General features: G+C 31.6%; 7 protein-coding genes, 1 long non-coding RNA gene and 1 other non-coding gene across 17 annotated transcripts in view; 4 read left to right on the top strand and 5 right to left on the bottom strand.

The window, feature by feature from the left end:
• Positions 1 to 2,543, bottom strand: part of LOC133701699 (probable ADP-ribosylation factor GTPase-activating protein AGD8) — a 4,787-nt gene extending 2,244 nt beyond the window's left edge. For both annotated transcript variants that reach the window (XR_009843606.1, XM_062125723.1), the window contains exons 1-4: positions 2,274 to 2,543; positions 2,075 to 2,193; positions 908 to 1,340; positions 532 to 795 (exon numbers count right to left, since the gene is read on the bottom strand). Coding sequence is in view for 1 of the 2 variants with exons in the window: in XM_062125723.1 (XP_061981707.1) it covers positions 532 to 795; positions 908 to 1,340; positions 2,075 to 2,193; positions 2,274 to 2,342 (885 nt within the window). In the remaining variant the exon portion in view is untranslated. The remainder of the gene's footprint in view (positions 1 to 531; positions 796 to 907; positions 1,341 to 2,074; positions 2,194 to 2,273) is intronic.
• A 17,744-nt stretch (positions 2,544 to 20,287) lies between these two features.
• LOC133701602 (transcription factor MYC2-like) lies at positions 20,288 to 22,821 on the top strand. The gene has a single exon (XM_062125575.1). It carries the CDS (start codon positions 20,518 to 20,520, stop codon positions 22,483 to 22,485), a length of 1,968 nt encoding a protein of 655 aa, XP_061981559.1. The 5' UTR covers positions 20,288 to 20,517; the 3' UTR covers positions 22,486 to 22,821.
• A 3,266-nt stretch (positions 22,822 to 26,087) lies between these two features.
• Positions 26,088 to 26,909, top strand: LOC133702306 (uncharacterized). The gene has a single exon (XM_062126620.1). The coding sequence runs from the start codon at positions 26,410 to 26,412 to the stop codon at positions 26,743 to 26,745; it is 336 nt and encodes a 111-aa protein (XP_061982604.1). The 5' UTR covers positions 26,088 to 26,409; the 3' UTR covers positions 26,746 to 26,909.
• A 1,627-nt stretch (positions 26,910 to 28,536) lies between these two features.
• On the bottom strand, positions 28,537 to 31,280 carry LOC133700508 (uncharacterized). 5 transcript variants are annotated; one of them, XR_009843421.1, is made up of 3 exons: positions 30,518 to 31,274; positions 29,118 to 30,096; positions 28,537 to 29,016 (listed from the first exon to the last, which is right to left on the bottom strand). It is a non-coding gene; the product is annotated as an uncharacterized LOC133700508 (long non-coding RNA). The 5 variants fall into 5 exon arrangements; XR_009843422.1 differs by having other exon boundaries at positions 29,118 to 29,736; positions 29,819 to 31,271; XR_009843423.1 differs by having other exon boundaries at positions 29,118 to 29,725; positions 29,819 to 31,271.
• A 70-nt stretch (positions 31,281 to 31,350) lies between these two features.
• TRNAM-CAU (transfer RNA methionine (anticodon CAU)) lies at positions 31,351 to 31,435 on the top strand. Its single transcript is given in 2 exon segments — positions 31,351 to 31,388; positions 31,400 to 31,435. It is a non-coding gene; the product is annotated as a tRNA-Met (tRNA).
• Positions 31,436 to 38,505: 7,070 nt separating this feature from the next.
• Positions 38,506 to 40,791, top strand: LOC133700364 (protein HAIKU1-like). Its single transcript, XM_062123865.1, has one exon. It carries the CDS (start codon positions 39,353 to 39,355, stop codon positions 40,319 to 40,321), a length of 969 nt encoding a protein of 322 aa, XP_061979849.1. The 5' UTR covers positions 38,506 to 39,352; the 3' UTR covers positions 40,322 to 40,791.
• Positions 40,792 to 61,881: 21,090 nt separating this feature from the next.
• LOC133702335 (abscisic acid receptor PYR1-like) lies at positions 61,882 to 63,042 on the bottom strand. Its single transcript, XM_062126659.1, has one exon. It carries the CDS (start codon positions 62,893 to 62,895, stop codon positions 62,263 to 62,265), a length of 633 nt encoding a protein of 210 aa, XP_061982643.1. The 5' UTR covers positions 62,896 to 63,042; the 3' UTR covers positions 61,882 to 62,262.
• Positions 63,043 to 66,245: 3,203 nt separating this feature from the next.
• Positions 66,246 to 67,600, bottom strand: LOC133701941 (uncharacterized). The gene is made up of 4 exons (XM_062126139.1): positions 67,532 to 67,600; positions 67,239 to 67,403; positions 66,704 to 66,871; positions 66,246 to 66,407 (listed from the first exon to the last, which is right to left on the bottom strand). Exons 1-4 carry the CDS (start codon positions 67,598 to 67,600, stop codon positions 66,246 to 66,248), a joined length of 564 nt encoding a protein of 187 aa, XP_061982123.1.
• Positions 67,601 to 68,391: 791 nt separating this feature from the next.
• On the bottom strand, positions 68,392 to 71,291 carry LOC133702423 (mitochondrial carnitine/acylcarnitine carrier-like protein). 4 transcript variants are annotated; one of them, XM_062126778.1, is made up of 4 exons: positions 71,138 to 71,291; positions 70,970 to 71,056; positions 69,642 to 70,044; positions 68,392 to 69,091 (listed from the first exon to the last, which is right to left on the bottom strand). In XM_062126778.1, exons 3-4 carry the CDS (start codon positions 70,031 to 70,033, stop codon positions 68,590 to 68,592), a joined length of 894 nt encoding a protein of 297 aa, XP_061982762.1. In that variant the 5' UTR covers positions 70,034 to 70,044; positions 70,970 to 71,056; positions 71,138 to 71,291; the 3' UTR covers positions 68,392 to 68,589. The 4 variants fall into 4 exon arrangements, with proteins under 4 accessions (XP_061982762.1, XP_061982761.1, XP_061982764.1 ...); XM_062126777.1 differs by having other exon boundaries at positions 69,642 to 70,033; XM_062126780.1 differs by lacking the exon at positions 70,970 to 71,056 and having other exon boundaries at positions 71,138 to 71,271.
• Positions 71,292 to 72,089: the final 798 nt, after the last annotated feature.

Below are 72,089 nucleotides of genomic sequence, written 5' to 3'. Positions count from 1 at the left end.
AATGTTATTGATGCCTCTTTGTTTTTGCTGAAAATCAGTCGCTCAAAATGATATGTACAACTTGACAGACCAACTTGTAAATACATAATGGAAGAACACGGATGCTTCTCATGTTCCTCGCAAATTTTACGAACTCAAGATTTGTGCTACTTACATAAATGTACTTATTTCCCTTTGCAACTCTGCATAGACACATAAATAAAATATGCAAAAATTTGTTTAAGCACTAAATTGGGGCGTGGGAAAAAAAAAATGCTGATTGGAAGCAACTTACCACAAATTTAAACCAGATTTGGGAAGAGCAATAAAACCTAACAGCTAATTAATTAAAAATCTAAAATTCAGTTGGCAGATGAAACCAAAATTTCAGTATCTTTTTGACATCCAATTAAAAGGTTGTACTATTAAGAAGATGGCTCAGTAACAATTAGGTGATTTTGCATTATCTGGCGGACTATTTGCTGGCAGTGTAATTATTACGTGGTTTTCTACATTTAACTATAAGCAGATAATACACATTAAAGAGCTTACTTGAACTTTTGAGGAGTTTGAGCTTCCTTTCTTAGGAAAACCACTGTCCATCCCGAACTCTGCAAAAAAGCTTGATGACTTTGGTGCAGATACATGACTAATCACTTGTGGGTCACCAGAAATCAGCTCAGCAGGTGGGACATTATCTACATACTCAAAACGAGATGCAAAAGATGTGCCAGATTTTGTGGTGGTGTTGTTAGTTGTGGAAGGCACAGGAAGTGCTGGTTCCTCAGGCTTCTGGTCATAGAGATTTACACTAGGCTGCAGTTTAAAAGACTGTTAGGAAAAAGAAGGCTTGGTAACAAATGTCAAACTGACATATGCTTCTAAGATAACTGATGATGATTCTAAAAGTAAAGAGGCAAAAGCCTACCTTTACAGTAAGCTTTCTAGCACCAAGTCCCCCAGTTTTCCCAGTTCTCTTTGCACCAAGAGGCTTCTTCACAGAACTAGTAATAACTGTGTGAGAAGCTTTTGGGGAACGAACGATATCAGGTGTTTCTTGTTTTCCTACTGAGCTCTCTTTAGGAGTGTCATTAATCTTGACATCAGGAAGTCCATTTGCTGCTTGGGCTGCCTGAGAAGCAACAGGTGATGATGGCAAGCCAGCATCTTCAGTCATGCTTTTAGCAACTTCTTTTGAAAGTAATTGCCTATATAACTCCGCAGCTCTGGATGTATACTTGGCCTCAGTTTTCCCCCCATCAGTCCATCCATGCTGCTTAAAGAAAATCTGAGCACGATTATTTCCCCCAAAGCTCATTGTTCTCAGTTGCTCTGGACTCCATGAATCTAAATTCGTAGACCTAAATGAATACGGAAATAACATTGCATCACAGTCGTTCCTGAAAAGAAACGCTAGAAGAAAGGAGGATAAAGAGAAAAGAGATGCCCCCCGGAACAACAGTAAGGTGAAAAGCCTCTAATTCTAAAAAGAAACACATCCATGGAATGCTCTGCGCCACCGATAATTCTACACAGAAAATTGTAAGGGAAACTCAAGTAGTTTTCCAGCTTGTATGAATTACCGGTAAATGCATCCACCAGAAAATAACAAGAAATTCTTGTGGGGAGAGGCACGGAATGTTATGCACAGATGTGGAAAATCTCTACCATCAAGCAACCACTTTTTCCATCTCGCTATAAGCCTGGCATGCTTTCCTAACATAAGAAAGACTTGGAAGTATTGAAATACATGCTCGCCCGCTACAGGCTCTACTGGTTGCATAGAACGAGAGCAAAGATCTCACCAGAACTTGGTTAAGATTCAGAACTCAATCCTCCAGTCTAACAAACATACCCAGTCCAAAGTTTGACGAGATGTGGGGTGGTTTTAGAGAGGAAGCATTCCTCTGATATATTATGATACTTAGATTGCTCTCTGCTTAGTTTCCAAAGCAATGATGACACATCATCTCTCCGCAAAAAAAATTGATTAATCTCCAGATCTAACTCCTACCATTCTCATCATCCCACATTATCCGATCCAGAAATAAAATACAAAAATCAGATAATTAAACAGAAAAAAATAAAGATATACCTAACAAAGCTGATGTGTACACCGAGACTACGGTGAAAAGCAGAGCAATCGATGCAAAGGAAGATCCCGTACGTTACAGAAGCCCAGGTAGGATTTTTGGCATTACAATCAAAACACATCTAACAACAAACACACCAAATCATAAATTCCAGATCCAAATATATAATACAATTTCCAGATCCACAGAAAATACACAAACCTTGTTCTCCGATTTCGCTTTCAGTTTTCTGAACACCACGTTCTTGTCGGTGAAATTTTCCGAAGCCATGGTTGTACTTTTTAGTTTGTTAATTTAGAGAGAGACAAACACACGAAGAGTAATTCCGAAGAGGAGACGTGAATTGCTGCAACACCACCACCACCACCTCCTCCTCCGCGAGAAAACAGAACGCAAATAAAGGAAGACAGAGGGCGAGCGATAAATATAAAGCTAAACAAAACTGCAATATTTGAGAGTGCGCGTTTATTTGCTTTGCTTTGCCTTTAATAATAATAATTAAAAATAAACAGAGTAATATGTATTTCCGACAATGCCCCTGGATTTATTTGCTTGATGAGGGAGCATGATTCGGTGATTTGTTGATGTCTGCGAGCGGCTCTGCTTTTTAAATATATTTATTATTATTATTGACAAAACAAATAAACAACCCGTACCTATGAGCCAAGGTCACGAGTAAGCTAAATCGTGAACAATATTAATTTTTATGTGATAAATGATTTAAAAAGTATTTAGCAGGTTACAGTTATTTTTTAAAATAATCTAAGTGTGTTTTTGAAGTTGTAGTAACGATTGTAATTAAAATAAACATTTAAGAAAAATATTATTAGTTATAGTTTTAAAAAGGTATGTTTAATATATATATATTTAGTTAAAACTATTATAGGATAGATTTTTATAAGTAAAATAAATACAAAAAATAAATTATTTTAGATTCTACAAAACCAAGATTTGGAAGCAATTATATGTGAGGCCTGATATAAAAAGTATAAACTATTTGGCTAGCCAAATGGATTTTTATCTGTAGTGAGGTAAAAAGAAGAAGTTACTAAAATTGTACGCTACAGTAAAAAAAAATTATAAGTGAATCGTGTATATTCTTTAACAAGGTAAATTGATGTAAAACCCTGAATGAATTAAAGTATAGAAATGTATATGAGAATATTGATGATTGCAGTGAGCCCGAGTTTAATGGCATAATAATTAATCGAAAAAATAAAAAAAAAATAAAGAAATTTTATTATAATGAAGCTCGAAGATTTTGATTTTTATCCTTCATTCTCTGTAAATTCTCTCCTTTTATGTAGTATAGGATTGTGATTAAGTGTTTTCTATAATCAATCTAGTGAATCAGAGAGAGGCGGGGGGGGGGGGGGGGGGGAGTGACGAATTAATTGGAGGAAGAGAATTTAGGGGCAAATTGCGTGGGAACTTTCTAGATTGGGTTCATGTATTAGGGATAAGATAATTTTTATGGTAATTGTCTTTGTTTTGTTGATTTTATGTTTGGAGGATGAAAAAATCCAAATTTCAATTCTATGGTTTATGTAAATATCCAGGGGAATGTTTATTTTGATGAATTATTAGTTATTTGGTATTGCGATAATATGAATGATAACAAATTTAAGTAGAAATTGAATTAAAAACCATGAATTTTAGATTTGTTAATGGCTGATCATGTGTATTAAATTTAGGGGATCGGAAAACTTGTGTTATTGAGTAGTATTATGTTATTTGAAGTTACGAAAGGTTAATTGATGATAATAAAAATGAAACTGTCTAATATTTATTTTTTATATTAACTTAAATGTTCGGTCAGCTCGCGCGCATCTTGACTAATCCCATAAAGTTAACGACCATGTAAGCCTCCAGTGACTTTGAAATCTGTAGAACTCGAACTTGTGATCTCTGAAAAATAAACTCAAACCTTGAAATTATCTAATACTTAAAAAACATGTATGCTACCTATTTAAAGAAAGGTATAGGGAGATGGAAAATTTGTTTTAATTTTGTAATATTGAATGGTTAAATTCAAAGAAAAGCTTTAAGGATTGCAATTAAGATGCAATCATGGTTGTATTTGTGATTATAATTTTGAATAACCTAATTACAGAAGGAACGCTTCCGATTTTTATCTATAATGTTTAATATTTTCATTTATAAAAATCTAATTAGGGCTGTCCGTGTATATCTACATAATATTACAAAGTGAAATTAACATACTATAGAGTAGGAGTAGCAATATCTTTATCTGTTTTCTTTTTTAATACAATCCTCTCTAAAAAAAATAACAAGGAAGTTTTTTTTTTTCCGATATTGTGGGAGCTTTTCATTAATGGGCGTGACATTAACGAGGATACAATTCTAATTAAATAATTTATCTGCGAATCCATGGAAGAATGGGCCCGAAATATAGCTTATATGGCTTGGGCTATTACTTTCCGGATCCTGAAAGGGCCACAATGTCAAAGGCTTTCCCTAGCCTCTCTGGGCCTTTGTTTGATTCTTGCTAGCTTGAACAAAGGAATGGCCATCCGTGTGATATGTTATATAGCATAACAACTTCCAGAAGTCTCTAAAATTATTGTGCATTTACATATTTTGATAAGTTAATTATAATTATATTACTGTGTTTGTTTGATAGTTTAAAACATAAATTTGAATCACCTTTTAATATTTAATAGTCAGGACAAGAACTCTTAGAAATAACAACCATTAAAAACTTTGCATCAAGTTATTTGTAATTACAGTAAAAAATAAATTGAAATAATTTTTTTCATATATATATATATATATATATATATTAATAAGAAAGTTATATGTCTTTTTTTTAGAAATAAAATATATAAAAAACGTTTCATTTTTATAACAATGCTTGTGGGTAGTTGTTCTACACACTTATTTTTAAAATCAACATGTTCATATTATAAAAATAAAAATTATTAGACATTAAAATATAAGTACAATATGTTGGGAACTAACTAGATTATTACAAAAAAAAATAATGATGATGTTTGTTTTTATGTTTCAAAATCGTTTTTAAAAAAATTAATTTTTTTTTATTTTTTTACTTCAAATTAATATTTTTTTAGTGTTTTCAAATTATTTAATTTGATGTGTTGATAATAAAAATAATTTTTTAAAAATAAAAAATATATAATTTTAATATAATTCCAAGTGAAAAATATTTTAAAAAACAACTATAATTATATTTTCAAACATACGTAAAAACTGTAATCTAATGCATGTTTTATTGTTCAATTGGAACCGTAAAATAATATTTTTTTTCAATTAAAAAACAATAAAGCTTGTAATTGGGGTACATTTTTTTTTATTGCAAGTGGAATGACTTTGTTTCCCTTAGTTCACATTAGGGGTGTTCACGGTTCGGTTCGGTTTTTATCAAAAAAAGTAACCAAATAAAATTTTTTTTTTTTTAAAAAACCGAAACCGGTTCAAACCGACCGGTTTCGGTTCGGTTCGGTTTTTTAGAGCAAAAACTGGTTCAAACCGGTTTGGCTCGGTTTTGGCTCGGTTTGGCTCGGTTTTTTCGGTTTGGCTCGGTTTTGGCTTGATTTTTTCGGTTTGGCTCGGTTTTTATCTGGTTCGGTTCGGTTCAGTTTTTACGGTTCCAGACTTAAAAAACCGAAACCGAACTGAACCGGTCAGTTTTTTCAAAATTTTAATCGGTTTAATCAGTTTTTTTTCACGGTTCGGTTTTTTCAGTTATTTTTTTCCGGTTTTCTCGATTTTTCGGTTTTTTTGAACACCCCTAGTTCACACACACACACACACACACACACACACACACACACACACACACACACACACACACACACACACACACACACACACACACACACACACACACACACACACACACACACACACACACACACACACAAGGCAGATTGCAACTCGGTTTCAATCTCTAGAATCCAAATTTATGGTTGGTAAAATAGCCGTGTCAGTTGTCGTTAATTTTTAAAACTCGTGAGAATTAATTACGTACACTTCACCTGAATCAAAAACAAAAATTACCCGTCAGTTTGCAGGGGTTGTACCGACTTACTCAAAAAATCAGTTTCAAGAATCTCATAATCAGTTGCAAAGATCAAATTTCTCTGATTCTGTTGCACCTATATATATATATATATATATATATATATATATATATATATATATATATTACAATTGAATATAAAAGGAAAAAGGAAATAAAGCCTGTCAATTTTAAACACTCTATCGGTTCTTTATATTTTGTTGTTCTTTACCCATGTTAGATAAATCTATACCCTTTAAAATTAATGGTTTGAAATTGTAATAACTATAAATTTTAAATGAATTATAGCAACCTCAAGTGTTCTTTACCCATGTTATTTTTTTTCCCACGTCGTCAGTCAAATTTAATTTATCTTTTATAACTAAATTACGTAAATAAAAAACAATTTCCTTACATTTCCATATATAGAAAAAATAAAAAAAAGTGAAGTCATAACACGAGGCTATGATGATAAAACAGATGTAAGCTCTGAAGAGGAAAACTCACCCTTCCATGCATAAATGATTATGCGATGCGAGTAATTTTCATTATCGTTCATCCTCCAACAAACACATCCTAAATGATTATGCGAGAAATCAAAGTCAAATCGAGCACGTGATAAGATACCATAACATGTACTGAACAAGGGAGGCCATGGAGGAGATGCACTTATAATTCAGATTTTACTATCTTTATTTATTTAATAAAAATTAAATATAAAATAAAATAAGCATATGCAAGTTTCAAGCCCAACCTTACTTAACAGCATAGACTATCGGGTTGAGATGGTTTCAATCCTACTAATGAGATATTTGAAAATGTAATAATAATTATTTTTTAAAGTATTTTTTTAAAATATATTAAAATAATATTTTTTATTTTTTTAAAATTATTTTTAATATTATTATATCAAAAACAATTTAAAAATATATAAAAAATACATTAATTTTTTTAAAAAATTAAATTATCATGAAAGGAAACGCAATTCTAAATATAGCATGAAACACATGCCACTCTATTATTCACGTATCAGAAATCTACTGTTAGGGTAACTATACGTCCTATGAGCAATAAAACGAACCTGCTTTGGGGGCAACTTAAATGAATTTCATGTACTCAATGTGAAAGAACCATTCCAATTCAATAACTTAAACTATTAGATAAGATTTTCGGATATGATTTATATTATTCTCTAACATACTCCTTCAAGTGAAAGCTCTTTAGACTTGAAACTTGCATAAACTCACTTTATCTTGTGCTTAATTTTTATCAAACAAATAAGGATGGTGAGATTCGAACTCGTGACCGCTTGGTCATTAAAGCTCTGATACCATGTCAAAAAACCATCTCAACCCAATAACTTAAGCTGTTATGTAAAGTTCCCGAATATAATTTATATTATTCTCTAACACCCAAGATGTGACTGCGTGACGACACTAAAGAGAAATTTTTAGTATGCCTTCTATGTAATTTTATCATGACAATATATTATATTATTTAAAAATTGGATCAATTAATACAAAAAATAATAATTTTTACATAATTTTATTTATATATCTTATATTTATCAATAAATTAAAAAAAATTGACAATAAACGATACACTGTATACGCATTTAAATTGCAGTGGAAAGTTACAAAAATCACTGCGAGTGGCCATGGCCATACGTCCATTTCAGCTATGCTGTGGTGTCTCCGCCCTGTACACAGACAATCTCTGTGTTTGGAATAAAAAAACCTCAACAGTCCAAAGATGCTCCTATTTCAAATTTTCAGGCGCGGTTTTGGCTTCGGGCCGGGCAGGAATTCTTGCCGGCCATGCTATTACTATCGGATTCTGTCTTTGGAAGCTCTACCATTGCTACCTACCCGCCATGAATCACAAGATATCTTGACCACAGATTTTATGAAGCTACAAAAGCATAAACCATTTATCCAGGGGAGGGGAAGATGAGATTCAACCCCGTAATTAACCTCTTAAAAGGTTAGATTACAAATCAAATCAATTGTGATCTTTGTAAAATACTTTATAAAGTAGATAACCCTTCAAAAGCAAAAGGGAGGATGAAAAGGAAGAAAAGTCGATCTAGACGTCGAAGAAATATCATACTTAAAGAAATGATAACTTTAAAAAAATAAGCTGACTAAACCCTTCAAATAATCAAGAGCCATTCATCTGAAAGGAATATATGTATATTTATAAATAAAAACTATTTTAAAAACTAACAACCACCGCAATAACAGCGCCTAATAATGTTTAGGCCTGACAACCGCTCGCTGCTGATCGGTTACTTAGCATGATGGTCTCTCTCTCTAACTTGACTGTAAAAAAAGAAAGAAAAGCATTTGACTCATTTGACCTGGATATGTTGAATCTGGCTGCGTGTGTAGGCGGGGGGGTCCAGGCTCCAATGATGCCAACCATAGGCGACAAGCAGCAAAGCCTGTGATACAAAACGACATTAGGCGAGAAGTGTGAACCATGTGCGAGTTACCTGTCCGGATACAGACAAGAAGTAAAAACACAGTGTTGGTGCCTTCTTCACAGGCTTAGCTTTCACGTCTTTTCTCTCATTCATGTATCATTTTTGTATTTCCCTTCTCTTTTGCTTTCTTTTTCTGCTCATATGCTGGTGTGTGCAGTGTACAACAGGCAGCAATCACATTCTTGCTCATCTTTTCAAGACCCATAGGCGAAATTAGTTTGATTCCTTGTGCTCTTAATTTTTACTCTTTTGGATCCAATTGTAACCAAATTTTGAGATGTTACAGTGTAGGGGAATGCCTATAAGTGGCAGGGGACAGAGCTGGAGATAGGCTTGTCGATATGGGTCGTACAGATCTTATCATTCAGGGAGTGGTATTGGAAGCTGTATGAAGTATGAACAAATGCCTTTTCTTTGATTAAATTAATTGTATAATCTTGAACTGCAATTTGGACATTCCGAGTTTTTTCGCTCATTCATTGTATTAAAGGATAAGTTAATCAGTTGTTTTCAGCATGCGAAACGTAAGTTTCTTTGATTGTATAAACAAAGATTTTGGAACGTTATCTAGCCGGACAAGCCAAACTCCGGCTAAATTGCGTTGTGGGGAAAGAACAGATATGCCCCAAAACTATTACACCATTCTCGATTGAGTCCCAACAAATAGCTTCTCAATTAATTCCTCCATTTAACTATACATTACCCATTTATCCCATCTATATGATAAATTATGGTCTGAAGTTTAGTTTGAATTGGAGATTTGGGCAACGTTTAATGAAATGGGGGATTCAATTAGAAAGATTGTTTGATCGAGGACTTGAATAGGGCAGTACGTAGTGTGAGAACATATTTATCCTTTCCCCCGTATCATTAAATTAATATATATAATATATCTACTTGCATAATTTTGCCAAAAATCACGTTTCTCTCTCTCTCTCTCTCGCTCTCTGAACCCAGCATACAAACACTAAATCTTAAGCTAAATATTAATTCGTTTTTTAATTGAAATCTCTGCTCGTGCGACTTTATTGACCTAGAAAACTCTTGTTGGTTTTTGTTTATTCAATCTTCTCGTCGGGAATAGGGAAAAAATTGCATGTAAGTTGATTATTAAAATTAATTGAGATTTTGAATGGCATATATGTTTGTGCATTTATTCTATGTTAAATGGTTAAAATAATATATGTTTATACTTGATTTTAAAAAATTAAATAATTTTTAATTGATTCAAACCGAAGCTCTAAAAACCCTAAAAAATAGTTTCTACCTTGATAACCCACAATATTAAGTGTTCTACATGTGTTTTAGCTATTTTCTTTATATATATATATATATTACCAAAATCATGAAAACCTGTAAATTTATCAATCAGGGTTACTATATATTCAATAGCCCTAATTGATAAATTTGATGTTTTTCATGTTTAAATGTTGTGTAATTTTAGGGTTTGATGTGTTTAATTATTGTGTAATTTTGTATTATTTATCATTAATTATATGGTATAAAATGTCATATATATATATATATATATATATATATATATATATATTGTTACTTATAATAATAGTTTCATGACAAATGCTATAGTCATAACTATATGGCTTATATGAACATTTTGTTCATATTCAAACAAGTTTTTTTTTTTGGCAGCTAATGTGTGTTTTGGATTATTGTTAATTACATTAAAGAATTGTGTTTGAAGATGATGAAGAATTGTTGCTGCAAATAAATCTGTGGAATTGTTCCTATAAATAATCTGTGTAACAAAGGCTCTGAAAGTTTGTTGGTTTGTCTAGGTTGAAATGGTGAAAAAACTTGGAGATCTATTTTAGAATCTGATGATTTTGTTGAGTTGAAATGGTAAGGAAATGTGAAGAATTTTGTGTAACTAAAATTCTAGAATTTGTTATTTTTGTTGGGTTGAAATTACGAAAAGCTTTGGAGAAATCCATTCTTGAATTTGATATTTTTTGTTCGGTTAAAATAATGAGGAATTGTTGTTCAATATGTTATAAACATGAACTTTGTGTTATTTTTTTAAAAAAATATTCAGCCCATCGTGGCAATGATTAATTTTAAAAATAATAGCCAACGGTTAAATTATGAAATTTTTGTTATTTTGAATCACAAGAGACATTTAAATTATTAAATTAAATATAATGATAAATTTATAAATAATACTAGATTTTTTATTGATTATCTTTTGACACCAAAATAAAGAACATGAAATATTATGAAGTTATTAAAAGATTGACGAGGAAACTGAATTTTTTCAAACTAATAAGAAAAAGTAAAAAATCAACCACAGTATATAAAGGTTAAAGTAATTATAAAAAACAAGTCAGCAACAACCAATCACCAGTTGCCACGTCTTAAGGTGAAGAAAAAGTTGCTGATGCCGCCAATATGAAAGGCTGCGCTCCTATAGTAAACAGTATGGGACGCTTCTCCTTATCCTTCGGTAGTGTTGTAACTTGGAATTGTGTTTTAGAAGTTTTTTTTAAAAGAAATTAAATTTGTTTTATTTTTTAAAAATTAATATTTTTTTATATTTTAATATTATGATATTTAAAATAATTTTTAAAACATAAAAATATTATTTTAATATATTTTAAAATTAAAAAATTTAACTGTTACAGCGCTTCTAACCACGTTTGAAGTTTGAAGACGGCTTTAGGAACTAAAAGCGTCCCGACACGTAGGCGCGTGGCAAAAGCTGACAACACGCTTGAGGAAAAAGGAAAGAAAAAACCTGTGAATCACGTTAAATAAAATGTATAAATTTGTAGGGCCTACCATTGTCGTTGCTGGTTCTTTGAGGCTTCCCATTGATTCACGTTTATCTCCTGCAGCTTTTACAGATATAATTTTGATATCGACAGCTGTGTCGTTACGAGTATTCTAGACTAGACTTCCAGCTACTGCTCCGTAATATTTATAGTTTTGGCTCCCAGGAATAAAAAAAAAACCCATAGACTTTTCACGTATAATTCCCCCGCGTTACACTGCGTGTTTGTATTTATTTTTTAAAAATATAATATTTAGTTCTTATAAATATGTTTTAAAGAATAACAACAATTAATAGTTTGAAATATAACACCGACTAATATTAATAATAAAAATTTTAATTTAATTAAATAAAAATAATGATATTAATCAAACAAATATTTTTAAAAATATTATGATATTTTGAAAAAAAAAATGAGAGCATAAAATTAGATAAAAAAGAATTAAAAAATTGGGATGAGTCAACAAATGCTGAATAACATGATAGGGAAAAAATTAACCATATAAAAAGATCTAAAATAAAAAATAATAATTAAAATAATGAGGGTAAAAATCAAAATAAAAAATAAATTAGAGGGCAACTAATTTTTTTAGATTGGAGGGTCCATATGAAAAAAAATTACTAATTTTTTTTTTTAAAAAAAATGACACAACATAAACTTGGTTTGAAATGTAAGATTAAAAACCAATAAATTTTTTATAAAACAATTAAGGAAAAAAAATCCAAAGGATAAGTGCCAAATAAAAAACGAACATATGAAAATTTTAAATTAAAATACTAAACTGAAAAAAAAAACACTTATACAAAAGGGCAAATGATGAAAAAAGAAACTAAAAGAAAAAAGGACACAAGTTTTTGCTTGGGTTAAATTGAAGAAAAAAATAACTCCAACAAAAAAAAAACCAAATTAAAAACAATAACACAAAATAAACTTGGATTAAATGGTGTAGTCGTGTTTGTGTGTGTGTGTAAGGATCAGGTAAAAAAGTAAAAAATCAAAAGAATAATAACAAAATTAAAAAGCATGATACATTACAAATTTGAATTGAAAGACTGAATTAGGAAACAAAACTCTTATTAAGGAGTCAAGGACAAAAATAAGAAAAATATCAAAAACCAAAGAAGACCAATTAGCAATTTTTTGAGGAGGAAAGAGAGAAAAAAATGAAGAAATTTTTTTTTTTCCAATGATAAGCTGCCTACCAGTTGATGACACACGCAACATCAGCTAAAAGAGGGCATGGCCGCACAACATAATGGATGGTCAGGTTTAACCACAGGAAGGGTCGCATGCGCCACCTCAATTGCGCGAACCTAAGTGAGTATATACAAGAAAGTGCAAGGAATATAGAACTAACTAAATGGACTTATTCATTTTTCTACATGAAATATAAACATGTATTTAGATATTTCCCTTGAACTAAAAAAAAATTGTATTATTTATTTGACATGAATAGTTGAAATTGGAACAAAAATATCATTTGATTCGTCGATCCTCAAAAAAAGAAATAAGCAAAGTTCCGTCGTTGAGTGATAAATGGGAAATTCATGGAAAGTTACAATCCCCGCCGCAAAATAGTGCACCAATCTGTAATTGATAGTCAAGGTCGTATCCAATCGGTCAAGGAAGTTTTTCGGATGGGATGCCTCTAGGAATCTCTGGTACTTTTAACTTTATGATTGTATTCTAGTACTAATTGGGTTTTTATAAGCGAAGCCTGGATACTTCATTTTATTGGTCCAAACAAGATAACCATAACGAGGATTCAGAATATCACACATTGATCAATCAAAGAGAGATTCAACAACTAAAAGAAAGATCGATTCTTTGGGATCCTTTCTTTCTTCAAACGAAACGAACAGAGATAGAATCAAACCTCCCACACTCCAGCAACTTCTTAAGATCTAATATTTTCTGGTAAAATATAATAATGCTCTTGATAAAACAAAACAAAAAACAAAATAATTAACAAGAAAAGACATAAATATTTATTGACCAAAAGCTTTGATTGTTTTTACTTAAAGGGCATCTTAATAATATAACTATAACCTAAAATAAAATAAAATAAAAACCTGATAATACATCTAGAACAAAAACATGTAATTATTTGTCTTTGAGGACAAATTAATATTTTAATTATTCATATGAATCAAAAAGATTTCAATACCCTTCTAAACAAAGCCATTTGTTATTTGAATGAAAAATAAATTAATAATTTTATTGTTGTATCCTATCGTGAAATGCCTTTAAAACTACATTAAAAACACTTTTTTAGTATATTTTTTTATTACTATCTTCTACTGTTTATTGTTGAAGACAGAAATCTTATTATTTATGTTTGAAATTAAAATATTTTACAAGAATTTTATTTCCAAAACTCCGCGCCATTAATACGAAGCCAGTCCCTCACATTTGGCTAATTTAAGTTGACTCACGTGCTGTATGTCACTCCCCTCATGTGCTTCCACGTGCATTAGTATTTTCATATTGCATTAATTAATCGTCCGCTCCATGACTCTTCCTGTGCGTCATTATCTTCTACTCGATCGCTAAGAATAGGGGTAAATAAAAAAATTAAAAAACTAAAAAAATCAAGAAAATTAAAAAAAAAACTAAAAAAATAAAATCATGAAAAAAATTCGATTAAACCGATTAAAATTTTAAAAAAACTGGCCTGTTCAATTTCAGTTTTATAAATCTAAAACCGAACTGAACCGAACCCAAACTAAAAAACCAAGTAAACCCGGAAAAAAACCGAGTCAAAACCGAGTAAAATAAAAAAAACCAAGCGACGTAATACTTCCTCGACGCCTTGAGATCCCGGTACGCATGCATGGAAAACAAAGTTCCAGGACCAATCACAGTTCAAAACAATTTTGAAAGATAAAATTGTAAGATAAAGAAACTAAGAGACCAAAGTGTAAAAATTTCCAGGAACTGAAAAAAAGAAGAAGGAAATGTACTGTGTTAAATGAACGAACAATGCATATCTTCACTGGTCAAAGTGTTTAACCGGCGCCTCTTAGTTTTTTTGTAATTATAATTATAACATGGTCAACAATAAAGCTACGGTTCCACTATATACGCGGATTTTGTTTTTTTAAGGCAACATTGTCAAATCCATGATGTTACTCAATTACTCGTGGATTTTTTTGTTCATTAAAAAACATAATTAAAATTAAAATATTTTATCTTATAATTTAAGTTATACACTTAGTTGTATTTAATAATTTTATTTTTTATGATAATTTTTTTTTCAGTCAAATGATTATATGTATTAATAAAAGATAAAAAAGTTATCATAAAAAATAAATTAAATTAAATAATAAAATACAACTATCAAATAATTTAATATTAAATTAAAAAATACATAAATCAACCTGATTTAAATTTACTTATAATTATTAATTATAGTATAATAATTTTTTCACAACTTTACCAAAATGATCATGAGCGGTCAGGATATAATTTGATTGATGTTCATTGCCAATGATGGATCTGTGAGAACATCGATTAGTTACCAGTCAAATTTGGTCACCTTTATTCTCTATGAAATTCAATTTTTTTGAAATCAGTCATACAAAACGAGTCACGCGGATCTAAATTCATGCTGCCGACTGTTATTATGAAAAGTAATTTTTATTTAAAAATATATTAAAATAATTTTTTTATTTCTTAAATTTATTTTTAATATTAACATATTAAAATAATTTAAAAATATTTTCCTTTTAAAGTTTTTTTTTAAATATTTTTAACACGATAATATCAAAAGATATAAAAACATTAATCTAAAGCTAAAAAAATTAATTTAAAAATATAATTAGAACACAGTATTACCCCATTTCAAAATGAATTTCATTTTTTTTTGTTAGTTCGTGTAAAAAAAAAACAGTCTGAAACTTAAAACTCAATATAGTCAGGTATGCTTTTAATTGACTCCGGCCCCAATCCATGGAAAGCACGAGAAAAGTGTGCCGTTTCGTAACGAATTGCAACCTGGTTTTTTTTTTCCTTGAGAAAAAGGAAAGTTAAATTCAATACGAAACATGCTCAAACCTGACTCGGGCCCCAATCCATGGAAAGCACAAGAGAAGTGCTTTAATCAATCAAAGTTGTTCTCTATGATTGATTGACTTGTATGATTGATCGAATTTCTCAACAATTCCGTTGAAAATTGATTCTAAAAAATAATATAAGAAATCAGGGTCATACAACAAGATCAGCGTCATAACACCCCCGTCCTCGTGATCTACAGTAATTTCAAATTCCCAGGCGTGCCCTGTTTTCTTCACAGATCATACCCTTAAGAACTTGATAGCAACTTGAATTTGTACATACATCTTCACCGATAAGGAGACCTCCATTAAAGGCCATGTGTTTGTCAAGAGCGATGGGTAGAAGAAAGTGAAAGGATGAGAAGGAGACAGGATGAATGGCCTCCAGTCGGCCGATCTAAGTTGTTTAGCTAATAAGAGAGGAGAAGGAAGATAATTAATCCATCCAAATCGAAAGCATTAATTAAACAGTTACATTAAATTGAAGAATAAGAGACAATCCTTTTTTAATATTAATAAAGTTTACAATTTCCTATAAAAAAATATTATTTTAATATATTTTAAAATAAAAAATAGTTTATATCACAGCTACAAATGATAGCATGTAGATCCTCCCCTCTCCCTCTTTACAAACACTGTGTTATATTTCTCTCCTTTGTGCGTATGAATTCTTTTCCCCGTGAGGTCACATTCATGCATAAGGTTGAAAGGGATGGGAATGTTATTTTTCCTCAAACTATGGGTCTCCCTGTAAATAGACATCAATGACGAGCATAAAACACAAAAAACATAAAATTGAGACTTTAGAGGGATCATTTACAAATTTACTCCAAGCTAAAAGCATTCGGGCCACGAATAAAATAAATAAATAAATAAAATTAAAAGAAAGAAAAGGGTGATGGAAAGTTTATCACATGGGAAGAGGCATATACACGTGCCAATTAAAATAAAATAAAGAAAATTGTATTTACGTCCCTTGTAAAATACTACCAAGCAAAGCAAAACGTGCCTCAATAATTTATTCTTTACATTGTGTTTGTTTTTAACTTTTTGCGGTTAAGTTTTAGGTTGAGGTTATATACAACTCTAATACTCTATTATACATAAAATTTAATTATAAAATTTAATTATTCTTATTTTTTCTTGTTTTTTTATGAGTTTTATACACAAATTATAACCCCAATTATAAAAATAATTTTAAAAAATAAAAATAGCACAATAAAAAAACTTGTTTGAGAGTGTGGTAACTGTTGTTTTTCAAATTGATTTTTACTTGAAAATATATTAAAATAATATTTTTTTTAACAAAATTATTTTTAATATCAGTACATTAAAATAATATGAAAATATTAAAAATATATTATTTTAAGTAAAAAAATAAAAATAATTTTTTTTTTAATTTTTTAAAAATATAAAAACAAACATGACTATATAACCCGTAAAGGATATTTTTATTTTCTATAATATAACCCGACAAAAAAAAAAGAAAAAAGAAAAAGAAGACGACCCCATCAAGGGCCATGATCATCTTTCGTGACCCCAACGCGTTCGTGGCCTTGTATTTATCAACGATTCATGTTACGTCATGTACAAAAAGATCAATTAAGGGTGAAGTGCTGTCGCGATTATTTGGAAAATTACTGCCGACTTCCCGAGTCTCTTGTTACTCGTGGCTGGCGGCTATTTCACGGAGCCCACAACGGAATTAAAAGGTCGTCGTTGTGAGGATGAGGTGAGAACCGCAAAAGAGACTTGTAAACAGCAGCTGGCTCTCCTCCTTGAGGGGATATCATCGATACTTTTTTTTCTTTTAATTTGAGTGGACTCCACTGGAATTACAAAATATATTGCTTTGGATTATTTTTTCGGTGTTGCTTGAAATGATTTTCATTTAAAAATATAAAATAATATTTTTTATTTTTTAAAATTTATTTATAATATTATCGCACCAAAACACTTTAAAAAATTAAAAAAAAAATTAAAATTTTTTAAAACAAAATATTACAGCAAAAATAAAAATAAAAGAGCAAGGGTAAAGTGCACGCAAACGAACTATTTGAAACACGTTGAGCAGGAGTGTTTGTGAAGAAAAAAATCGCAAAATTGACCCATCATGACTATGTTACATTGATTATCAACCTATTTCTCCCAATAATGTTTTTTAATCCTTGATAGTGTACGGCTAGTAAATCCACAAGAAATCCACCATCATGGGAACTGATTAAAGTTTTTATCGAGGAGATGAACCTACACCAACCCGGTTAGCATGAGTTTTTATTCTTCTGACGAGGATAAAATCTTTATTATATAAGAAATAAAACTTCCCATATCATTATTAATTGAAGCCAATTTAAAATATTATATTCATGAATTGAGAATGATAAAGAAGAATATGGGATTTAATGTCATAAATGAACACCCAAAAGAATATTTCACGAAGAAGCGGGGAAACAAATCCAGATTTAGGTCCTTATGGAGCGTAACGTGGTGATGAAGGGTTTGAGATCTGTACAGTAGGTTTCGAGTTCGAGTCAGGGCGTGCACCTCTTGTAGAGATTCATGTAAGAGGCACGAAAACACTAATAATCTTACTGTCTTGAAATCTTTCGATTATTAATTTTACATTAATCACCGAATCTTCTATGCAACACTGTAAACTCACATAAACAGCATGTAGAGATTCATGTAAGAGGCACAGAAAACCTTACACGAGATGATAAAATTAGATAAATTGTAAAATAAAACTAAAATACATGAAATATATAATACTATTTACTAGACCCCGAATAATTAAAGAAAAAACAAAAAATAATGTTGTTGCCGGTTAAAAATCACCAATGAAAAAAAACTATTTATATAAAGAGTAAGCTCAACAATCTCAGCTAGCATTGTTTGCCTTTTGATTTTTTTTTCTTTGGTTGTTGATTAATGTGATATATAATCTTCTTGGTACTTTCTTTGGATTTTAGAATGAACAAAATTCAATAATAAAAAATAATTTCACTCGATAAAAAAAATAACATAATTTGAGTATGTCATAGTTTTGAAACATAACTTAAAAAAATTAAGATTAAAAAACATAACATAAGGTAAATATCATATTTAGAATCACGGTATCAATTAAATACCAAAACATTCCAGCAGCCATCTCCACAATCAGCCAACCAAAATCCAGTAGTCAAATCCCCCTACATCCTATATATTTTGAAGGGTTCTTATGAGATTTTATCATTGAATCACATAACAATTTCAATTCTAATAGTTATTTAGTTTGCTAGTCTTACATTTAATTTAGTCAATTACAGGTAGTCTCAAGTTTACCACTCAGAACACAAATCTCAATTAATTTCACCCATCATATTTATGAAAAATTTATATATGAGAATGTTTTCATGAGATAAGTGCAAATAAATAAACATATATACATAAGAACTATAAAATACTTAAACAATACAATTTTTTACTAACTAAAATCCCAAAATATATCAACATAAACTATTTATTTATATATGCTTATGTTAAATACTAGATGATCCAGGTTCATCAATAACACCATTGCCTCCTGCTCATGCTATTGCGTGAGTGGTCTTATTTTCAGTCTTGAATTGATATCATAAAAAATTAAAATTTATTCAAAGTTTTCAAGTGCATTACGACTACCAAGAAATTTTATAATTGATCTAGTAATGGATGACCACTAACATTCCACTTCTTCTATGATTGGTCTTCATTTTCTTTAATTCAATCTTCAATTATGTAATATACATCACAATTAACTACAAATATAACAAAAGTTAACATTCCCCTCAAGAATTTTATATGAACTCTAAAATTTCTAAATTTTAGATTTTTCAATGTGAAATAAAACAAAAAAAAGGTGGAAAATAATACATTTCCAATGCTAATTAATTCAAATTGACATTTATTTTTCAACAATTTCAAGAATCTTCTAATTTTCTTCCAAACTCCAAACTCCCTCTCTCTGATCACCCAAGCTCTCCTTTTCTCTAGGCTCCAAGTTTGCTCCCTAAAGGTCATTAGTTCGAGTCTTACAAACCTCAGGATCACTAGAGGCTTATATGGTCGTTAATTTTAGAACCCGTGAGATTAGTCGAGGTACACACGAGCTGAGCCGGACACCTATATTAATAATAAAAAAAGGGCTTAATTCATAATTCACATGAAAGATTGTAACAAATAGATAGTCTTGATTAAATCTAATTTAAGGAGAAAAAAATGGTTTGATAAAACGAATTAAAATTAAGTTGTAATCAGGACATGACGGAAAATCAACTGAAAAGGACGGAAAATCAATTGAAAAAGAAGACGAGAGGGAAATGTGAACAAACCTACTTGGGAAGGAGTGAGAATCATACAAAGTATAAATTTGAACCTTTTTTCACATACTATATGGTGCATTTGATTGTTTATTATTTAATCTCAAACACCTTTTGGTCCAACTCCCCCATTGAGTAGTAGTAATCATTTCAGTTCAAAGAGTAGTCACCGAGTCCAATATTAGTAAGCTTCCATAAATACCCCCCACCAGCTGATTTCGAACTTCCTTCTCTACGAGTCACCTCGGTCAAAAGCAGCAGCTCCAAACCAGCAGAACTATTCCACGTACGTGATCCCCACGTGATCCTTTAGCCAGCCCTCAACCCAACCTTAACTGCAGCCCCTCCAGTCCACGTTCACGCCGCCCTTTACCCTCCCCCCCCTCAAAATATCGTGAATTAATCGGCGACCCTTTCCTTCCTAGAAACTGGCACCCTCACTTTCTTTCCAATCCTCTAAATTAGCTCTTCAAAAAATAATAATATGAAATTAGAAAAATTAAGCTCAAATTCACTCCAAATAAATTCCAAACCCAAACGCAACCCAGATTACTCCCCTCCCGCCCCTCCCCTCCACCACAACCACCACCACACGCTCTCTCTCTGAACCAAATCCCCATCAAAACCACCGCTTTCTCTCTCCAAACTAAACTTCATTTCACCCCTTCCTCACTCGAAAACAAAAGTAAGGATCTCTCTTTATTCAAAAAAGAAACAACACATATTTACTTTTTGACATGACTGATTACCGTCTACCACCGACAATGAATCTATGGACGGACGACAACGGGTCTGTAATGGAAGCGTTTATGAACTCCTCCGATCTCTCTTCTCTTTGGGCACCGCCTCCGCAAACCTCCGCCTCCTTTTCAACGCCAGCAGCAGCAACAGCAGCGCAGCCATCTGATAAAACTATGTTGAACCAAGAAACACTCCAGCAACGCCTCCAAACATTAATCGAGGGCGCGCGCGAGAGCTGGACTTATGCAATTTTCTGGCAATCCTCTTATGATTATTCAGGCGCTTCCGTATTAGGATGGGGCGACGGATATTATATAGGGGAAGAAGATAAAGGCAAAGGTAGGATGAAAAATTCGGCATCATCAGCTGCTGAACAGGAGCACCGTAAAAAGGTGCTCCGTGAGCTGAATTCGTTGATTGCCGGGCCTAGTTCCGTTACTGATGATGCTGTTGATGAAGAGGTTACAGATACCGAGTGGTTTTTTCTTGTTAGCATGACTCAATCTTTTGTTAATGGAAGTGGGTTACCTGGTCAAGCTCTTTTCAATGGGAGTCCGGTTTGGGTTGCTGGCTCGGAGAGGTTGGGGACTTCGCCGTGTGAAAGAGCAAGGCAGGGTCAGGTTTTTGGTTTGCAGACTTTGGTTTGTATACCGTCGGCAAATGGTGTTGTTGAATTGGGTTCCACTGAATTGATTTTTCAAAGCTCGGATCTGATGAATAAGGTTAAGGTTCTGTTTAATTTTAATAGTTTGGAAGTGGGTTCATGGCCGATTGGAACAACAAATACTGATCAGGGTGAGAATGACCCGTCTTCGCTTTGGCTTACTGATCCAGAAACTAAAGATGGAAATGCTGGGATTCCGTCAACTACTCCGGCTCATCAGACTGGGAACAATAACAATCATCATAGTTCGAGCAGTTTGACTGACCATTCAGGCGGAATTCATCATGTTCAGAATCATCACAGCCATCAACAGCAGCAGCAGCAGATGCATACTCAGAGTCTTTTCACTAGAGAGTTGAATTTTGGGGAGCACAGCACGTATGATGGGAGTACTGTTAGGAATGGGAATTCCCATTTGATGAAGCCAGAATCTGGAGAGATATTGAATTTTGGGGAGAGTAAGAGGAGTCCTTCCAGCGCAAATGGGAATTTCTATTCGGGTTTGGTGACGGAGGAGAGTAATAAGAAGAAAAAATCACCTGCTTCTAGAGGTGGTAATGAAGAAGGGATGCTTTCGTTTACTTCTGGTGTGATTTTATCTTCTTCTGGTTTGGTGAAATCGAGTGGTGGTACAGGCGGGGATTCAGATCACTCTGACCTCGAGGCTTCGGTTGTAAAAGAGGCTGATAGCAGCAGGGTTGTGGAACCCGAAAAGAGGCCACGAAAACGAGGGAGAAAACCTGCGAATGGAAGAGAAGAGCCTTTGAATCATGTTGAAGCAGAGAGGCAAAGAAGAGAGAAACTTAATCAGAGGTTTTATGCACTACGAGCTGTGGTTCCTAATGTATCAAAGATGGACAAAGCTTCCCTTCTTGGCGATGCAATATCGTATATCAATGAGCTTAAAACGAAGCTGCAATCTGCTGAGTCCAGCAAGGAGGAGTTGGAGAATCAAGTAGAGTCAATGAAGAGGGAGTTAGTAAGTAAGGATTCAAGCCCTCCTCCCAATCAGGAGCTTAAGATGTCAAATGACCATGGAGGTAGACTGATAGACATGGATATTGATGTGAAGATTAGTGGATGGGATGCAATGATACGAATCCAATGTTGCAAAATGAACCACCCTGCTGCTAGGCTAATGTCGGCTTTGAAAGATTTGGACCTTGATGTTCAGTATGCGAATGTGACTGTAATGAATGATTTGATGATCCAGCAAGCTACAGTGAAGATGGGGAATCGGTATTACACCCAAGAAGAGCTAAAGGTAGCCATATCTACAAAAGTTGGTGATGCCCGATAGGCATTGAACAGAGCCACAGATGCGATTAGCAGTTGGGATAGGTCTTGGTAAAGATTATAGGTCCCGAGTTTCTTTATTAATGTTGTAGGATTTTGGGACGTTTTAAGGCTCCCCTGGTAGCACAAGCTCTGTACAATAGCATTATTTCTTGGTGTTTCTTCGTAGCTGTTTTGGTATAATTCTGAGTTGGGGCACTTTAATTTGAGGGGCTGAACTGACGAGCTATGTAGATTTATGAGGCTCCAATCAAGTGAAAATAGCTATTTTTGTGTTTATTTCCTGTCTGGCATTGATGTATATATTGAAATTCAAACCTGATCAATTTTCTGGGTTAAATTCACATGTATCGTGGTATTTTTCTGTCAAACTTCAACGACGGAGAAGGCGAACAGAATTCCAGTAATTTGTTCTATTAAATCGGTAGTAGATTGCCCCTTCGTCGTGGAAGTTATTCATGTGTATCCTATAAAAACAGGCTTGAGTTCTGGATTTTGCCTTCTCCTGTCCAGTAATCCTTTTCTCTTGATGCAGAAACTCGAAGTCTGGGATTGGTAGTGCAGCTGCAGTTTCTTCATCTGTGCTCTTGTTTGTCAAGCAATAGACTGTGTCTGGGACTCTTGCCAATTCATATTTCCTAGTGTTTCAAGGTGACATCAAATCTCCTCTCTGTGCTGCGCCGAAGGGTATCTACCTTGCTGACTTGATTTATTTAAAGGAAAATTTGTGCTGTTGTAAAATTCGGAAGCTTTATTTTATTATCGTTTTGAAGCAAATCTAATTTTGGTTTTTTTTTCTTTCTCCGACATTCCTGGTTTGGAAATGGCACCTGGTATGCTATGGGTTCTGCCGACTAATACCACGTGCAGTTCTGGAGTGTGGTTGGGCAAACACAACGAAGAGGTCGGACTGATCTAATCACATGACAGGCATTTCTGCTATCAAATTCCACACATGTCCCCTCAGGTCCCATAATAGCTTGCTTACATGCAGCAACTGTAGCTGTTAAAACCATAACACGGTAAGTGAGTTCAACCATGGAAAAAATGCTCGAGGGACAGATATCCCATGCTAGCTACAATCAGCCCTGGGAGTCATTACTTCAGCTTCGCTGCTTTCTACCTAATGCATCGGCCTCTCTCTTGTAGGTTAATTCTAAGGATCTCCTTGCCTTGCCTTGCCTTGCAAAGAATGTACAAAGGCAATGAGGTTATTTGATTACACGTGGGCTAAGCAGACCAATGTTTAACACATGCTTAATGTCTCGTAATAATCATCATGTAATAGGGACGGCATGAGAAACGTCAACAATCAGATTATTATCGGAAACGTAACATGGGACATGGCTGACGTGGGTTCCTTGAATGTAAGATTAGAAGATGTCATGGTGGCTGCAAAATAGTCAATAATCTCCACAAGTTAAATCATCTCAAATCTCAAAGCGTTCCATGTTAAAAGACAAAAAAAAAGAAGAAGCAGTCCATGAGAGAAGAATGCTTTGTGGATATGGATGGTTGGTGAACTCACGGCATTAGGGTTCCGATTCGAGTTCCTCAACTCAGGGTGAGAGAAGAATGCTTTGCGGGCGTTATTGCTAATTTCCAACCAAAAAACACAGAATGGCATTTGACATCCATGAAGGTGTATGCATGAGAGTTTCCTGCGCTAAAGAGTATTTTTTTAATTTAAAAACCTTTTTAAAATAATTTAAATTTTTTTCATTTTTTAATTTTAAATTAATATTTTTTTTATTTCAGATTGTTTTAATGTGCCCATGCTAAATATAATTTTTTAAAAATAAAAAATATTATTTTAATATATTTTTAAATAAAAAATAACTGAATATAACTATTACTATATCTCCAAACAATGAACAGTAATTATGCATCTCAATTCAAGCCACGGTACAATTTATTTTGGACACTCAACCGGGCAAGCCTGGGCCAAATGTTGCAAGGGCATAATACTCAAGGCGGCGATCAAATTAAAGTAGAAAGCGAGGAAATAAAACGAGATTTCAGGAATCGAATGCAATATTAAAGTGAGATTAGAATCTTGTTTAACTACCTAATTAAAAAGTAAAGAGCAACGAATTTTTTCTCAAGAAACTTAATCATATAGTGGGTCACAATCAGCACCACCACCACCGAAATGAGTGTAATTAACCGGTTAATCAAGAGCTCATGAGATGCTAATTCTGTTGGTTAATTATATAAGCCAGCCATCTTTCAAAATCAAAAGATAATTATGACAGCAAGCGCATCATAATCTCTTAACCTTTTCTCTCATAAAGTCCATGCCATCTTTACTAGCTGAATTTGGCTTTTGTTACAAAAGCATCATATTATTGTCCGGAAGAAGTTAATTACTTGGAATATTAAATAGTCTTCTCTAGCTTGCATATAGTTTTCACATGCGCTTCATCTCAGCTTGATAGGCTCTCCATGTATTTATACACATGCATGCATCAAGGATTCATCAATGATTAATGAACCTCAAAGTCTCGCTTGCAAGTTGCATGGAGGAGGAGCCTGGAAGTGTCGAGATTCAGTGTTCTAGTCTGAAACCTGAGGCCAGTCGCTTCAAAAGGTAAATAAGATCAGCAAAATAATTCCATGGCTCAATGATTCCATTGTTAGGTTGAGCAATGATTACTATGGTGAAAGGAATCCCGTATCAGTGGCTCCATTATTGAAATAATTTTGTTCGGGAGAGATGAACGGAGTAATTCCTTCCTACAAATGTCCAGATTAAATGCTTCTAGTATACCTTGAGGGTGACATTTTAAGAAGTGGAGGCGTGTGAATTTTTTTTTACTTTTTCTTTTCTTTTCTTTTCTTAGGAGGAAGGGTCAAATATACAAGTGGATCACATGAGATGTCAGCGTGAACTTCGTTAAAGTCTTGGAGCGAGCGAGCTAGCTAGCTAGCTGCCTCTCTCTTTTTTTTAAATTATTATTACCGATAAACTAAAATAAAAATACTGTAATATTTTCTTTGCAGCCGTGTTGTTCACACACCTCTACACCCACATTTTATTATTTATAGTAATTTTTTTAATCTATTTTAGCCTTGATTATCTTTTTTTACACTTACTGAAAATTAGTTCTTTGCAAAATCATCTAGAAGGTGATTTTTTATATTGATATTTGTTTTGATTTAATTTCATACTTTATTTCTTTATAATTTCATCATTAAAACTTATATTAGCTTGATTTTATGTGTTGAGGTTTGTTTTATTTTGCATAATCATGTGTACATGAAGTGTTAGGAAATAGAGTAATATTAAATTAAAGATTAATTTTATAAAATAAAATTTAAAGTTAAAAAAATTAAAATAATAAGGACCGAAATTAACTTAATTAGAAATAAATTGAGTATTTTTAATTATTAAGAGTCGCTGAAATTTTATTTGTTTCTTGAAATTTTAATTTATATTTTATTTAATTCTTATTATTTTAATATTTAATATTTTCATCTTTAATTTTATTTTTATATTTTAATTTTAAATGTTAAGAGATAAAACCATCCCAAAAAAACATTATTCTATCCACGTCGTAGCATAGCGTGTAATAGCATCTATTGTATTTCATGCAAATATCGTCAAGTCAGAGGCGGATCAATAGTCATGAACATTCAAAGTCGTCACGGCTCAAATCTCTGGCTTACCTGTCTTTCCGGGCATCGTGAATGACCATGGCTGTTAAATCTCTAATTAAAAAAAGAGAAAAAAAAAGACGGTTTCAGGAAGTAACCATTTTAAACTTTTCCCTTCCTATCCATCACCTTCCCTACATCCCATTGATCCCCACCTTCCCATTTCAATATCTCAAACCAGCTTCTTGATTCATCTCTCTGCAGCCACCGAATAAACTAAACCTAAAAAGGTTCAACTTTCTTGTAAAAGGGTATATATAAGCATCTAACCATGAGCCTCAATTGTCTTACCTGCCAAGACCTGCAAAGGAGTGATTCTGAGAGGGAGAATTTGCAAGGTAAAACGCATAAAAATAATAAACTATGTTGCATTAAGGTGGAAAGAAGCTGGTCAGGAAAATTGAGCCCGCCATCTTATGGGCAAGTGGGGAGAAATTCTAATGTGTTTTCTGCAAGAAGGGTGATCAAGAAAGAGCCTCGCCGCTTAAACATCACAGGAGGTGTTACATTCAAGGGATGTGACGAGCCAAAGTTGGTGAGGAGCTCTGGAATGAGAAGGGATTGGAGCTTTGAGGATTTAAGAAAAGCATGCAACGGAAATTTTTAGCATATATGCGTTCTAATTATCAACCCCAGCCACATACATTTTTTCAATTTTTTTTGTGAGTTTTGTTTCCCTATTTCCTTCTTCTTAATTAATACTTGTTGTATTGATTTTCTTTTTGCTTGAAATCGTTGTATCTAATGAATGTAGTAGGTACCTGCCATGCATGTTCACATCTTCATGCTCATAACTATTTGATTGCGCGGCATCGTGATTTATGGGGCTTTTATATGAGGATTTTCCCAGCAAGGATTTCTCCATGTGCGAATATTTGTAAGAGTAAATTCAGATTTTGCATCAAGAGGGTGGGAGCTTGAAGGATTGTTATTTGCAGACGAAGTGCTGATGGAATAAGGTGATGGCAATCCTTTTAATATTTGCTTACCAGCTATCATCTCATGTGATGTGCTGCCTTAAGATCATGTAAGCATTACTACTATTTTTGCTGAAAAAACAAAAAGAAGTTGCTATCAGAACCTTTTGTAAAGAGGTAAGGGATGAAGGTTGCGTGGTGGATACAAGATGAACCCAGCTTTCCCCTGGTGGAATATTAGGACAATGATATGCTGCTCTATTATCGGTCTTCAACTAGGTTTTCTGTCGAAATTGTGCATCCATTGGTTCAAATCACCGTTTGTCTGTACTGATCCAGAATCCCAGACAATAAATTTATAGCTTGGATCGTGGAGATCAAAACGTCCGTCTACTGATCTGCCATGTGATCTGGATATGCGGGGATATTATTTTAAAACTCATATTTTTAGTTTCATAGATAAGCATTTGATTGGATATTGGGCTTGTAATTTATTTATTTATTTTACCTTATATATAAATTTTTTTAAAATATCTTAATATTTTTATGTGTTGATATTTTAATATTTTTTTTTAAAATATGTTGTCTAGTACATCATCACCGCCAATATTTAAAAAAAATTCATCCATTATAGATCAAATTCTTAACATTCTAATATCTTTATGTTTTTAAAAAATAATCTGGCCACAGCATAGCACAAGTAAAAAAAGCTAGTCTTTTATAAAACTATACATGTGAAATCTCTTGAATTAATTTGAGTCCAATCCTCAAACTAGTTTTTATGCGCACCCAAGCGCTTTTTTAATTTTTTTTTTTTTCCCATTACAATGCTATATGATTCATAGTAACTTCTGCAAAATGGTCCACGTCAGAGTGCACTCCCAGCTCATTTCTGCATTCCTTATGATGGCCTTGGCCTACGCAAAAATTGACTGTCTATTTCATGCCCATTTCAAATATGCCCTTTTCAGGAACAATAGTCGCTGAATCTTTACAAGCCATCTGCATACTACTTTCAAAAGTTTCATGTCGCTGCTTTACAGCTGCTTGCGATGAGAATGGCATAAGCTTCCAGTTCTGGTTGAAACAATTGGCAGTCTAAACTTTTGATTAATCCTGGAAAGCACTGATTTCAGGCAATGCAAAGGCATGAGCCCTCATCAAAGTTCTGATACGGAGGATTGACTACTGCAGCTACCACTTGCAATATAATCACCATGATTATTAAAAAAAAAAAGTTGAAATAAATGGAGTTTCAAATTTGCGTGCACGGACAGAGCTAGATGATAAAAGCATCACAAAGGATAAAACAATATGAAAAATTTGTTCTCGTCTATATGGATACTATCACCTTAGGCCCATCTAGAAACAGACTGCACAGATCGACCACAAAATTGCATAAGCAATTCTCTGTAGGATAATGAGCCATGAAATAAAAAAGGGGGGGGGGGGGTCTGGAGAAGAGGAACATCAGCCCCGCATTTTGTATAAAAATCATATTAATGGAATGAGAGGTCGATGACCATGAACTCTTTTACAAGCAACAAAACACTGAAGTTTCTTGAATCATACGCGAATACAATTTTCAAGAGTCTTAACACTATTATTACTCAAGAAAACATTGATTTTGGACAAGATTCATCTTCCTATTCCCATATATAAAGGCATGAAGACGCAGAAGTATTGCCTTGACATGAGCAAAGTTTCATATTTCATGTTCCATTGTGGTGCGTATATAACAATCCTCTGTCTTGTATGCACAATGATGTTACACTTCACAGTAGAGTCACCATATATTATAATCATTCCTGAACACTGACCTAACCTTAAAATAAAGGCAAAATTCACGGCGAAGCTTCTGCTATTTGTTATTCTTCCTGCAACAAAATTGATGGTATGCAATTGTTAACTTGCTGGCTATGTTTTTTGACGCTCTCCCATCCTATCTGTAATCGCAGAAGCTGCAAAAGTAACAGAAAAAGACAATAAAATTTCCTAATCCATGTCTAGACAATCTGCACTTCAACACATTGTATAGATTAGTGGGGCAATCAGAACTCACTATTCTCCACAATCACTACCTGCTGATCAAAATGTCTCTGCAAATTCATTAAGCCCAACAAACACATTTATTTATTTATTTTACTTGCCTCTGCCTTCCAATCTCTTCGACCCGGCTTGGTATTATATGTTTCACCACTCCACAAGCTAACAGAAATCTCCGAATGATTTTTCCTCTCTTGTGGTGCCCCTGTCATTCTTGCATTGGCCAAGCATACTGTCTGACTTTCAATATTTAAGGGCAATGCAGAAATAGCAGAAGCATTACGTGTTTCTTCCATATGCCTATATGCATGAGCTCTTCTTGCATCTTTTTTCCAGTTCTTTTACAAGGAATAGGGGTTATGCAACTATTATGATGCCCATTCAGTTCCACTTCTACTTGTGATGGTGATAGCTGGTTTGTCAGAGTCCTACTTCATATCTGCTTCAAGGCGTTTTCAGGCCCTGTATCTATGTTGCCATTCACGGTTCTTTCAACGATTAGTAATAATGTCATTATGGATTTTGGAGGGCTCTTCTTCATCATGAGTTTTCATCATAAAACCATCTTGTATTACAGAAGAGTTCATAATTCGCCCATTTTCCATTTTGTATAACAATTATCAACTGCATAAAAACTTCACATAAAATAAATAAATTAGAAGGAAATCAAGCTATGGCTTTGTTCATAATTTTTTATAAGCAATTCATGTTTCTGACCTGCAATTTAGCTTATTGTTCCATTGTCTATTTGATCATACAAATGGACAAAGGATTGCAATATCTGTACATGCAACACCACACTATTCTTGAAGGATTACACGTAAACTTATTAAAACCTACTAACATTCAAACATTTGAGCAAAGAGAACTCATTTTCAGTGACTTCATTTGCGTGATACTTGGGAGAGAAACTTGCCTTTTCCTCGGCATCTATCCAAACTGACGAAGCATTGCATCCAAGATATTTTTCCCAAAAATGACATGCCCTTGGAGATCTTAGACACAAGATACAAAGTCAATCTCAAGACCAAATGCACACGATGGATGCCCATCATACAGCGACTTTTCAATTGTGAAAACATGAAGATGTACATCATAAACAAAAGCATTCAAACAAAGTTATTAGCAGTTTACTTTACAGCATGACATTAGATGCCTCAGAGACATAAGATGATCATCACGCTAAAACCACACATAATAGACATTAATCGCATTAAAATTTTTGGATTACAAAAGCACAAGGATATATACATTACAGATAAGCAGTCAAGCATAGAAGCGAATGATTCAGCTTTACAACTGAGACTCATCAGTTGCTTCTTATAAGCTGATGTACTAAATGTCATGTATACTCAATGGTAGCGTATCAAGTAACATTATAGAAACATCATTGGTAGAGACAATTTATTCATTTACCTTATATATATCTCTAATTGAAAGCGTGTTATGGACCATGTGGAAGAGCAACAGATGGATTCCAGCAACAATTCATCTCAAGTTTTCCCCCATTTTCATTGAATCATAAGAGATCCCTCCCATCCAAGCACGTTGCATAATTTTAGACATCCAACCTCATTTGCACATGCAGTATCTCAATTTCGGATCAGTCACTTATACGGTAAGTCAGCGACTAAAACACTAATCAAACACACTCACATAAAGTACTTCCTCAACAAAACTTGAAAAGCTATAATGGGTTTCATTTAATCCGCAAAAAAATGACTTACGTCTTACAAACAAAAGCAGGCAAACCCTAGAGAAACATTTATATATAAGCAGTAAACCAGCTGTGGCAAGTTTGAGACCAAAAAAAAAAAACCAAAAGAAGCCGAAGCAAACATTTTTTCATTCAAGGAAAAGAAAAGAAGGGTTTTTTTAAAACAAAATAGAAAAAAAATAGAAGATGCTTTGATTAATAGCAAGGGGTCGCTGTTCAGAGATCAAGAAATGAATAGATTGGGTGAAAGAGAGAAATTAAAAAGTACCTCTTCAAAATGCAGCAGTTGGCTAAGATAGAGTTTGTGGAAATTCTGTCTTTGTGAATTGTGATTTGATAGAGACATGCGCGGAGTTTATTTTTACGTGCTGTGTGTTAGCAGGAACTGAGAAAACGGTGACTGACCGTCCGATTTCGGAAGGAAACAAGGTCAGGGACTTGTGTTTAAGGTGTTTGAGGACTCAGCTGTTCGATGCTATGAACATTAACTCTCATAGTACTTATATTATATATTTAATTGGCATCATCAAAAGGGGTGGTGGCGCAGTTGGCTAGCGCGTAGGTCTCATAGCTTCTGAGTTATCCTGAGGTCGAGAGTTCGAGCCTCTCTCACCCCATTCTTTTTAGTAACCTTCCCGAGAAAGAGTGAGGCTATCATAGTCTGAATATTTTATTTTATTTTATTTTTTAAAATTTTATTTTATGTTTTTAAATCATTTTAATGTATTGATATTAAAAAATATTTTTTGAAAATAAAAATAAATTATTTCAATGTATTTCTAAGTAAAAAACACTTTGAACCGTAACCGCTTCTACAATCCCTAACAAGCCTTTAGTAAAAAACAACATTAAATTAATTTCATCATCTACCTTCTCTTTCTTTTATATAACAGGAATCAATATATTAATTTCATCATTTATGCTTTTTTTTTCTTCCGCTTTGTGATCTATGCAATATACATGTAAATTTTAGTGGAATTTTGTTAGTTATTTTTTATATTTATTTGGAAGAAAAAAATAAATATAAGTACAAGAGATAAATCATAAGTGAAGATATTCTCATCATTTTTTGTTGGTCATGAATTTTATTATTTCTTCTTCTTGTACTTGTTTTGTTTTGTTTTTTTTAATGAGTTTCAGGGAGTAACTATTAGGATGTCATTAGTGACTTCCTATTAAGTCAATGAGTATAATAATCAGGTTTTAAGGTGTGAAGATTATTATTTTTAAAATATTAATTGCCCTCACCGTATTTGTGACAGAGTTAAAGCAATATATATAGATAACAAGTTCTATAGGTTTTTTTTTAAATTTTGTGTTTTGTTTTTTTTTATAAATGTAAATAGGGAGTTTATTGAGAGAAAAATAGGGCGAGAAAAAAGATTATTTTCTAATTGATTTCTGCTGGTATCAAACTAATATTTAGAAGGAAAATAACACCATTTCAAACTGATATTTAGAAGGGAAATAATATCATTTCAAACTAATGCATCTATAGAATTTAAAGGTATACCTCTTCAAACCAATATGTTTGTTGAATTTAAAAGGTAACCCATCAAATAAATTAATTGAATAACTTAGTAAGAAATGTCATGCGTAATTAATTAATTTTGAAAATAAAAAATATTTTATATAATGTTAAGTGTCCAAGTGCCAGGTGTTATATATAAAAATTTTGTTTTTCCCTCTAAATCTTCCCTTTAACATCCAAGTTAGTTGATTTGGTATCCTTCATATTATAAGGTATAAGAAAACCTCTTACCTTTCTAATATGAGATGAAGTTCTTTTTGTTTATTTATCTAATAAGCAAGCTATTATAACAATCCCCCTCTTAGCTTGTAATGTTAGGTTGTACCATGTTTTATTTATAAAAGAAAGTATCTTTCAATTTAAATCTCTTCTTAGTGTAAACTTTTGAAAACTATAAAGAAATCATAATGACAAAAAAACTTAAATCAGAATTTTATTCAATATAATTAGAAATCCTACAACATAATCCAATTAACCCAAAACAGAAGTTCGCTATTTTTTAGCACTAATATGGCCTTGTGCTACTTTTTAAGTTCATGAATATTTATAGAGTTCTCCAAACTTTTGTTGAAGCGGCACCGCTTCTTATGTTCATATAGGTGAAATTTCCTTATCACATTGAGGTTTCATTAATAATGTTAATCACTCGTTATCCCATTTAATTTGGATACTAATTTTGTAAATCTTGATTTTAGACACAAATTAATATACATTATTGTGAAATTCCTAATTAGCAAATGTACTAGTAAAAGTTAGGTTCATATTATTAATAAGCTTAACTAAATGGTCTCAAGCCAATACTAGCATAATTACTTCTAACTAAATCTTTTTAGAGACTTTTAGTGAAATGATATGCTAGATTATTACAAAATCTGACATACAAAATAGTAATTATCTTGTTAGAAATTAATTTCTTTATATATTCATGTGTCAAGCTGATATGTCTAGATTTTGCATTGTAATTTTTTCTAAATGCCTTAAACATAATTGCTTAATCATCACAGTATAAGGGGATAAAAAGCATTGGTTATGACCACAACTTAATGTCCAATAACATACTTCTCAACCATTTTATCTATTTACCTGCGGTTGCTAGAGCTATAAACTCGGATTCCATTGTAGAATCAGTTATACATGTTTGTTTCTTTAAAACCTAAATACATATCCACTTCTTAAAATAAATACTCATCTAAAGGTTACTTATTATCACTTGCATTGGTTATCCAACTAACATTAATATAACATTTAAGTACAATTAGAAAATTATTATAAAATAATCCAAAATTCATAGTACTTTTTAAGTAACCAAGTACTCTTATAATTGTTATCTAATGATCCATACTAGGATTATTTGTGTATATAGATAATTTGCATGCTATGAAAGCAATATATAATCTTGTACAATGCATGACATATATTAAACTACCAATTGCATTAACATATTCAATTTGAGCAATTGATCTACTAGTATTTTCTGTTAACTTAAAATAAAAATCATACGAAGTATTTGCTCAAATACAATAGAGCAAAACACAATGCGCTCGCGCACACGAATCTTGTACTAATTTATAAAAAGTGTTGCATAACACTGTTACAGAGAAGATGACTGATAATGTGCAAGATGTATAGGCAGAGGTGAGATAAAAATTATAACAAACTAATATTAAGTACAAGGAGACTGTTGATAAACGCTATCATGTCAAAGTGTTCAAGGAAGGATATATGGTAATGGTGTTTATATTCAAGCAAAGATGTTTAGTATGAACATATAATAAGCTGTAAAAGAAGAAGTATGGATAGACCTTACAACGTACTAAGAAAAATCAATGATAATACTTATATTGTCAATCTATAAAATGATATGGGTATTTTCAACGCTTTAAATATTTTATATTTTTATCTTTAGTATAACGATAAGACACTATATCTAGATTCGGGTGTTGACTCAAGATCAAGTCTTTCACGAATGTGGAACATCTAATAGGTACATTAAAAAAATAAGAATGATAAGTCCAAATCTAAAAAAAAAGCCCGAATGAGATTAAGGTGTTGAGTTAAGATCAAGTCTTTCACAAGTAAAGGGGATTGAAGTAGAACATCTAGTAGATAAGTCATAGATAAGAACGATAGGTTCAAATCTAAGAAGAAACCTATATGAGTGAAATGAATTTACTAACAAAAACAAACATAACTTTTAATTCAATTGTTGAATCGAGTTGAAATTTTATAAGTGCATTATTCAAACTCAGTTTTATAAGGTTCCAGGTTTTCATGCATTATACAAGCTCAGTTTTATAAAGTTCCAGGTTTTCATGCTCAAATTACGTTTAGATATTGTTGTTTCAGATTTTTCTTTACTTATCACTGTTATTTTCATATTCATTTTCTAATTAAATTTGAGATATTTATTTAAAAAGTTTTGTGTGTTATTAGAATTTAGTTATTGATATTTAGAGTTCATTAAATCATAGTTTTCTCTATAGTTTAGTTGTAATTTTAGAATTTGTAAAATCATGGTTTTTTTTACTATATAATGTGTCATTTCTGAATTTAAATATAAAGTTTTACCTATATCAAGTAAGAATTTGATTCAAATGCATGTTAAAAATATCTCATACAATATAAGTAGTGGTTAAACCAACAATACAAATGAAGGCCTAATTGGTTAAGGTGGAGAGGGTCCAGGACAAAACAGTTTATCTTTTTTAAACTAGAAATCAAAAGCTGGATTTTGTTTCATGACACTTTGCTTAACAATAAACAAATCTATAGAAAGAACATTCTTTTTGCTATTAATAGGATATGATAGTTAATATCTGTTAATAAGAGGATTGCATTAAGTTTTTCAATAAATAAAGTTGATGTAGTTAAACTTCATGGCAAAGACAATTTAAAGAAACATTTGTGCTCTGATATCAATTTGAAAATAGTACTAGTTTAAGGAGAGAAAGATAATTTCTAATATGAATGAAGTGACCGCTAAATGTGATAATGGTAACATGTAAAACTTTATTTTGAAGATAGTTTTTCTTCTATTTTGTTAACATATTTTTTTTGATAAATATAAAAACATATTAAAACCTAACTTAACCAATTAAATATCTAATAAAATAAATAAATAAATGGAAAACTCATGCAAAAACTCTTACAAATAATTTGTTTTTACTTTTATTTTCATAAGAATCACAAAATAAATAAATTGCCATCAAACTAAACCAATTAATTTGAGTGAGTGTTGACCATCGAAGAAATGTGGGGGAAAAAAAGAATAAGAAATAAAGCAAAAATTGGCATCATCTATGTGAGTTTCATTGACTTATTGTGTCAAGATTGTGTTGTAAAGTTCTTTTTAAAATAAAATTTTATTTGAAAATATATTAAATTTTTTAGATTTCTTTTTATTTTTAACATCACACATCAAAATCATTATAAAATAGTAAAAAAAACATCGTTTTGATGCTTTTTTAAACCAAACATATATTTAAAAAGCACTTAAAAATAGAAGAATAAGCACTTCTAAATACACCCCTAAATAAAACAGTGTTGCATTAATTATTATTTTTTATATACCAATATGTTTATTAATTATATACTAAAAAAGAAAGGGAAAATCTTGTTCTGACGCACTAGGCACATTGTGTACGAGCCCACTTCATTCTTTTTTTTTCTTTGTTAATTATTTGTTTCGGATCTCGATTTTTTTTTTTATAATTCCATTCGTTTACATTATGTTCTTTTACAATTCCATTCGTTTACATTATGTTCATGAGTCATGGAAAAATTCACTCTAATCTTGGAATTTTAGCTTTTTTATTTTTGGTTCTTGTGTTTTGAGGATTTTACTTTCTCATGCCTATACTCTGTTTGTTTTATGTTTTAGTCCATAAAATTTAAGAGGAAAGAGAAAGTAATTGGTAGGTCACATTCTAGCAATAAAAAGCTGATTTTAGTGTTCTTGGGCTCCTTTTAATAAGAGGAATGCCATTAAAGTCCTTTTGAACTTCCATCTTGTCCGAAAAATGTAGATTGAGGTTAATAAAATCACTTTTATTTAGTTTAATTTTATATTTTCAAACTAATTTAGAGGTATTTTGAGGTTAACAATTAGTTTATTAAAACTCTTATGGTTTTTATTAGGTATGTTTAGATGAAAATGTGCTTTTGAGTAAAAACAAAACCTTAATCCAACTTTTTAGTAATCGTTAGTTGCCAAAATCTGGATCAGTAAATGACATGTCATTTACTTTAAATTTTTTTTTAATAAAATGATGGACAACATGTCATCCATGCTTAAACATAAAAAAATGATCAAGAAGACAGGTAAGCTCGCAAGTGCCAGTTCTTCATTATGTTGGACCAATCGCGCAGACCCAATCTTTTCAGCTTAGACACTTAGCTTTTTTTCTAAGAATTTTTCTCAATTTTCTTTTATTTTGATTGAAATGCATTATAAATAAAATTCTTAACTTGATATTTAAATTATTATTCAATTTTGGCATAGTTCTTGAATAATTTAATATGTTTTTATAACATGTAAATAATTTATTTTTCAATTATCATATACCTAATATTGAAAAAAAAATTGTTCATGAATATTCAATAAAAATAAAATTTAATAGATTTATAATATGATTTTATCATATTAATTATTTTTTTTCTTTGATCACACATAAATATTGAGAAATTTTCATTTTTTTTAATTAAAACTTGCTTTTAAGATCATGATAATGTTTTATTTAAAAAACAATGCTTCTTATTAAAAATAATAATTTCATTAGAACAATAAAGAGATGAATTAATAAGGTAATGAATTTTAGATTGATGAGATATATTTTTCCTACTTATTTCAAATTATTAAAGTTTTTAACATGCCTTTATTTTAATTTTTTCTGCCTTTTATTAAAAAAAAGTGTTGCTTGTACAAAAACATGCCATTGTTTTTTAAAATATTAGGGCTTTCTCATGATTACATTATGGATTTCTTTATGAATAATTATGTTTTATTTTTATATGTAGATTTTTTAAAATAATTTTCTCATTAATATTAAAAAGAATATGATATTTTTTTAATATTTCTATTGTAAACTTCTTATATTTGTTTTTAAATTTATTGTTCTCATATATTGTTTTTCATATAAGTTTGCAAGATTTCTAATTGAAACTTACTTTCATAATAAGTTTTTGCTTAAAAAATAATATATATTTTTTAAAAATATATTTTTGTCAAAATAAAAAAGAAATGTGCAAATAAGGTTTTTGATTAAAAATATATGTTTTCTTTTTTAGTTCAATTGTTATAGTTTTTCTGAATATTTTTCTGATTGTTATTACTATGCTACTAGTAAAAAAGAACTATTTTGTTGTCAAAACAAATAGAAATTAAATAAATTTGAAAATGAAAATTTGACATGAAAATATATTTATCCTCTATAACTTTATTTGTTTTCTTTCTTGCAAATATCTATTTTTATTATCATATGATTAAATAAAAATAAATTTTGAAAAATAAAGTTACTAACATTGGTTGGGCCCATGATTTGAGTCATGATATGGGTTCAACCTTGATTGACTTGAGTCAATTCAAAATATTATCTTTTTATTATTTTTTAAATAGAAATAATTTTAAATCAATATTATATTGAATTTTTTTTAAGTTAAACTGAGTTTTGATAGAAGTAATGGATACACCTATAATGTCAACTTATATTTGATTTAGTTTGAAAGTAATGTCAGATCAAGTACTATAAATTTATTAATATTTTTAAAAAATTCTCGGTAACGTTGCATTGAACAACTAACTAGTAGTTGATATTATTAGTGTTTGATATTACAATATAAGATGTTTTTTAAAAATATTTTTTTATTTTTAAAATTAGCACATAAAAATCATAAAAAATATAAAATTATCAATTTGATATTTTTTAAATAAAAAAAACAATTTTAAAAACACTTTAAAATCCAAATTAAACCAAAAAAACAAACCCTCCTTTCCCACCTAACCCACATCGAGGTTTCACACCAAAGCCGGTGTATGCATAACAGACCAGCCCAGAAAAGCCCATAAAAGAAAGAAGAAAAAGTCACAGCAGCAAAGTCCAATTGTAATGGACTGTAATAACGTGTTAGCTGTTATGTCTAAAAGGGCCCCACACCCACCCCTCTCTCTTGCTTCTATTTCTCTCTCCATCCCATTCCCAAGTCCCAACTACAGCATTCAATTCCTTTGTTTTCAATTATACGCACCATTGAATTTGACTGGCCGGTCTCTGTGATTGCTAGGGTTTCTTTCTTACGCTCCTCTCTTTGCTTGCTTTCTTTCTGGAAATATTTCCGGATTCTTCTCTGCAGTTTTCAAGCCAAGCCTGTCGTCCCGTCCCTCGTAATTTTTCTTCTCTTGCGTTTACCTTTTTTTACTTCTCCTCCTTTCTTCCTTGTAGAAAAACAAGGTGGGGTTTCCTTTGAATTTTTGGGTTTAGAGTTGCTGCTTCTTTCTTTTTTGGACTTCATATATATTTGGCTTTTGATCTCTTCTGTTGGGCTTTGCTCTTTTGGGTTAAGTTTTTCTTTTCTTTGTTTGGAGAGATTTGGATTCTGTAGCTTGGGTTTCTTATGCAAGGAATTGGATTTTGAGGTGACTAGCTTTCCAGTTGATTCTATCCAATTTGGGATTTTAGTTTTGGAGAGACGAGACTAAAAGGGTATGCTCTCTTTGCCTCTTGAATATCAGCTTTCTATCTTCCATTTTTTTTTGCTCTTTTGGCATTGAGCTATTAGGGTTTTGATGAGCTTCATTTTGGAGTTATGGGTGTTGCCCTTGAAGCTTTTCTAATGTTTTGACTTTGTGGATATATTCAGAATAATAGAATCTAGCTTATTCAAGCTTAAAGTTTGGAGTTCTGGGTATTGTTTTGAAGCCTTTAATTGTTTGACTTTCTGGTTAAATCATAATATTGGTATTGAGTTGCTAGGAACAAGGTTTTTTTTTTTTTTTTAAAAAAAAACAATGGATAACTCGAAAAACAGGCAGAGTGATCACTTGGGTGTGAACAAGATAGGCAAGAATATAAAGAAGAGTCCTTTGCACCAACCCAATTTTGCAAACAATCCCAATAGGCAACAGCCTCAACCTCAGGTCTACAACATAAGCAAGAATGACTTTAGAAACATTGTTCAGCAACTAACTGGCTCCCCTTCACAAGAACCTTTGCCTAGACCTCCCCAGAATCCTCCTAAGCCTCAAAGTATGCGGCTACAGAAGATTAGACCGCCTCCTTTAACGCCTATCAATCGACCTCATATCCCCCCACCAGTCCCAGCTCCAGCAGTGGCACCTCCAGTTCCTTACCATAATGCATTCGTTAGGCCAGGAATGCCACACCCACCTGGCCAATTTGGGCTACCATCTCCAACAATGACGCCGCCTTTTATACCTGGGGACTCGGGTTGGGCAAGTACAGCAGAGTCTCCTATTTCGGCGTATATGCGCTACCTTCAGAATACAATGATAGACCCTGGTCCCAGGGGAAACCAAGCTCAATCTCCGCTACAACCCCATCCACCACCACAAGGTCGAGGGCAAATTCAGCCTCAACACCAACCGCCTTCTGGTGGTTTGCTTTTGAATCCACCTCTGGCTCCAGTACCCACGCCCGGAGTGAATGGTCCTGCCCCACCTATGCCCAATCTCCCTTCCCCATGGATGAATGGTCCTCCTTGTTTACCCTCACCAACATCTCAATTCCTTTTGCCCTCTCCTACTGGTTACATGAATCTGTTGTCTCCAAGGTCACCTTACCCTCTGCTTTCTCCTGGGGTTCAGTTTCCTCCACTGACACCAAATTTTGCATTTTCACCAATGGCTCAGTCAGGGATTTTGGGTCCAGGGCCTCAACCTCCACCTTCTCCGGGCTTTTTTCCATTATCACCTTCAGGTTTTTTCCCTGTCTCAAGTCCAAGATGGAGGGATCAATAGTCCATGAGATAACATTGTTGTTTGCGGAGTTCTGTGTTTGATGAGAAGCTGGTGCACTCTTTGAGGAGGCTTATCTGTGATTCACAGGAACTTCAGTTGTGAAAATGATCAAGTACTGCTTGTGCAAGAGGTCTAAAAAGTTGTAGTCTTCTTGTTTATTCAACTTTCTTTGTTTTTGTTATCATTTTGTTTTGTTGATAGTCATTACTAGTTGTGCAGCTTGTACTGAGATTAGAATCTTTAACAACTGCAATTATTTTAATTTCTTGGATAAATGTTACTTGGGTGATGTAGTGAAGTTCAGACCCAAGTTGACTGGACACCTGAACAAAAGCTGTAACATGTAAGACTGCTGTATCATGAAAGGAGGTAGGTTTACAGACACCAAAATTAGCATGTAGGTTGTTTAGGAGAGAATTCTTATGTACTTGTACTGTTGTGGATTAAATCTCAGTTGCTTTGAAGTTCAATTCTTCTCGGGAAGGAATTCTAATGCATTTCTTTTATTGTTTCATGTGTTATACAATGAAAGAAAGATTCATGGTGTTTAACTGTTTCAATTTTAGATCATGATGTTTGGTTATTACCAACTGCTGGTTGTATTATGTTATCAGCTATCCTGTTGTTGTAATTAATCGTGAATGTTCTGTTTGTGCTTTATTGTCATACCTGCTATCCAGGAAGGCAAATAGAAAACTAGATATAATTTGTTCTTCTGATTATTCCTGTGTAAAGGAAACATGTGCTATATTTTTTGAAAGATGTTGGAACTTAGAAGAGCATCTTCCAAGGTTTGTTTTCAATCCACGTACATCTCCAATTTGTCTAATGCTGTTTAGTCTCATCAGCTTGAATTCATTATTTCCTTGTATTAATGTCATCATCTAACTTGCTCACAAAAACATTTCAACCTTAAGCATGGTAAAATATAGGTTTTAGTTTTCATCCTTCAATAAGCTGTTTTCCCCATAGAGTTCTTTTTGTAATGCCTGGACAGCATTTCTGAGTCGACCATTGTTTGCTGTGGACTGTATTCCCTGCACAGCTCTATTATTATTCCACATGATTGTGATTGAACATTGACCAGTCGCTCTTGTGCTTTCAAGACCTAATTGCTTTTGAAGTACAGAGAGTGTTAGACATGGTGTTTGTTTTAAAATAAGGGAGGTGAGGTTTAACAAAATAATAGCGTCTCATTGTTATGATCAGTTAATGGGAATTACACAACCAGGTGTATTTAGAGAAAGAGTAACAACTAAAGCATGACACAGGCAAGCGCCTGATGAGTGAAAGTGGAAAGAAGGGCAAGGGTGCCTGGACTTTAAATCTTAAGCACAAGCCATTGGCTAGATAGGTCAGCACAGTAGCATGTCATTTGGTTGTACTGGGTGAAGGTTTGAGCTGATGAGTTCTAGTTAAGTGATGGATTGATGGGGTGGAGCTATTTTCTGGAATCAAAGACCCTGTTGCTATTAGGATCAGTTTCAAAGAGTGTGCATTGTATTTAAAGTGGTTTTTCTCTTTTACTTGTAATATTCTTGCCCTGTTTTTGTTCTCTGGTCTTGTCTGGTCTGCATCGATGTAGAAGTTCGTTTAACTTTTGGAGACTGTACACCATACGGTATCACAATTATTTGCGGCACAAGGTCACAAAAAATTCTTTGGGGACACAATTTCAAATTTTAATTTTATATATGTGGTTATTGTAGGGTCAGGTTAGACTGGAATTGCAAAGTATATATATTTGTTGGTGGGGCTAAATGGTTATCTACAACTTATGAATCTCTACAAGAAAGTCTTAACCTTTATTCACATCTCCAGTAGCTTTGATCACTGCCTTTTCTTGTTCTTGTTCATATAAATCCCCCTCAATCCTTGCAGTTGTCTTCTAGTAACATTTTTGCTTATACAGCTTTTTGTTGATTAATTTCTGATGCCAAAACTCATTGATGGGAAATCAAATTTCTAGAAATGTTACATACGCTGGTTTTTTCACTGCAGGTTCTGATTATTTGCCTTGTACAGTCAGTTGGTTTTGCAATATTGGTATTATTATGCTCTATTTGATAGTACTCTTTTTTTGGGCATTGCTCTCTTAGATACTTGGATCGTGTGCTTTCTTTCATATTTACTAAATCCAGCTATAACACTTTGAACAACTACAAGTTGCTTGCTTTCTTTCATATGATCCAGTAAATCAAGTGAAAAGTTTTGGTTGATGCTTGGTCGACATGAGCAAACTTATATTGATGTTGGTCTATGTTGTCGCGATATATGCATCTGATAGTTTCTAATGGCTCGTGATTCATTCACTTATTTAGATGCTTTGCCTAGTTTTAGTCCTTTGGTGTTTGAGAAAATTGCTACCTTGATGCGCGTCTTGAAATTTCCCTGTTGGAACTTGGAATTGGTCTTGTGGACTTTAATGGATTTGCGTAAAAGGAATTTATTCAGCTGCCGTCAAAGTTTGCAAGTCAAAGAAGTGGAATTGCTTGGCAGGAAACATGATGAAAAACTGAAATGTAAAATACGGTTGACTTTAGAGGAGAGTGCCTGTTTTCCCCTTCATGAATACTGCCGCATTCATGTCATCATGCTATTCAAGTACTGAATGCTTTGATTCGAGCCGACACCAGGCAATCGGTCATGGAACTGAGCCAGCATCGGTCTCTAACTGAGCCGACATGACATCATTACAGTCATGGGTTTTATATTTTTCCTCTGACCTAATTGAGCTAATCTTGAGTCATGGGGTCTCCTAATTGGAAGTTGTTAATCATATGTTTGAGAGTGATGCATGCACTCTTTCAAATCTTTAGTCATGTTCTTATAGTCACTGATCAAGGACATTACAGTCTATTCCTAGTTCTCAAATTGATACCTAACATTATATGTTATAATGAAAGGGAAAATGAAAGTGATAATTAAAAATATTCCTACCCTAACATGTCCTCTCAATTGTCTCCGGCACATAATGATCGCCACCATCAGTGAAAAAACATTTAATATCCAACACCACTACTAAGATTCTCTACGATATTATTGTCAAACCTTGCAATCTAGATGATGATAATAGGATAATTCAATAAAAATTAAAATAAGAAAAATAATAAATATTAATTTTAAAAAGAATCAAAATATTAATTTTAAAAAGAACAAAAATACAAAGGATGGAACCAAAAAATAATTAAAATTTCTTTAAAGAAAGCGACCCCATAAAAATGAAGAAATTATAAAGTTTCTTTTAAAAAAATTATCTAATGATGAAATCAAAAAAGAAAAAAATAATGTTAACTTGTGTTAAATTTCAAACTAGTGACCTGAGTCGTTAGGCCAAAAGAACCTTATTTAAAAAAACCACAAAGCTCAATTTGCAGTCAATCAAATATTGAAGGATGAAATTAGATTTTTTTTTCAATTATACAAAAGGATCCAAGATTAAAAAATAGCAATTAAAAGAATAAGGATCAAAATTGAGATAAAAAATAAATTAGAGGAAAATAATAAATTTTTAATTAAGGGTGAAATTGAAAAGAAAAATCAATTTAACAAAAGGAAAAAAAAACAAAAGAATGAGGATCAAATTAGAAAAAAAATGACATCATAAATTGAAATTGAATGATGAAATTGAAAACAAGTCAAAATTTTATAAAAGGGTCAAGAACAAAAATTAAAAAAAAATAAGGATCAAATTGAAAAAAATAGCATATCAGAAATTGAGATTGAATGATGAAATTGAAAACCAATCAAAATTTTACAAAAGGGCCAAGAATAAAAACTAGAAATCAAAAGAATAAGGACCACAATTGAAATATAAATAAATAAGAGGACAACTCTGAAATTTTGAATGATCAGTTAGAATGTTGAGGGGGAAGAGAGAGGAAAGCGAGAAAAAAAAAAAAAGCATAGCTGGCGATAAATTGCCCCACCATCAACACTATGCACTGCCACAATAGGAAGAGACATCATGACGATTTCAACGACACATCTGGAGGAAGTTTTTGATAGCTAGAAGATGCCACACACGCTAACCACTTTTTGACGAGAATTTCATAATAACAACAAGATCGACATCGAATCCTAGAAAGCCGAAACAAGTATGATAGGAGTGTGACACAATAGAAACTTGTCCAAAGGCACTAACTTTATTGGAATAAGAACCCTATCCTACGAATAGCAATCCACGAATGAGAAGTATAAGAAAGACATCACGAAGCCAATTAATTTTTGATAAGTCAATTTAGTTCGTTAGAGAACCAAAGAATGTCAAAATCTCTTTCACACATGCTGAATAAATTTGGTAGCAATAGTATTATAAAGTCTGAATATTTTGTCCTTACAAAGAGTATTTATACTTTTAAAAATAAAAACCCTAATGATCTACTCTTGTGGGCTAAATTGACGCACTTATAAAATTGACCCAAAACCTCTACTAAGAAACCCAAAAGTATAGATCCGAACAAGGCTTGGACCATAAAACAAACCTTGAGCATTAGCTAATAAACCAAACCCAAAAACATAATTTAAGAAAGAAAAACTAAGTGTTAAAATGCTCTCTAATCTTATGTAACTTAAAGAGAATGAAAATAAATAAAAGACAACTGAAACTAAAGTATTTATAAAGCCCCTAACTGCCACACATATCTTAGGAAAGAAAGGATTCAAATTCTTCAATGAATCAAAATCACATCAGAAACACTTATAGCTCAAGCTCATGCATAAGTATAGGGCTTAAATAAGACTCATTTAATCTTTTTTTGTTGTCCAAAATTAACTCATTATAGGTTTGGACTAATAGGGCTGAAAATAACAAAAAAAAAAAACTTTATCGATGAATTTGTCAAAATAGTAACAACAAGTTTGACTAATTTAAATAATATGTTTATGAAATTCAATTGACTTGAAAGTTTAGCACAATATAGTTTTATGTGTCTAGTATCTTCCTGTAAAATTCTAACTCGATTCAATGTACGGTATGAAAGATATGTCAAATTTCATAAAATTGATAAATAAATATTTTAAGACAAAATTCAGACATAACTTAGTTCATATCACTTTTGATTTTTAAAATATATTATATATTTATTAAAATATCAAATTACACCACCATCAACTTGATTAAATCCAATTAAATTTTTTTTTTTTGAAAGAACAAGACTGTTACTATCTTGTCTCAGTGAACAGTAATTCCTTTTACAGCGAAAAATACATTTCACAGGGGAGTTAACTTTTTATTAATTATCTGTACATTTATGTGTGCACGAATAACGAACAAAAGCAGGAGGAATAAATTGGAAAAGTATATATACACACAAAAGTATAATCCTCACTTTGCCCCATCCACTGAAGCACCTATCCACAAAAAAGGAAATAGAAGCTACAAACCTTCTTTTCACCAATTAAATTAGGGGCATAGTGGGGTTAAATCGACTGGGTCCTTTAGAGATAGACATATTGCATCAACAAATCAAACCTATAGATGATATCCTATTTTTGCTAGCCTTTTGGTCCATTACTTTACTCCTTCATTGACTTTAAGGCCTTTGCCACCTTTTTGAAGTTAATTATAACTTATTCTTTATAATTTAATAGCATTAATTAATTAATCCTCATTTTTGAAAACTATATATTTAATTTTTATGTTTTGAATTTTTTATTTTATCACTTTCAATTTCAATAATACAATACAAAAGAATTGTTATTCATTTAGGTCATATCTGGAAACGCGGCCAATCAAGTGTTTCATAAAAATTTAAAAATTTATTTTTATTTAAATTTTTTGTTTTTATATAGTTTTAATTTGTTGATGTAAAAAATAAATTTTAAAAAATAAAAAATATTATTTTAATATATTTTCAAGTAAAAAATACTTTTTAAAACAATCGCTATCACAATATTTAATACTATCTTAGTTTGCGTTACAAAATAGATGACATGTAGTTGACAATCATATCCCCTCTACTATAAACCTAAAGAAACAACAAGTTATTTTTTAAAGCAATTCATGGCAGATTAAAATTTGTTTTTCTGAGACCCAAATTGAATCCCAAGAAATCGAAGGGTTGGGTATAAATTTGTGTGATCCTCTCAAATAAAACCTCCACGTCTACAATGTCTCTTGCAGACATTTTATCAAACAATTGAATCGCATGGTCCAAACAAGTACATTGCTACAGAAATCCATTAATACATTTGCATCAAAAACAAGTTTTTCACAGGGAAATAAGACAATTCTAACCACTAAAGAATACTAAATATAATTGTAATTTGTTAAGGGTTTTTTTAGGGTTAATTACGATCTTTCTTGGTGTTCTTTCAAAGTGTAGTTAGAATCATTTCGTTGATATCTTTTTAACGATACCGAGTATGTCGAAAATAGAATCCTAGTATGTCCTCGGTGACTCTTTTTTTTTATTTCTCTCTCACAGGATATCACTTTATCTCCTCTTTTTTTCTTAACCACTGGATATTTAATCCCACCTTTTGGCTGTTGGATTTTCATAAAAATATTTGATTGATTTTTGTTGAGGCTAATTAATTTGCAAAAGAAAAATGTTTTGAAATATTCATTAAACAACCACTATTTCTAATAACAGTCATGTAAAAAAATATATTTTAAAACGTGATTGCTATTTCAAATAACGATTACATATAAAAATGATATTCTAAAATATTGTTTTATTCAAACCATGTTATTTTTTAAATATATTTTTAACTCGTGTTATTTTCCAAAAAATTTAGTAAATCATGCTATTTTTTTTTTTAAAAAACCCCACTAGTTTTCTCAAAAAAAAAAAAAAAGAACCAGTGAATAACTAAAGAAAACACCTAAACTGAGGCAAAGATATTCTCCGGTGAGCCCCACTCGGCCACCCCCACCTAACAATTCCTTCTCTAGAACTGGGCTTTCTAGCTCCCACGGCTATCTAAATTTGTTTTTTCTTTGTTTCTTTATTAGCCAAGTTGGCAACTTGCAACCTCACTAAACTCGCCTTTCCCCCACCATGAAAGAGGCAGGCCGCTTTCTCAAGACGTTCCTGTCATCAGGATAGTGCTCTTCACGTCACCACCAATTAGTGAGTGACCTTCGAGTTATCATATCCTTTCAAATACTGATATATTCACGCATACATAGCCACATTATAGGAAAAATAAGGGAGATGATGTATTTGCTTACTATTTCTTACGTCTGACCTTCTCTGGGAAATAACCATTCAAGAAAGCTGCATCATTGCCTCTACTATTTTATTCAATCCCAATGAACATCATGACGTTGCAACCAGCTTTTTAAAATGCAATCAATCACTTCACAATTCCATTTCTACTGCAAGAAAACATGGATCTTGTTCTCTGAAAAACCTGATTATTGATTCTGAAAATCTTCTGGTAGCAGGCCGAATTGCGATGTTATCACTTCTCAACCTGATCATTATGATTGTTTTGTGGATACTCCAATTTTTCTTTTTTGTTTATTTGTGCTACTTGGGTGCGTCAAAAATCGAGCTAGTGGAAATTAAATCTTTGTATCTTAAACAAAAACAAAGAGAAACGTTAATACGGACATGTGCAACCAGTATCATGCATACAAATTCCTCGCAGAAATAATGGAAGTTCTTGTCCATATCATATGGGCTGATAGAGTCTGTTGGTGCATGTGACCATATATTGGCACACATGCGTTATACACAGAGAGTGCCATTAGTCTCTGTTGGTGTCAGGATAATAAACTTTTATAGAAGAAATATTATTTATAAATAATGTTTAGTGCATGATGTAATCAGATCAATGCACGAATTTCTTGTTTTTTTTTAAAAAAAAGTGATTCAAGCATTTTTTTTATTGTAAATTTTATATCAACGGGAGTAATAGAATTTTTATTAATGAATCGTCCCTTTTAATATACAATAATGCAATAACTGGCATGTCATTTGACTTAAAACGCAACTTTACATAAAACTCTAAAAAATATTGGTTAAGTGAAGATAATTTTTTTTTAATTCTTTTCACTTGATTTATAATAATATTTTGTGAAATCATTGATAAAAGTACTACTTATAATCTACATAAACTTTAAATTATAAATATTAGTGTGAATTAAATCCAGAAGTTTACTCATCTTGTTTATGAAATAAAAACGTATCCTAGTCAATTTGGGTTATATATAAATTTTACATTTATGAAATTAAAGGGTAAACCCAAATTACTAATCCTTTTAAATGTTTAATAATTAACATGGCCTAAACAACTATGCTATAGATAAGAATACTCAACCAAATAAATAGAAGAAGAAGCCTTATCAATTTTTTTGTTTTTAGATATAAAAGTCATAACGTTGAGCTTAAATAATCTATCATATAAATATTCCTTACCCACAAACATCCCATTCTTTATGAGGATAAACATACTAGATTCAAAAACCAACCTAAACCCATTCTTGCTCAACAACGAGTGAGAAATTAAATTCTCTCGATGAAAGTAAGCATGAACCATACTGTTCAGAGTTAGCTCTTTTATAGAAGTTATTTTTAACACCACTTGTCTATGATCTAAGATCTTGCACATAAAAAAGTTCTTGAATAGTTGTTGTCCAAAATCAACAACTATATACTCAGAAAAACTTGTTTTATCATAACATATATCATGCTAGGGAATGTCATCATAAAAAATATAAGCTCCAACATATTTGCCTTAGTTGTCAGATAATGTATTATGGTTTGCTTTTTAGAACCTCAATTGTCTTCCTCAATCATGAACCATATTGTAAGGTTCTCCAAACACATGTTTCTATGTTTATGATTTTTGAAGTTTTTCCATTAATGTGATAGCTTTTTAATTATTATTTATATTTGAAAGGACTCACTTAACACCATTTTTTCTGCTTACCAATCATCTGCTCACTTTACACCATTACTTTTGAAACAACCGAACCATTTATAAACAAAAGCTAATTAGGGAGGGAAAAACATTGCTCGATGTGGGAGGATTTACTATTCACTAAAACAATATAATAATTGATTTACCATTCTAATAAAAAATGATGAGTTAGCTATCAAAGGTAGTATGATCTTTTTATAAAGTTTATTAATTATTATCAGATTGATTAAGGACAAGTAGGTCTTCTTGCATTATAAAAGCACAATGAAATGTCTAAATTACCCTTAAAAGAAAAGCTTATTTAACTAGTGTACATGAGATTTTTTATATTTTCATCATAGCATCATAGCTTTTTAGTGGGAAATTTGGTATTTTTATAAATATAAAATATAATTTAAAAATAAAAGTTGGATGGCTTGTGCAACGCATACGCTAGGAAGGGTCGGGCACTCACGGTCTTTTGATGACTTGTACGACATCTCTCGATGTCCAAATGACAGCTTTTGTGATGGTGTTGGAAATGTCAATACATATCTTTTTGCATGGGGCGACGAGTGTCATCATTTATATGACAGTGTGTCACCGACAAACTTTTCTTTCTTCTTTTCTCTTTCCTTCCCCTTAAAATTCATGATGTCCATTCAAAATCTTAGAGTTGTCCTCTCATTTACTAATATTTTAACTTTGGTCCTCATTGTTTTGATTTCTAATTTTGCTCTTAGTGCTTTTTTCATATTTTGATTTGTTTCCAATTTCATCCTTGAACCCATAATCATGATTTGTATCAAATTTAGTCCTCATTTTTTTTTTTTTTTTAATTTTAGATCCTTTTATGAATTTGTTTTTCTTTTTAATTTCCCTCTTTAATTCAAAATTCTAAGTTGTATTTTTTTTTAATTTCATCATTCGACATTTGATTTGTTAGGAATTGGACTTCATGATTTTTTAAATGAACTTTTTTCAATTTAGTAAATCAGGTCACAAGTTTTAAAAGTTAACACATGCTGATATTATTTTTTCATTTTTTTTTTCAATTTCATCATTCGACATTGTTTATTTAAAAAAATGAACTTCGTAATTTCTTCCCTTTTGACAAATATTCCTTTTCTTTTGGTCATCATTATCAGTTTTTCTTTTCAAATTCAATTTATTTATTGTCATTGTTTTTTTTCCTATCATATAATTAAATGAAATTATTTTATTGGATTTAGGAGGCTCTATGTCTCAAGTCAATTTTTTTTTTTGTACTTTTTAAAAATATGTTAACATCATCTAAATATAATTTTTTTTATGTTTAAAAAAAAAAATTAGAATGGTACACGGAAAACGCATGCCACCAGTCTAGTATATGCTCATGTGTGTGTAGCAAATAGATTATTGTAGGGGGGGACAACAGTTAATGCCCTTTGGCGTTCGGCCAGAGTTTAAAAAACCACCTACCATGTCAAAAATCTCTTCGCCAACTAGATGCCATGCCTTTTTGTAGAAGGCAAAATTAAACCCGTCCGAACCAGGGGCAGGGGCCTTTGATCCATCACAACTCCACACAGCATCTGTGCCTTTTTCCAAAGTAACCTCATTTGATAATTCCATTGCAGACCTGCTATCAGGCCTCGTGAAGCCATCTGAACCGATATTAGGCCTATTCCATCGGTCATTACTAAACAGAATGGAGTAATAACCGACGACTTTGGCTTTAATCTCTGCTGGCTGAGTGAGAACAACTTCATCTCCGCGGTTCCTGACAATGGAGTTTTGCCCGCCTCTAAATGAAATTAACAGGTTAAAAGAGGATTTGTTTCTGTCTCTTAATAGGCACCAATTAACTCCTTTTTTTTTCTTTTTTTTTTTGCCTCCATAACGACTAAAGCTTCATGGATACAGACCATAGGTTGGAATTGGCTTGCCGATAGGGATCCGATTCGTCTGGAGTAATTTGGATTCCCTAATTACATCATGTTCATTAACATATATGTCGGCTTCCTTCAGCTGAGTATTTAGGTTCCTGAGAATACCTGAACATTTTAACCACTCTGAATCCTTCAGGTTCCATACTACAACAAATTACCCTCATATTCTGCAAATCTCGTCCAAGTTAAGACTGTGTTTGTTTACGTGGTTGCGTCCACGTTTAGCTGCGTTCACAATTACAATGTGTTTGGTAAACAATAAGTCACATTTTTTGATGCATGGGTCCCACATAAATATGTGTTTCAAACGCAGGAATGCAAAAGCAAGGCTGTCTTGCTTTTGCCGTGGTTGCTGATTAGAAAACGTGGAAAGTAGAGAATGAGAATAAAAAAAGAAAAGCTTTTGAATGCCGAGATTCCAGATTAGTTGATGTCATTTTTTTTAATGATATTTTTATATTAAATAAGTATGGTAATGGCAACATCTTATTGTTATTTTAGAAAAAATTATGATAGCTTTGGAAAAGAGATATATTTCTTGTATAAAATTTATTTAAAAAATTAATTTATTTTATGTATTATTTATAAAAAAATATTTTTTATTTTTTAATTCATTTCCAAGAAAATACATAGAGAATAAATAAATAATTTTTAAAATAAAAAGGTATTAATAATTAATTAGTTTTATTATATATAAAAAAAATAATTGATTTTGGATTATATGTGTGGACCTAACACTTTGATTTATGTTTTAAAATTAGGTGGTAATTATGAATAGGTTTTTGTGATATTTAGAATTGTGTGTTTTTTTAATTAATTATTATTTATAATTTTTTATCTTTTTACTGGAACAATAAAAAACTATCGAATGTGTTGGTGCGCGTCAACCACCACATTATATTTATGAATTTGTTGCAAGTCATGAAAACTATAGTTTTTATCGGATAAAATTTATACATGATGGAATTGCAAATAGTTTAATGGAATAATAAAAAAATACTTTATATAAAGTATTTTTTATTTCATGATGTAATAGGAGTAATTAATTCTACAATATTTAAATTTAAAACCATCAATATTAATATATATTTTTTAAAATTATTTTATAACCTCAATTTTAAAAGCATACTTAACCAAACACATTAAACTATTTTTTTTCAACCTCAATTTCAACCACAGTTTTAACCAAACACCTATTTTTTCAAATCAACCTCAACTAAAAGTACTTTTTATAAAATAACTTTTTTCAAACCACAATCACAACAACTACCACAATACCAAACACACTCTAAAACGAAACCACCAGCTGAAACCGAGATGGGTTTTTCCCCAAGAATACATGAAATTGCACCAAAATAATAGGGCAGTGGTCAGATAACCCTATCAGCTGTGCTATCAACTTATGTAAAGTGAAAAGTATCAGCCATTCAGGACTGCCATATTTTTTAATCTATTCTGCTCATCGAATCGAAGCGGCAATTGAGACCCACCGCCGAGCAGGCATTCCCTTTTAAGGGAAAATTACCTTCGTTGAGGTGTCAAATTAGGGCGTGTTGGTTTAAGAGGTGCGCAAAAAACATGTATTATATGCTTTCCGTGACGCACCTCATAAATAAACACTCTCGCACCCCTTGAAAAAATACGTATTACATGCTTTTATTGAGGTGTGCCGTGCTGCACACCTCACAAATAAACACTCTATAAGAGAATTTTGACATAAATATTTTTTTAGTTAATTTTATTTTTATCATATTTATTTTGTATTAATATACTTTTTTTATTTTTTTATTTTTAAAAAATTATTTTTCTATAATGTATTATTAAGATTTTCTAGTTTTTTTCTTTTTTTTTTTCTATATAAAAAATTGTAATAGTTTTTTGGCAATGTGAAACTTAAATGAATAAAAATTAAATATTTTTGGTGGCTCGATATAATTATGGTATTTTTGGTTTTTGAGGGTTTCGACTTGTAACAAATCTTGTTATCCATTGTTTCTATCCATGTTAGTTAGTAAGGCAGTATTGCTTCAATTAATATTCAGAGCTCAATGATTTTTAATAGTTTTTGTTGGAGGTTGTAAAAGATGTGTATTAAAGCTCAATGATTCTTAACGATTTAATGTTGTGCACCATTAAATAACAATGGTTAGAAGATGTCAAAGAACATGACATACTCGTGTATGAAGGGATGATGAGGTTCTCCTAGGGGAAAAAAATGTTTTGTAACTAGTGTATTGTTTATGTCTATATCAATTGTTGTTATTAAAAATTTAGATACTGAGACTTAGATGGGTGACCCGCATCAAGATATTGTATTAGAAATTCACAATAGAACGACTTATATAAATATATTTTGTTAGGAACTCATGATGAGATTTATCACACATAAAAATTAATTAGTGGTGGATGACAGTTTTGACTAAGGTTCAAACTCGGGAATAAATTCCTCCCAGCCTAGAAAGAATTATATAAGAGATTTTTGAGAAAATAAATATTTTTCTATTATATATTATGATCTAAACATGATAAAGGAACTTAAATTGATTGATATGGAACCATTTAATTCAACTTCTTATGTTGCTTTACTGGAGCTAGCTATGCTTATCTGTACTTTAATACACAGAATTATTGAACATCATTGCCAAGTTCGATCGATCTAACGTAGGTCCTTTTTTTTTTAGTTTAACGTGAGTATCCGGGCCAGCTTGCGTGCACCTCGACTAATCCCACAGGCCCTGAAATTAACGACCATATAAGCCTTCAGTGGCCATCATATGAGCAACCACAAGGCTCGAACCTGAGACTACAGAGGGAGTAAACCTCTTGGTCCCAAACTCTTACCATTAGACCACCACCTAGATAGTTAAGATAGGTCCTTTTGTTTCTTCTGGTGGAGGCATGCATTATATAAATATGAGAACAAATATTCTCAACTACTTTGAGAGATGGAATTTGCTTATTATACTCATTACTGATATATATATATATATATAGGACCTAATTCATGCAAGCTGTGTGTCAATTATGTAGTGGTAAATTGATCTAGGAATTCACTAGCGATGCATACAGGAGCAAAAACATCATAATTATTAGAAAGATATTTTAAAAAAACTCAAAAAGAAAAGAAGATTGTTGATAATAATTTTCCCAAAAAGAAATGGAACTAGCTATATCGTACGTAGCTAAATAAATAGACATAAATACAATCCCATCATGATTTAGAGTAAAAATATGCCTTCATCATGTGTAAATATGTTGCGATCTTCAAGATTATCCTTAATATAATATTGCATATGCTGCATAATTATATTATAAGAAACTCTAAAAGATGTGATTTAATTGCAATAGAGAATTGCTCTCGAGCCTCTTACATTTCATCATTAACTTATTATTGAAGTTTTTATATTTTGATCCTCAATTTTTTTAAGTGATTGCATCCATTATTTGAGGTCAAATTAAAAAATAATTAATTCAAAATTTTTGACTGAGGAAAATATGAGGAGGACAAGAGTGGGAAAAAAAAAACAGTCAAAAAGTTCATTTTGATCCTTCTTCTATTTCATTTTTCTTATTTTTTTATCCGTAATTTGAGAAAGGAGAAAGAAATTAGATAGGTTTTAGTGGTAGAATGAAAAAGTTTTAGATGACACTAATTCAGGCCATGAAAAAAGTTTATTTTGGTATCAATGAGTTTCATTCGATGAGAAAAAATTATTTATTATTTATTTAAATTTATATGAGGTGATAGATCTAAGTTCGAGAAGTTTTTTTAGTTGATTTTGAGTTTTGGAATGAATTTTTGGGTTGTTTAAGGCCATGTCTGGGTTTATTAAGGTCTTTAAAGTGTTTTATAGGTGTTTTAGGTAAATAATTAGTTGGAAAATGGTGTTCTAGGTCAAAAAGTCATCAATCTTGATTTTCCAGTTACTATAGTAGCTGGAATTTGTGGGAAAAAAAACAACACGTCGTCTGCATTAATAGGTGATATGCCACTTGGTTTTGTTTTTTTTTCAAAAAAATTGAGGACAAACAACAAGTCATTTGCCCCTTAATGATGATAATAATAAAAACTTAGTTCAGGTGTGCACACACCCTTGGCTTTTTTTTGTCATTTGTTTTTTTGGTTCTTTTATTTTCTTTTAGCAACTTTATCCTTTATTGGCTGTTTTTTTTAATTTAATTAATTTTTTAACAATTTCATATGATTTTTTTTTTATAGAATATGATTTAGTTTTTACTCATTTTATAGATAAGAATTTTTTTATGTCGACATTCTTTTTGTATAGCTTTACTTAATTTTTTCCTTTTATTTTTATTCAATCTCTTTTCTATGTGTTTTTTTTATTATAATTTTATTGAATAAAAAATTCATTCTAAGAAATAATGTTACTAAATATAATCAAGTCTATGACCTATGTTTCGAGATCAGATATCTATAACCACATATATTTCTTAACTTTTCAATTTAGTCTTTTGTTAAATATAATTTATTTTTACTTGATTTTCATATAAATTTATAATATTTTTTTTTATATGTGCAACGCTACATAATATTTTTTTCTTTTTGATTTTACTCAATCGCTTTTATGTGTGTGTCTGTTTCTATTATCATTTGATTAAATAAAGAATTTATTCTAAGAAACAATGTTATTAGAAACAACTAGGTACATAGCTCGTGTTGTGAAGTCAAATATCTTAATTTATATTTATCAATCCGTTTTTAGTTATCTTAGCAAATTTTTTTAATGTTTTAGTGGCACAAATAATTGTTAGATTTAATAAAAAAATTATTCAATAAAACAAAGTTATTAAACACAATTGGATACATGATTTGTATTGCGAGATCAAATATCTTGATTTACATCTATTTTTTGATTTTTCAATTTTAATGACTGACTTTGTTTTATATTTATCGACACAAATAATTATTAATTTATTTAATTAAATTATTTTTAATTTTAAAAAATAAAACTATCCAAACCGCGGCGAATCACAAGTAAAATATATGGTCATCATTATAAATTGTTGATAATACCTTACATATGTTCTTTTTATTGATACTTGTAATCCACGATCACAAGCTGCAAGCTCAACAGCCTAACATGGAAGATTAAAGAAGTTGACATAACAAGTATTAATTTGGAACAGACGCAACATAGACTGATAAATTTTTCTCAAACTCTACACAGATTATGACTGGCATAGCAATAATTGATACGCAAATGAATACCCAAATCGCAAGTCAATTACAAAACATCATTCAGTACAGCTGCAAAGACATCATCCTCTCCTTTTAAAAATGAAAAGAAAAAGGAAAGAAATCTTGAAAATCGGACTTTCCACACTTTATTATGCCTTGACTATTTATAATATACAGCCACTCCTGGATGATCCGGCAGCGGCCGTGCATGGGGCTTCAGTTAGTACTTGATAGGGGTGGCCGGAAGTAAGGAACTTACTAGAACTGGGCTCGAGTATGACTTCTGGTGACTTTGAATGAATATGAGTGCAGTCTTGAATATACATAGATTCTTCCCATCTAGAAAATCCAATCCTGCCATAACAGGTGGTCAGTCTCTCTCCACCGTATGGACCATCCCATTACAGTGTAAGCCCTAAAGCTTTTTACCTTCCAACGAGGTCCAAAATGCTGTTGCTAGGTGATGGATCAGGGTAATTAGATTTTTCATTGTAGTTTTAGATTCAAATTAATATGGATTCCTTCATTGAAATTATCTTCTGTTTTTTTTTAGAAAAAAAGTGAAAGCCTTGGTATCAAGAGCATTTTATTTTTTTCAAATGGTTTAATGGTCATCAAAAGATTGTTAAAAAGTATGTATATTTCTTTTAAAATCAAACAATATAATTACTTGTTTCTAGCTAGGTAAAATTTTTTATGAATGTTGACCAAGTGTATGCTTATCTTTTCACTTATTTGAATATACTAAAAAGATATTTTTATCCTTAAAAAAACAAAAAATAAGGCATACATGTAATGGGTATTTTTGTCCTTTCACCTAGGTTTTTTTTTTTGTAATTTCTAAAGATATGAAGGGCATTTTAGTATATTTAATTTGGGTAGTTAATTTTTTATTTTAAAAAGATGTTGTCCCATGTTTATTACACTGTCAACATGTCGGTGGCGTCCATGCTTTTTGGACGTTGTATGCGACACCTCCCAATAGCCAAACTTGCATTTCCATTGCATTATTGAAAACGCCACCATGTTCTTTTCTTGTTGATGCGACGTGTGTGGCATATAATAGGCAGTTTATAGCCGGTAGTCATTTTTTTTCTCCTCTTCTTTTCTCTTTCTTCCAAAGAAAGTACATGTGTTTTTTATATATTTTTTAATTTCAGTCCATATGTTTTTTATTTCTTTTTTTTTTCCTTGACCTTTTTATAAATGTTTTTTATATTTTCAATTTAGTCTCTAAATTATAATTTTTCATGTATTATTTTTTACAATTAAGTCCTTATTCTTTTGAATTGTGATTTGTTTCCTTAGCTCTTTTGTTAAAGTTTTATTGGTTTCTAATTTTATACTTCAATCAAAGTTTATGTTATTGTTTTTTTTTTTTTAATTTAGCCCTCATTCTTTTGATTTATTTTTCATTTTGTTAAAGTTTTTTTCTTTTCAATTTAACCCTTCAATTGAAACTTTTTGTAAGCCCTCTAATTTATTTTTTATTTTGATTTTTACCCTTATTCTTTTAATTATACTTTTTTTTAATCTTTTTATGTAATTGATTTTTTTTCCGGCTTCATCCTTTGGCATTTAATTTATTGAAGATTGAGTTTCATAATTTTCTATATGTGGTGCTTTTGATCCAATAACATGGGTCGTGAGTTTGAAAAGTTAATGTGATTTGACAATATTTTTTTTGCTCATTTTCTTTTATGATTTTATCATTTTACATTATTTTTTTTTGTGATTATCTTTAATTTGTTTTTTAATCAATTTATCATAATTTTATGACTTAGACCATGAGTTTTACAGGCATTTTTTAAATAGAATTTTTTTTTAATTTTTTACATAGATGGACTTTATTTTTTAAAAAAAATATTTATTTTGAAATAATATTTATAAGATGTTTTGACTTGCATAATATTTTTTCCTTTTATTTATTCAATTAATTTTATATGTGTTTTTATTTTTATTATTTTTTTATTATACATAAATTTAGTAGACACAACCAGATAAGTATCTTGATCTACACTCACATTTTAATTTTTCTAGTATCTCTTTTAGTTATTATTAACGATTTTTTTATTTACATAAATAATTATTAATTTATTCAATTAGATTTTTTATAAACTTTTTGATTTACACTTTACATCTTTTTATGTAAAAACAATATATTAAAATAGCTTTATATATACATACATACATATATATATATATATATATATATATATATATTAAGTAATACTTTAAAAGGTGTGGGAAAAACACTGTAGATTTTCCCACGCCTTTTAACTTTCCCCATTATTTCCCCATTATTAATATAATAATAATAATAATAATAATAATAATAATAATAATTATTATTATTATTATTATAATCATATTATAACATATATATATTTTCGTTCTTATTTTTTTTTGTTTTTTTCGTTTTGATTTATTTATTTATTTTATGGTTTTATGGTTTTTTTTTTGCTTTTTTCTTTGTGTTTTTTTCTTTTTATGAATTTTATTTGTTTAATTTAGTTTGTTAATGATAAAAAAAATTTATTTAGTTATCAGACTTTCATGAAACGGATTCCGAGTTTGATGGATTAACCTGGTTTGACGAGTTAACCCGAAATTTTATTTTTTTTGCTTTTTTTCTTTTTCATTATTTTTTTTCATTTAGTTTAATTTGTTAATGTTAAATTTTTAGTCTATTTAATTATTAGGCTTTCATTACACGTATTCTAAGCTTGACAGGTTAATTCAGTTAATTATGCGTAACCCATCAATTTTTTTTTTCTATTTAGTTATCAAACTTTCATGACGTGAATCTAAGGTTTGACGGGTTAACCTGATTTGAAAGGTTAACCCAGTTAATTCAGTTTTCTTTTTCTTTTTCTTCATTAGTTTTTTTCTTCTTGTTGTTTTTCTTCTTTGTTTTTTTTAATTAATCTATTTAATTATCATACTTTTATAACACGACATTGCAGCAAAATCCATATCCAAGGCTTTTAGAATCAGACTCACTTAAACTTGAGTCATGCAAGTTTAATATTATTATTAATATTTTAAATATTACTCTTGGGTCAAGCGTTGCAGCTAGACCAAAGGCTCTTGAGTATATTTTTGCAAAAGACATAATACTGTTAAATTTTAGCTTTTTTTGATATTTTTTATGCAAGAAAAAAAAATCCGTGACATATGCCTTTGTTTTGTTTTTTTTTTCATTTTTCTTTTTAAACCTTTTACTGTGAACTGCACAGTGCAGTCCGCAGTAAAAAAGATGATGCATTTAGTTTTTTTTTTATATTCTTTTATAATTGTTCTTTTAATTTAGTTTCTTAATATTAAATTTTTTCTGTTTAATTATCAGACTTTTATGACATGGATTTCAGGTTTGACGGGTTAACCCGGTTGACTCAGATTGTTTTTCTTTTTCCTCATTAGTTTTGTTTTTCAAATTTTATTTTTTTAATATTGTATGCAGTCCATGGTGAAAAGGCTGATGCCTTTATTTTTTTCTTTTTATGCCTTTCACTATGGATTACACAGTACAGTCCACGGTGAAAAGGCTAATGCCTTCTTTTTTTATTTTTAATTAACTTCTTTTTTTATTTTGTTGATATTAAATTTTTTTATTTAATTATTAGACTTTCATGACACAAATCTCAGGTTTGATGGGTTAACCCAGTTAATTCAGATTTTTTGTCTTTTTTTCATTAGTTTTTTTCTTCATGTTGGTTTTTTGTTCTTTGTTTTTTTAATTAATTTATTTAATTATCACACTTTTATGACACAATCTTGCAGCCAAATCCACATCCAAAATTATTGGGTTTGGTATTATAGCCAGACCCATTTAAACTTGGGTCATTCAAGTTTAATGTTATTATAAATATTATTCTTGGGTCAGGTATTGCAGTCAAACCCAAAACTTTTGGGTATAACTTTCTAAAAAAACCTAATACTTTTAGATCTTAGTTTTTTTAAATATTTTTTATGTAAAAAAATTGACCCGCGGCATCGCACGGGTCATTTAACTAGGATATATTGTTTCTTGTAGAATAAGATTCCATTCTTAATAAGCAAGTAACTAGGAAACAGTAAATATTCTATATATCTCAACAGAAGAGAGAGAGAGAGAGAGAGAGAGAGAGAGAGAGAGAGAGAGAGAGAGAGAGAGAGAGAGAGAGAGAGAGAGAGATCAGCCTCTGCGAACCATATATATCATAATCATATACGATTTGGGTGGAAATACGTATTGAAAAGTTTAGGGAGTGATTAATTATGACATTCATTCTCTAAAAATATATATATATTTCAAGTATGGTTAGTTAATTTATTAAAATATTTTTTTATTTTTAAAAAATTATTTTTAATATTATTATATCAAAATAATTTGAAAATATAAAAAAATATAAATTTAAAAAAATTAATTTTTTTTTAAATGTAAAGGTAAAAACAAACACCGCACTAAAAAGAGATAATTCCTAATATACTGTGAATAGATTGAAAGGTGAGAGAAAAAGGCTCCCACTTTCACAACTCGGATTCTCGTACTGAAACGACATGTCAAAAGCATTAGATTCTGTCAACTCCACGAAGAAAAATGAATCCATGCGGTCCCAAGGTGACGCGACGTTCAGTGTAGCAGTGTGCTTTGCTTTTCCGTTCCCTCTGTTCAAATTCATAGCTACCTAGGTTACTTTTAACTCATGCCCAGCAATTCATATTCTAAATTATTATCTGTTTTGTTAGGAAAGGCTGATATATCTTCTTTCTGTTTAAAAAATAGATGGAACAATTATTGTACCAATAATAATTTTTTAATTTGATTGTTGGATAATGAGAAATTTTATGAGAATTTTCTTGATATATATATATATATATTTATTTATTTATTTTAGGTTAAATTTTTTAGAGCAATTAGAGTTTAGAGATGCCTTACAAGAATAATGATGGTTGGACAAAAAAAAATAAAAATAAAACATAAATTCATTAATGATATTTTTATAGTTTTATTCATAAAAATTATTTTATTGAGTTATTTTTTTAAATCGATTTTTTTTTTCAAATTTCATCATTCAATAATATATTTATTAAATTAAACTTTATAATTTACTTTGATTTGTTTTATTTAGAATTATTAAAATCTCATGACTCGGGTGACTCGGGTCATGAATTTAAAAAGTCGGGTTGCTGTAATATGTTGTCATCTCAATATTTTTTTAAAAAATATTATCTTTTATTTTTTTATCAAACTATATTTTTACTAGTTATTCAAGTTATTTTTAAATCAGTTATTTTTAAATCTGTTATGCCGTCATAGCAGTTGAATTTCTATTTTTTTTAAATTAAAATTATAGTTGTTTACTGACTATATATACATAGTTCCGAATTCTAAAATTAAAATATATCGTTACAAATGAAAAAACAAAACACCTCCCGGAATGAAACTAATTCGCCCTTCTTATCTTTCATTTCATGTATATTTGATCTTTCTCTTTAATTCTTATGGAGTCCAAATTTAATTTAACCAAAATGTACGACAGCCGAAACTAGCAAGAATTACAGTAAAGGACAGAACTAAAGAATGACAAACAGACCAGGAACACAAATTCCTTAATTTTCACAAATTTTCGAAGCTCCTAAAACTGAAAATCTCTGTACAATTGCATTGACTCTAATGCCCTTACCTTCATCTTCGACGAAATCCAACAAAGCGTTTTCATCGCATTGGTAGAAAGAAAACCAAAACAGCATAATCCCAATGGAAAATTCAAGTGGCATCAATAGTCAATCTTTTCCAACAAAATGACATCTTCATTTCCCCCCCAAAACACCAACTGCCCAAAATAAGAAAGGAGAGATAACATACTAATTACAATACTTGAAAAATATATATATATATATATTAAAAGGACTTCTTCTGTTTGGTGAATCTTTGCCTCTTTAGGTTTTGTTTGATTTTTCTTTCGGGTTACTTATTTACCGTCACCGTCTCGAACCAAGCTTTCAGCAACAGATGCAAGTTTTTGGAGATTCAGCTTGACAACAGTATCAGCAAACAGCCGTGCGTCTTCTTCGGTATTCCCTTCAGGAACGTCAACGACATAGGATTCTAAAACAACGGTCCAGATCTTCCCTTCGCGTTCGAACCCATGCACTGTCGTCACCGACCTGTAGTTCCTCAACCTATGTTCTCCCCCAGTAATACTAAACCCCGTGACCTGCTGTTCATCATCCAATATATCAAGCCTCTCCGTGCTTGTTGCTGCAGGCAAGCCAGAGATCACGTTCACGTCTCGTGTGGATCCGACGGTCATTGTGAATCCTGGACCCACGCTGCAGCTCTTGATGAAGTGCTTGTAGGTCTGTGGCTTGTCAAAACGGCGGACAATAGACCAGACGGTGTCGTTAGGAGCGCTTATGATTTGGGCTAGAAGAGAGGAGCATTGACCTGCGCTGATTCTGTAGGTGTGGAACTCAGTTATGAAAGGGGCTAACTCTTCGGATTCGGACTGAGTTAAACCTGATGGGATGGTGATGTGGTGGGTAGTGGAGGCTATTGATTCTTGTTGTTCTGGGTCTGTCATGTCTTTTGATTTTTGAGACATAAGAGTTCGAGTCCTTGAAAGAATAAGAAGGAAAGATGGTAAGCGGGTTTATATATATATATATATATATTTTAAGGGAGGGGGGTTTTGATTAAGCAGGTGGGATGGAACTAAATGGGTTTCATGTTAGTTGCTTGACACATCAACCTGGCTAAGCTCCAAAGCCGACCTGCTTATTATTATTTTATGCTGATTTTTGCTGCATTATTCTGGTTTCTTTGTGATGGATCTGTAGGATTTCGTTTTGTTAATTTTAGTTTTGGATTTCGGCTTAATTATTATGCAGAAAATAAATACTATAGAGTTTGCTGGGCACAGAGACACTAAAAAACTGTTCACTGTGATAGTAAAATTACGCTTTTATTCTTTGAAGAAAATTTCATTTGCCCTGGTTTTGAGAGTGATTTGATTTTTTTCGAAGGATTTGATCTTTTTCAAAGTTAGTCTATAAAGATTTGAAAGGGGTTATTTTTATCTTTTTATGAACAATAAAAATACTTACCCCCAATAAAAACAATTGAGCAGCTGGCTTAGATTTAGAAAAAAAAAAGCCAAGATTTCAGGGTGATTTTATCTTTTCATATAAATTATTTTTTCCTATTACAAGAAATATAGAGGTTTTTAGACTTTCTGTTATTACTAATTAATATTTTAATAAAAAAGATGAAGGAATATGGATATTATGTGTTCGTGTGTGGGAGGCGTTAATATTTTTTAGATGACATGTTCAGTGTGTGCTGATGGCCAAATTTCTTGTTCTTCTTGATACAACGTGTGATAATGGTTGATGAGCGGTTTTTTACCGTAATAATTTTTTTTTTCTCTCGCTAAAAAAGTTCACCATATCCTCTTTTCTTTTTATGTTGTTTTAGAAAAGTTCTTGAAGTTTTCAATTGAATTAAATTGTAATTTGTCATATTTTTTTTAAAATTAAGTCTTTATTCTTTTGATTCCTAATTTTTTTGTTAGAATTTTATTATTTTCAATTTCATCTTTCAATCAAAGTTTATATTATTTTTTTTTTCAGTTTAGCCTTCATTCTTTTGATTTTTTTTCTTTTGTTAAAGTTTTTTCTTTTAAATTTAACCCTACAAATTATTTATTTTTATTTTTATTTTCACCCTTATTATTTTAATTATATTTTTTTGTATGATAGATTTTCCCTCCGGTTTCATTCTTCGACGTTTAATTTGTTTGGGGATTGGGTTTCGTGGTTACCCTTGAAAGGATTAATTAATACTAGAATTTTGAATATTTTCATAAATAAAAACTTTCAGAAATACCTAGCATTGGATTTTTATTTTTTAAAAATTCATATATAAAACAGATAAAAAATTCCAAAAATTTTCTATTCATTTAAATTAGTTTTTGAAAAATAATTAATTGCCACGCCTTTCCGCTTGTTTATCTGATAAGAATTTATTTTTTTGTCTACAAGAAATAATTTTACAGTCCAATTGCTTATCACATTTTAATCTACCAAAAACCTTTTACAACACATGGACAACTAAATATCCCATTATATATCCATAAAATATATATTTATATAATTCAAGCATATGAAGACCCTTTTACAACACATAAACAACTAAACATCCCATTATCCATAAAATATATATTTAATTCAAGCATATATATGAGTCTTTATTTAAACATTATTGGTTTTTAGGCCATTTATGCACGATCGATCTCATAATATTTAATACTAAATGTTTACACCATTCTATAAGATTTTGTGCATTCATGCTGCAGCTTCACTAGTGTAATCTCAGTCACCTTTGAACACTAGATGTATATCTAATTAATTGTATTTAAATCCTTGATATGACTTTCAAGCTAGCTTAACATTCCATAAACTAGCTACATACACCTACTTACATGCCCTTTCAATTCTTTTACATTATCTTTTCAAAACTAGTTCCAGTACTGTGCCTTTCTAACATATCAGGTTGGTGATTGAGCTATAATAATCTCCTTTTAATTAGCGGTTTTTGGCCAAATCTAATCCAATACAACAATTTACTCTTTTTTTTTTTATTATTGCATTAAGAACTTTTAACCCCAGTGTTAATTAACCATTATTAAATATCATAAGATATATATTAGTTTTCCTTTCATTAAATATCTAATAGCTTCTGTATATTTCAAATATTTAATTTATTTTTAATTAATGTTAAAAATAAATTTTAAAAATAAAAAATATTATTTTAATATATTTTTAAATAAAAAATATTTTAAAAAATAAATACTGGGACAATATCAAAGGAATATAATATATACAGTGGATAACAACTGCCGGTGCTACTATAGATATATCATCAGAAGTGCAATTATGATACCACTACCAGCCATGGAGGGCATGGCATCGTCCAATTCTCGAGGAGTGTTAATTCTGGCACCAAACCATAGTTTTCCAACTAATCACTTTCTATACTAACATTTAGTTAGTGTTTTTTAAGAATATTTTAAGAATATATTAAAATTACAATTTTTTTTTATGTTTTTTATATTGATATATCAAAACTATAAAAAAATATCTAAAACATAATATTTTTAATATCCTTTTAAAATAAAAAATTGTTTAAAAACATTTTTAAAAATAGACTGAAGAAAAAAAAAACTCACTCGTTGGGCTGTAGTAATCCACCAGCAGGCGTTGTCACGTCATTGATATTAAACCAAATGTACATTCCCCCCTTTCCGTGCACTATAAAAATGTACGTACGATTATAAATAATTTCTTTCAAAGACTTTAAGAACCTTATCAGAAAGCCGACCCAACTCGATCAACAAATATATAAAACGGTCGAACACCATCAGCCATGAATAAACAATTTCCTATTCTTCTACCCCCTGGGTCCTTGGATTGCTCGTAGAATATTAGTTTTCCTTTCATGATATATAGTTTCTTGCATTAAGAGCTTTTTTTATTCCTTTCCATTGAAACATGGAGATGTTTAGACTTTTCTTAACATTAATTAATATTTTTTTAAAGAATTTGATGATGTTTAGACTTTTAAAATAAATAAAAAATATTATTTTAATACATTTTTAAATAAAAAACACTAAATTAAATTCTTAAACTTTAACATTTTTTTTTAATAAATGAATTGAAGTTCTTAATTTTTCATGTCAAAGCAAAACCTCAACACAAGGTACAAACGCTAATTACAACATAACATTCTGAATTGATGCGTTATAGTGTAAGAAGCCATGTACGCAGCAGGGATTGGTCCTCCTTAAATCCTGCCTTGACATCAATACTTTCACCTCAAAAAATGTTCTCTGAAAGAAACAAAACAGTTAACTTGTAGGAGGAGGAGAAGGCGGTCGTCACCAATTAAGATTAATTAACACCCTAAGAGTTTCAAGCGAGGCCATTTGGGAGGCACTTTCTTCTTCCCACTTTTGCATTTCTTATCATCTCTGTTAGGCCTATTCTTCCCAAGTTCTTGCTTCGTAGGTTTCGAATGCTTCCTCTCTTGTTCTTGTATCTGAGACTTCTCCCGAGCCTAAAACAAATAGAATAATCATCATATTATCAGGGAAAAAAAACTCCGAGGCTGTGATAAATAAAACGTGGCAGTGTTTTGAAACAACATTAATCTAGGACAACGATATTTTAAGATCCGCCTCGTTGCAGTAGAGTTCTGGTTCTATAAATTCCCACTGCTATTGAGGTTTCACTTTAGTATACGTGTTTCTAACCGAGGGAAAAACGAGATTTTACATGATGAACTGGAGGGAGTCATCAAGGCAGTAAATTATATGCATGCAGTTCTAAAATTCAACAGTTCGTGCACTATACCTGAAGTTCAACCCTGTTAGCATGGTCTAGGGGCTCCTCTTTGTGTCCTTGATTTGGATTATTGGAAGTTGCCAGCGTGAAAGTTGGCAATCCTTGCCCAGAAGATGCATACCCAGATGCCCGTGATGAAGTGGCTGATGTGCTGCTGGAATCCAACTCTAAGCAAAGCTGGAACACAAGAAAAATCCCAATAGCAATTGTTGTATTACATTATAATGCTTTTTTCTAAGCAAAGCTGGAGGAATTAGGCCACAATTCTCCAATGAGTCACCGAGTTCTAAAACACATTAGAGATAGATATGCTTGATTACCAAATTTTTTTTTGAAATAGAACATTGTTGTATTACATTATAATGTTGGTGGACCTCTTCAAATTAATAAATAAGAAATTAATGTCCAGAAATCACATTAAGCAATTGGACATAAGAACTGAATTGAGAAAAAGCAATGGAAGAAAAAACTTGTAGTTAACTTGAACTGTAGTATTTGTTGTTCAAAAGAAAAATACTTGAATGGTTATACTGCTACATTTCACCTGAAAAAGCCTATGTTCAAGACATGCCACTCGATCCATCAGTGACCCTTTAAGGTAAGCCTCCTTCACTGCCAAATCCATCGGCATGGATTGCCTCCCAGCACCTCCAACCGAACACTTCCCTCGCCATTTTGGTAAATGTTGTTTTCCTTCTAAATATTTCATCTTAATTTGTTCACAAGGAAAAAAAACACCCACACTCGTTACAAAGACACCACACAGTGCAAGTGAAGAAAATTGACTGATAGACAGTATTTATGAGACCGTAGATGCTTTGGGAAAGACAAACTTACAACGAAATCCAAATGATCCAATCTAGGAACAAGAGACATGGAGGAATGAGAATGTCTTGCAGCTTCCATTTTGTTGTCACTCTAATGCTTAACTTTGATGAACCGTTGTAAAGCTTCAGTATTGTCTGTCATATAGCTTCCAAGTCTGCAACGGTTACAGATTCCCTCCTTTTAAGTTTACTGGTTTCTATTCCTCCTCACTAGTCACGCGCAAGTTTGTTATTTCAAGCAGCTTACTCTAACCCCAATGGAGTGCGCTAACTAGTCAAACGCTGGTTTGTTAGATTATGTGGCATCCCTTCTAATGTCGTCGATGTCTGAGCCAAATGTCTCAAGTAAGCAGTGGCAAAACGGAAGCTTTAGTAAGGAAACTGTAACTAGCTAGGCATTGCCTCCATGTCCACGATGAGAATAATTTATGAACCCTTCTTCTGTATTTAGTTCGTTTCAAACTTCAATAAATCAAACATGGAAATCAACCGTTTGAGAGACAATAAACTACAGGAAAATCGCAACAAGTTTGGATGGAATGGAAAGAAACAGCTGCTACATGCTTGCAACCTGGAACTTCAGACCTCGCATAAGAAAAGGCCGATTGCCGTTCTGTGAAAAGACATTAGGCGCATGTTTTGTCCTTGTAACCATGGGTGACTCCACCTTAAACACAAAAAGAATCGATGAATTTTGGGTTATTATACAGTCAGCCAAAGCAGCTAGTTTCATCTGTTATGCTTCTGGGTGAAGCTTGGTTTTTTATCCCGTCATTCCTGATTTATTGATTGAGGCTTTGTCCTGCCTTTTACTAGTCGCAAGAGAATCAGAAACTAAATGTTCAGGAGGAAAAAAATGCAACTATTGCATGTTAAATTGTTGGTGACTGGCGAGTGTTTCTTCCAGCACCCGAGCTCATTAATTTTGAAGGATGAATAGCATGTTCTTTTGACATAACCTGTTATCATATTACTAAACAATTACTTGCAAAAGCTTTTTGAGAGCAGCAGTATGATAACAATGGTGAAGAATAATCCAGTTATTTGCTCTGAAAGAACTGCAGCCAATCACCCCATGCTTGACCTTGTCACCTCATATGCCAAGAAGCATGCTGCATTTGCAGGGACACTTCTAGCCATGGCAGGGCCAAAACCTTTGTACAGGCCTTTGATACCTTCAGAAGCCAGGATCTTCCTAAAAGCATCAATAGACCCAGAGAACTTGGGGTTTTTGTAATCATCTACTTGAATGACGCTTTTAACAACATCAGTGGGGTAGACAGATACCCAAAAGGAAGCACCAGCTAAGCCACCGGCCACCATCAAAGAGCCCCTTCCCAACCGAGAAGTATCCTCACCTCCTGCAAAGGACTGCTTCAGCAATTCATAGACACCAAACATAGCAGCATTTCCAGGAATTTCACGTGCCATAGTAGGAACCAAGCCCTTGAAGAGACCCCTCACACCACCTTCTGATTTGAGAACATGCCTGGTCACATCCATTGGCCCCCCATACTTCACAGCCACCACTGCTGAGTCTGAACTTGCCAAAGCACTTTGTGCTTGCAACCTGTTTCCACCAGGAAACCCCAACTGATTAGGAGGTAGATTTCAAAGATCTACCAGGTTATGTAAAACAAAAACAAGAAAGAAACAGAAATGGCAAGTGAAGAAGTTAAAACTATTTGTTGCCAGGAATGTTTCATAACTAGAAAAATACTGGCATAACCACCACTTTGTTGTTGGAGAAACGAGAGAAAGAAAGGATTGTATTCCAGTTGTTTTAAGACTTTAAGAAACAATCTCATTTGGCAATATGATTTTTCCCCTTGCCTGATAATTTTCAGGACTATTCATAGACTTAAAATGTCAGGGTGAACCAGAAAAGACACGACAGTACCTCAAGGGTGAAGGAAAACCAGACAAATTTTTGTTTTGCGATTTAGAAGAATTCAGGACATGACAGGTAGGACAGAAACTGCCCAAAACCATCAAGTTGTCAAGATACACAGCCCAGTCAAAAAATGAAAGCTTTGCAAAATAATGAGCATTCAAAAATTAAGAAAAATCAGGTAAAAAGGTCAGGAAAGGTTGTGAGGGTAAGGAGAGATGGCACTGACCTGCATTTGATCAATTCAGTGGGACAAGCAAGAAAAGAAACAGCAACTCCAGCACCCGCACCAGCAACAACTTGCTGGTTAACTGTAAGTGGGGCACCAGGTTGAGACCTTAACAATCCCTCCATTTGTCCCCTCACTGTGAAAAGAACAGCATTGAAGGCTGCCACAGTAGCAAGTGGAGCTCCCATACCTTTGTATAACCCCCTTGGGCCTTCAGCAGATAAAGTCTGCTTGACAGCATCCACTGCACCAGCATACTTGGGAGCTTGGCCAGGGAGTGGAGTAGGCTGGCTTTGGAGCTTGACCTTGATGGTGTCAAAGGGGTGCCCGACTATCAATTGTGCTGCACCACCGACTGTCCCGGCAGTCAAGTCCTTCACTACGTCCCCCATCTGCAAGATAGCTTGGAAATATGAATTCAAGTTATTCAAGGGATAAAAGGGAAAGACTTGAATTACTTTCATAATGTTTGATTTGAAGCCAAGGGAAACAACAGCAATGGAAGTATTGTTTGCTTATTAATTTTCCACATAAATATTCAGGCAAAATATAGCAGAAGTGCAAAACAGATGCCGTGCTACATCCTTCATTGTTTCTTTGCAGGTTAACAGACAAATGTTTCACAAAATGCAGAAGAGAAATACAAGTTGTCAGGCAAAATGTGGAGGGCGGACTATTTCAGGTTTGTGGAACAAATAGCATCGTGAAAACAAAAATTAGTAAAAAATATCCTCACCAACTACTGATGTTTCTAACTACATTCAGGTGCACGTGTTCTAAATCCAGGACAACGAAAGAGGACACAAGTATGAGCTCCCACAACTCTCTTCTTTCAATTTTCATTTCAAGCGCCCCTGAAAATGAGTCATTTATCTTCTACTTGGTAGGGACAATTTGTAATCCGAGCCAACCAGTGGATTCTCTTACCAAGTCCATATACAATTTTGAACAATGTAATTCAATAGTAAAAGATACGATCAAATACTCATAGTAGCACTGCAACACATCAAATATGAGGAATGCGATTTCCCATTAAATATATGTATTTGCTTCTCAATTTTTCATTCCCCAGTCATTTCCGACCACAAATCAACATTAACTTGAGCTCAAGGATTGAATCAGCTCTAAGAAATAGAGTGAAGAAGGAAAAAAAAACCCAAATGCAGTTTCTTCACAATCCATAAATAAGGGAGGTGATGGGTAAGCATTAGCATCAAAGTGAAAAACGAAAGTATGCCATCTATTATTATAAATGCAACAAATGAATTTTTCAATTCTACAAATGATTCAGTTACGCTCCGAAAACTGAATAATATTAAGAATCATACCAAACTTGATTTGACGAGAAAAGGATGCAAATAAAGATCAAAGCTTAATCGAAAGTCCAGAACTTTAACCTCTCCCCAGATTACAATCTGGGAAAAAAAAAGGAGTGTTAACAAAAAAGGGGTTGTGTAAAATCAATCATAAATCAATCAAGGAGAGTATCGGATTACCGGAAACAGTGTTAATAGAACTTCGCCATGAAAATAAACTGTGCTGTCATTGCCCACTTGCAGGGGGGAGGGGATGGAAAAAAAGAAGGGGGTTGGTGAGATTTAAGAATTTTGGTGATTTGAGAAGTCTTGTAATTTTAAGCAGTAGGAATCTTGAAATTAAATTTCCACATATTTTTTTTTCCAAAATAACTTAGTGGGGAAAATATAGCCAAAAACAATTTCTTGTTTTTTTGAGCTTTTTTCTTCATTTATTCCATATTTAGTTAACTTTAATTTCAATATTATGATAAGTTAATTCATTATTTAAAAAAACAAAAATTGACAAAAATTAAGATTTAATTTGGAATGAGATTGCTAATAAAATAATTATTTTTTATATATTTTGAGATCATATCAAAAATAAATTTTAAAAAATATATTATTTTAATATATTTTCAAGTAAAAATTATTTTAAAAATAAATATTATATAAAAGCAAAAATAAATATAAACTAGTTGAATTTACATGTTTTTTTATAATTAAATTCAAAATTATTAATAAAAATCCAATTTTTTATTTCCATAATCTTTCTTTCATTTAAAATGTTACAATAACAAATAGCAGCTCTTGAGATGCGATTGAACTAGCTGTGTGTTTTGATAAGGACCTGTTTGTTTCTGCGTTTTAAAAGTATTTTTGATAAAATTTGAAAATTTTTTATTTTTTTATTAACTTCAAATTAATATGTTTTTAGTGTTTTCAAATCATTTTGATGTGCTGATATCAAAAATGATTTTTTAAAAATAAAAAAACATCATTAGCATTCATTTTAGCACGAAAAACTATTTGAAAAACAATCACAACCACACTGCCAAACAAAGACTTTCTTTCAGTGTGTAATCTCTTCCTTGACTAGCAAGATAATGACACTTTATTCAATTTCCAAGATGGACGGACCATCTTGAAGACA

This window comes from Populus nigra, chromosome 8 (genome assembly GCF_951802175.1).
Source record: "Populus nigra chromosome 8, ddPopNigr1.1, whole genome shotgun sequence".
NCBI lineage: Eukaryota > Viridiplantae > Streptophyta > Magnoliopsida > Malpighiales > Salicaceae > Populus > Populus nigra.
The sequence above is the reverse complement of the archived record's forward strand: the minus strand, read 5'-3'. Positions and strand labels throughout refer to the sequence as shown.

Bases quoted from the DNA above. Each gene is read 5' to 3' on its own strand.
- LOC133701602 (XM_062125575.1), top strand. From the start codon at position 20,518: ATGACTGATTACCGTCTACCACCGACAATGAATCTATGGACGGACGAC.
- LOC133702306 (XM_062126620.1), top strand. From the start codon at position 26,410: ATGAGCCTCAATTGTCTTACCTGCCAAGACCTGCAAAGGAGTGATTCT.
- LOC133700364 (XM_062123865.1), top strand. From the start codon at position 39,353: ATGGATAACTCGAAAAACAGGCAGAGTGATCACTTGGGTGTGAACAAG.
- LOC133702335 (XM_062126659.1), bottom strand. From the start codon at position 62,895: ATGTCTCAAAAATCAAAAGACATGACAGACCCAGAACAACAAGAATCA.
- LOC133701941 (XM_062126139.1), bottom strand. From the start codon at position 67,600: ATGGAAGCTGCAAGACATTCTCATTCCTCCATGTCTCTTGTTCCTAGA. The intron at 66,872-67,238 runs GTGAAATGTAGC...CTTGTGTTCCAG, and splicing joins TTGAACATAGGCTTTTTCAG to CTTTGCTTAGAGTTGGATTC. The intron at 66,408-66,703 runs GTATAGTGCACG...TATTTGTTTTAG, and splicing joins CTAACAGGGTTGAACTTCAG to GCTCGGGAGAAGTCTCAGAT.
- LOC133702423 (XM_062126778.1), bottom strand. From the start codon at position 70,033: ATGGGGGACGTAGTGAAGGACTTGACTGCCGGGACAGTCGGTGGTGCA. The intron at 69,092-69,641 runs GTCAGTGCCATC...TGGTGGAAACAG, and splicing joins ACTGAATTGATCAAATGCAG to GTTGCAAGCACAAAGTGCTT.